The sequence below is a fragment of the Chrysemys picta genome, chromosome 22 (genome assembly GCF_011386835.1).
Source record: "Chrysemys picta bellii isolate R12L10 chromosome 22, ASM1138683v2, whole genome shotgun sequence".
Taxonomy (NCBI): Eukaryota; Metazoa; Chordata; order Testudines; family Emydidae; genus Chrysemys; species Chrysemys picta.
Window position 1 is genome coordinate 6888865 of NC_088812.1, and position 68280 is coordinate 6957144.

At 60.9% G+C, this 68280-nt stretch overlaps 3 protein-coding genes across 8 annotated transcripts in view; 1 reads left to right on the plus strand and 2 right to left on the minus strand.

Annotated features, from left to right (window-relative positions):
- The first annotated feature begins 12389 nt into the window (after positions 1-12389).
- PTGER1 (prostaglandin E receptor 1) lies at positions 12390-28773 on the plus strand. Of its 3 annotated transcripts, none has more exons than XM_065576171.1 (3): positions 12390-12679; positions 22864-23749; positions 25820-28773. In XM_065576171.1, exons 2-3 carry the CDS (start codon positions 22904-22906, stop codon positions 26069-26071), a joined length of 1098 nt encoding a protein of 365 aa, XP_065432243.1. In that variant the 5' UTR covers positions 12390-12679; positions 22864-22903; the 3' UTR covers positions 26072-28773. The 3 variants fall into 3 exon arrangements, with proteins under 3 accessions (XP_065432243.1, XP_042704065.2, XP_005296135.2); XM_042848131.2 differs by lacking the exon at positions 12390-12679 and adding an exon at positions 16529-16653; XM_005296078.4 differs by lacking the exon at positions 12390-12679 and adding an exon at positions 21779-22083.
- LOC101944300 (transitional endoplasmic reticulum ATPase-like) lies at positions 28355-54216 on the minus strand. The gene is made up of 18 exons (XM_065576163.1): positions 54058-54216; positions 52752-52863; positions 50544-50716; positions 44795-44937; positions 44423-44553; positions 43917-44048; positions 43212-43314; positions 42539-42672; positions 39723-39858; positions 39026-39138; positions 38396-38560; positions 38189-38311; positions 37740-37952; positions 37031-37209; positions 35974-36103; positions 30769-30927; positions 30330-30481; positions 28355-29370 (listed from the first exon to the last, which is right to left on the minus strand). The coding sequence occupies exons 1-18, from the start codon at positions 54075-54077 to the stop codon at positions 29250-29252; spliced, it is 2439 nt and encodes an 812-aa protein (XP_065432235.1). The 5' UTR covers positions 54078-54216; the 3' UTR covers positions 28355-29249.
- A 7326-nt stretch (positions 54217-61542) lies between these two features.
- Positions 61543-68280, minus strand: part of C22H19orf67 (chromosome 22 C19orf67 homolog) — a 13981-nt gene continuing 7243 nt past the window's right edge. Inside the window, exons 4-7 of one of the 4 annotated variants that reach the window (XM_065576181.1) lie at positions 68053-68153; positions 67495-67689; positions 66981-67103; positions 61543-66384 (exon numbers count right to left, since the gene is read on the minus strand). In XM_065576181.1, coding sequence (XP_065432253.1) covers positions 66195-66384; positions 66981-67103; positions 67495-67689; positions 68053-68153 — 609 coding nt within the window. In that variant the 3' untranslated portion in view covers positions 61543-66194. The remainder of the gene's footprint in view (positions 66385-66980; positions 67104-67494; positions 67690-68052; positions 68154-68280) is intronic. The other 3 variants (XM_065576180.1, XM_065576179.1, XM_065576182.1) reach the window with 3 other exon arrangements.

Below are 68280 nucleotides of genomic sequence, written 5' to 3' on the forward strand. Positions count from 1 at the left end.
TTAAGGAGTGGCGATCTGACCAGAATCACACAGGCAGGTGAGAACCTGGTTTGTCCCTCTCCCTGGCTGTTAGCCTGCCTTTATAAACCCGTACGGCTTCAGCAACAGCGCTGGCGTGACTGGAGACGCAGCTAGTGCAGCCTCACCCAGCCAAGACCGGAGCTGGGAGCCCCAGAGAGCCAGCCAGGGACTTTTTGCCGAAAAACACTGATTTGTCAACTGATTTCCCGACGTGCTGGGTTTGAAAGGCCTTTTCGTTTCCAGGTTTAACTTCGGGCCCACCCAACGCCAGGCTGAAAGTAGGACAAAGCGGTTGGACTTGGGGCGGAACCTGTCCCCTTCGCGCTACGATCGCCCCGGTGGAACCGCTTTTTGCGGATTTTTGGTGCCTGGAAATTTCCACCCTTTCGATTTTTCGTGCCAACTCCAGACAGAAACCTCCGGACTTCTCACGGGACGGCAGCCACGGTCCCGGCCCCCGGGGACAGATCGGGGTTATTCCGGGCCAAGCTGTCACAGGAGGGCGCCCAAGCCGAGTCGCCCCATGTGTTTCGGGCATTGGACTGGGGGGCATGGCCTGGAGAACTGGGTCTGCTACTGCCTGACCATGAGGAGTTTTCCTTCCCTTCCTGCCCGCCCCCAGTTTCTGTGCCTCAGTTTTCCTTGTCTGTGATGGGGCGCGACCCTGACCCGCCTTCAGCAGGACTTGGAAGGTGAAAGGGATAGAGGGGACAAGCAGGATACCCCCCCACAAGGGCTGTGCCCCCCCCGAACCCCCTCTCCTGTGCTCCCCCCCACGCAATCCCCCAACCCTGTCAATCTCTTGCATTCCCCGCCCCCCCCAATCTCCTGTGTTCCCCCCAGCCCCTGTCCCAAGACCATTTTTCCTTAGCAACTCAAACAAGCTGCTCCAAGAAGATAGCCGGGCTCAGGGGAGTGGAGTCCCAGCAGCTCCTTCCCCCGGGGACGTCTGGGCTGCTCAGAGGAGGTCTGGGCTGACACACTCATCCAGAGAACATGCAACATCCCAGGAGAAAACAAGCCATAAAATATGGTTATTGCCGAGCCCAGCATCAGCCAGGGCAGGGATCCGCTCAGGGAGGGTCCCAGCAGCAGGACCAGCCGGCGAGCGAGCGAGGTCTCCCCTGTCCATGTGGGTACGTGTACGCAGAGCTGGGCATGCAGGTTTTCACTGGGGCCTGTGCATGTTCGCATGTGTGCGCCCGAGTGGTCGCGTGTGTCCATGCATGTTTGCGTGCGTGCACGTAGAGCATCGTGCCTGCCTGCAGATGCATGCATGTGTGCGTTTGCGTGTGTTCGACGCCGATGTGTGCGCCCAAGAGCACACGTGCGCGTTTGCTTGTGTACCTGTTTGCGCACGTTCACGTTTGTGTGTGCACAGGCACGTTTTTGTGTGTGCCGCTGTGTGTGCATCACATTTCTGTGTGCTCGTGTCTATGCATATTTGCGTGCATGCATGTCTGGGGGGGGGAGTGCACAGGTGGGTCCATGCGCAGTTGCGTGCGTGGCGGTCTCTGGGCAGGTGCACGTGCTTCTGTGTCCCTTAAGGGTCCTGTGGAAACTGGTGACCAAGGTGCTGCAGCGTCACTGCCCAACCTGGCACTCTCAGGGCACTGGTCTGCCCCGTGTGGGCACGAGAGAGGCCCTGACAGGCAGCAAATTCAAAGCTGATCTAAGGAAATGCTGCTTCACACAGCGCACGAGTAGCCTGTGGAACTCCCTGCCACAGGAAACTGCTGAGGCCCAGAATTTGGCACGATGCAAAGCAGGACTGGACATTTATAGGGATGGGAGATAAAACTGCCTGCTTCAGGGCTCGAGACCTTGGGGCAGGGGAGATTAGCCCCCATCAGCTACCACAGGGCTCTGACAGGATCCTGGGCGGAGCCTGGAGCCTGGCTTAGCTGGACATCCGGGCTCAGCCAGCCTGTCAGCTCCCGTGTTCCTAAGAGAAAGACAGAAAATGAATTGGGGCTCTTCCAATAAATGTCGCCGGGTGGGTCCAACCGAGATCAGGCCCCCCTTGTGCCGGGCGCTGCACAGACCCCGACCGAGATCAGGCCCCCGATGTGCCGGGCGCTGCCCAGACCCCGACCGAGCTCAGGCCCCCGATGTGCCGGGCGCTGCACAGACCCCGACCAAGATCAGGCCCCCGACGTGCCGGGCACTGCATAGACCCCGACCGAGATCAGGCCCCCGTTATGCCGGGCTCTTCAAGGACACAGAGTGGGAGCCAGTCCCTGCCCCAAGGAGCTCACAGTCTAACAAGACAAAGGATGGGAGGGGAAACTGAGGTTGCCCAGCAGGTCAGTGGCAGGAAGAGATCCCAGGCATCCAAGGCCCCAGGCCAGCACCCAGCCACTAGGCCATACAGCCTCTCTAAGGCTCTGACTGTACAAACCCTGCCTGCTCTCTGGCTGCACGAGGGGACGTGAGGGTCGCTCTGCCCTGTGACCCCCACTGGCCCCATGCTGGTCACCTGCTTCCCCCTCCCCTCCCCAAATACCCCCCAGCTCCAGAACCGCTCCCCTGGGCTCTCCCAGTGCTGCCAAGGAGATCGTGGGCCAGGCCCCACAGGTGACGCCCCTTCCCAGGCACGAGCCGTGCCGGTGACGTGGCCTCTGTTACATAGAACAGCCTGGCCTGACAGGGCTAATCTCAGCCGGATACAGGCCCGGCAGCAGGAATTCCTGCCCACGGGGAGGGGACATGAATCAGCCACGCAGCTCGGCCGACGGACACCCCTCTGTTGTCCAGCCCCAGCCCTCTCGCCCGCTGCTATCTAGCCATCTCTGAGCACGTCATCCCGTCGAGGAGTCCGGACTCCTGGGTTCCATGCCTGCTTTGGAAAGGAGAGCGGGGGCTGGAGGGTTAGAGCGGGGGAGTTCTGGGAGGTCAGTCAGTAGCCGAAACAACAAGGAGTCCGGTGGCACCTTAAAGACTAACCGATTTATTTGGGCCTAAGCTTTCGTGGGTAAAACACCCACTTCTTCAGATGCAGTCAGTAGCAGAGCTAGGAATACAGTCCAAGAGGCCTGGCCCCCAGCTGCCCCACCCCACTCTAACCACTCAACCCCACTTCCCTCCTGGCTCCCAGCCCCTCCGCTCTAACCACTCAACCCCACTTCCCTCCCAGAGCTGGGGATAGAACCCAGGTGTCCTGGCTCCCAGCCCCTCCGCTCTAACCACTCGACCCCACTCCATATGGACACTGACTGATGGTCCAGCCAGTCCAGGCATCTCACCTCTGAGGCCAGATACCCCAGGAGGCACTCGCTACCCCTCCCCCTCATGGAAGGGCTTTTCCCCTCCCCAGGCTCCAGGAGCTACCTGGGGGGGAGAGGAGGGGTTCTCCGAGCATGGGGCCTGGAGTGTGTCTCACACACACACACACACACACACACACACACACACACACACACACACACACGCATCCCCTTGATGAGATCCAGAGGCGTTGGCGGATCCTGCTGGGGAGTCTCACACCAGGTGGCTGGCGCCTGGCCAGGTACCAACGCATCCGCTGGCCGGGCCAGGCCCTGGCACCGTCACCAAGGGGTAGCCCCTGCTCCCACCCCCACAGGCTCAGGACGTGGGGTAACTGCTGGCACAGCAGGGAGGGGGCTGGGAATCCCCTCTGGGCGGGGGGGGGGGGAAGAGGGGAGCCTTGTTGCCAGAGAGGATGTGGGGAGGCACCCAGACTAATCTGCCTCTCAGAGCTTCCAGCCCCCCTCCTTCCTATCTGCCCCCCCTCGCAGCTTCCCAGCAGGCCCTGCCCTGGCAGGAGTTACCCAAGAGCCTGGGGCAACTTCCTGTCCCGCTCGGGTGGTGAAATGTATGCGGGACACGACCCCGCCCAGCCCAGGGACACCCCCTCCCCCTTTGGCCAGCCTAGCTACCCTCGCCCCCACCCCTCTCCGGTCAGCCCAGGGACCCCCACCCCTGCTCCTCTCTGGCCGGCCCAGGGACCCCCCAGCCTCCACCCCTCTCTGGTCAGCCCAGGGACCCCCACCCCTGCTCCTCTCCGGTCAGCCCAGGGACCCCCACCCCCTGCTCCTCTCCGGTCAGCCCAGGGACCCCCCAGCCTCCACCCCTCTCTGGTCAGCCCAGGGACCCCCACCCCCCGCTCCTCTCCGGTCAGCCCAGGGACCTCCACTCCCCACCCCTCCCCATCTGGCCCAGCTACCTCCACCCCCTGACCCTCTCTGCCCAGCCCAGGGACCCCCACCCTCCCTGGATCTCAGCCCCCTGCCCTGCCTCCTCCCCACCTGGCCCAAATCTTCTCCATCCCTGGTGCTGGCACAAGAGCCTCCTCCTATGCAGCCCTGCCCCGCCCCCACATGCTGCTCGGCTCCAGTCCCCCCGCTCTCTCTACACCCTGTTTGTAACCAAGGCCCCCGCATGTCTGCACCCCCAGCAAAGATACCTGCAGCTGGGTCAGCCACCTCCCCCGATTCCCTCCCCCCTCCATTACAGGGTGTCAAAGCCTGAGTTACCCCCCTGCTCTTGGGGGGACCCTCTGGATTGACGCTTCCGTCGCTGAATGCAGGATTCGGCCCCTGGGCATCCTGCCAGACAGACCACGCGGCAGCTTCCTTTGATCCATCTGGGTGGGGTCTGATGTAACGGTGATGGGCGCAGCCGACTGTTCCCTACGGCCGGAAGTTAGTTGGGGGCTCCCCAGCCCGCACATCCGAGTCACAGGAGTTGTTGCCCCATGGGCCCATCTAGCCTGGTATCCCGTCTCCTCCCTGCCCCCCGAATCACTACCTAGCCTGGTGAACCCCTAGTGATGGGATGATGGGATAACCCACCTCTAGAGGAAGTTGCTGCCTGACCCCAGGCGGTCAGTGGCACGCCCTGAAGCATTAGAGCGCCTTTCCCCAGTACATGGTATCCCGCCCAGGCCCAGAAAACACTTCTGCCGTCCATCCCCGTGTCTAAGCCCCCGGTGCCCTGGCCTCGCTGACACCCAGTGGCAGGGAGTCCCGCAGGCTAGTTATCTGGGGTGAGGCTTGGTTTGAAATCAGTTCCTGTCCCGGGTTGCTGTTTGTTCCAGGCCTGTTCCTGGCCGCTGGGCTTTGAAGGAAGAGTTTGTTGTCAGAGCATCAGTGTAAATGCAGCGCTAGATCTGCAGCTGGGGACCCCATCGGTGGTACGCTCCAGAACGCAGGACCGGCAAGAGATTTTTAGTGGGTTCGGGGTACCAGAAAGACTTGGGGAGGCTGCCCCCCCCCTTAAAGGAGCAGAACGGGGCTAAGGAGGGCATTCATTCTTTATGTGGGTTTCACAGCACAATACACATGCTAACAAATGTAAACAAAGGCTCGGTTTAAGTTTGTTAGCATATGCATTGGGCTGTTAAGTTGGCCAGGAGTCCTCACGAGGGGAGGGGTGGGGGGACGGAAGGTGGTTTCGATTCCTGCTCCAGTCTCTGGACTATGAACATATACTGATGGGAGCATTCTCACCAAGGGACCGAGGACTTTAAGGTAATTTGGAGCCTTCATATTTCCTTGATCCTTTGCAGATGGACTTATGACTTGGATACGGTACAGAGACTGTTCTAGCCTCATTGATCGCTGATTTCTCCCTTGGACTAGGCCAAGATCAGATGGCTGCTGACTTTCTCCCAGGAGTGAAGACATACCCTTAGAGAAAGGCGAGCTGGCAGAAGTTTAGTTTGGACATAAGGGAAACACTGATAGTGTGTTAAGGGAAAGTGGGGTGATTCCTTCCTATCTTTCTTTCATTTAAGAAGTTTTCAATTTGGGTGCTGCTGGATCCCCAGTGACACCCAAAGCATCATTTGACAACTGCATCTGGCGGAGGGGACGGGGAGAGTGTGGGGGCCCCGGGCTGGGGGCAGGGTGGGGAGGAGTCACATGGAGGGTCCTGTGGGGAGGTCACGTGCCGCCCCCTTGTGTCCCTCCCATGAGTGCAGTACTGTTAACGGCAAGAAATGATTTCTACTTGCACCACTGGCTCCAATGGAGTGACGCCTGTTTACACCAGCCGGGGATCTGGTTCCAATGGAGTGACGCCCGTTTACACTAGCTGGGGATCCGGCTCCAGTGGAGTGACGCCCGTTTACACTAGCTGGGGATCTGGGTGCATTGCTGCCGGTTGCTTGCTGACACTGCATCTCCCTCTTCGCTGACAGCAGAGAGGTGACACTGTGGGGAGGGGGTTGAGGCTTACAGAGAGGAGAGGGCTGGCCCAAGCTGACACAGTGAGTCTATCACAGGAGTCCTGACCCGCAACAAACCCCGCTGTAACCACTAGACCCCGCTCCCCTCCCAGAGCTGGGGAGAGCGCCCAGGGGTCCTGGCTCCCAGCCCCCTGCTCTAACCACTAGGCCCCACTGCATTCCAAGCCTGTCCTGGGAATGCTGGGGAAGTGGGATCCCGGTTGGGGCAGAATAACTAGCTAGGTCCTTCCATTAGCCCAGCTATTCGGAGGTTGCTGCTGGGGAGGGAGCTGACGAAGGGGGGTCCTGGGGGGAAGGGGACTTGGAATTGGTTTCTTGGCATGGTAGCCGGCAAGGAGCAACCAAGTCCCGCCCCCATCCGCTGCCTCTCCCTGCCAGCAGGGCATTAGCACTAAGTCCCTTATGTAAATAGAGCCGGGTGGTCGGTCCTGCATCAGCTCCCGTCTCAGCCACCTCGCCCCCGCCCCCCCGCCGTCTAATGAGCCCCTCCCCTCCCCGTCAGGCCAGGGCTCTGCATGCTGCATCACCCCTGGAGGCATTGTCCCCCCCACCCCAAAGGGGCCCCAGTGCCAGGGGCTTCTGCAGGGTTCTGTCCTGCTCCTCCCCGGAGGTGGCTGCATTTCCGTGGCTGGGGCAGGATGGATGAGCTTTGGGACCTACTGGGTCTTTCGCTGTTTACAGCGAGCAATGGGACGGGGCCATGTGGGCACAGCTGGGTCACAAAGCACCGGGCCAGGGCCAGGTACCACCCCCTGCAGCTTGGGGCAGGCTGGCAGCGTCTCAAACACAGCACACGGGGAACATGGCTACAAGGCTCACAAGCCACTTCAAAGGATACGCCTGTAGTCGGAGACACTACTGGAGCCCAGGGCTGGGCTAGCAGGGGGCTGCGGGTTGGGATTGAGGGACAGTGGCAGAGCTGTGGGGGCAGGGCTGGGCTAGCAGGGGGCTGCGGGTTGGGATTGAGGGACACTGGCAGAGCTGGGGGGGCAGGGCTGGGATAGCAGGGGCTGCGGGTCAGTATTGAGGGGCACTGGCAGAGCTGGGGGGGGGGAGAGCCCAGGGCTGGGCTAGCAGGGGGCTGCGGGTCGGGATTGAGGGACAGTGGCAGAGCTGTGGGGGCAGGGCTGGGCTAGCAGGGGGCTGCGGGTTGGGATTGAGGGGCACTGGCAGAGCTGGGGGGGCAGGGCTGGGATAGCAGGGGGCTGCGGGTCAGGATTGAGGGGCACTGGCAGAGCTGGGGGGGGGGAGAGCCCAGGGCTGGGCTAGCAGGGGCTGCGGGTCGGGATTGGGGGCACTGGCAGAGCTGGGGGGGAGAGCCCAGGGCTGGGATAGCAGGGGCTGCGGGTCAGGATTGAGGGGCACTGGCAGAGCTGGGGGGAAGCCCAGGGCTGGGCTAGCAGGGGCTGCGGGTCGGGATTGGGGGCACTGGCAGAGCTGCGGGGGGGAGAGCCCAGGGCTGGGATACCAGGGGCTGCGGGTCAGGATTGAGGGGCACTGGCAGAGCTGGGGGGGGGAGAGCCCAGGGCTGGGCTAGCAGGGGGCTGCGGGTCGGGATTGAGGGGCACTGGCAGAGCTGGGGGCAGAGGTCAGTCCCCTCAGGGATGGGCGGTGCCTGGAAATATTGGGGCTGCGTCACCATGGCCTGCTCTGTTCTCGGTCTCACTGCCCAGGGCCGGCTCCAGGCACCAGCGCAGCAAGCAGGTGCCTGGGGCGGCCAATAAAGAAGGGCGGCATGTTCAGCTCTTCGGCGGCAATTTGGCGGCGGGTCCCTCAGTCCCTCTCGGCGGGAAGGACCTGCTGCCGAATTGCCGCCGAAGAATGAAGCGGCGCCATGGAACTGCCACCGAATCGCGGCTTTTTTTTTTTTCCTTCCGTCGCTTGGGGGGCAAAAACCCTGGAGGGGCCCTGTCTCTGCCAGAGGTGGAGTGTAGACCTGGCCTGTGCAGGGGGACAGTCCCACCTGGCCACATCCGGTGCCTGTCCCCGACATGCTGGGGCGCTCAGGGACCCCCCACCTCGCTGTCATGACACAGGGCGGCGTTGGCCCTTCAAAGCCATCAAGGGCGGTAAATAAACCCTGACTTTATTGGGCGGCTGGGAAATCTCCCAGGCTGGCACCTGCTTGGATGGGATTCAAATACCGCAGAGAGCAATAGCGAGCGCTGGAGAAATTCCCCCTCCCACCTGGGCCGGTGCCCCTTAATCCCGACTCACAGCCCCCTGCTAGCCCAGCCCTGGATGCCGCCCCACCCCCAGCTCTGCCAGTGCCCATACACACCCCTCCACCTACCCATGCATCTACCCCCATCCCTTAGACAGCTGGCCACCCCCTCCTCCAGCACCTGCCAGCACCCCCAGAACTACCCCTCTATCTACCCTGCCCTCTCGCCCCGTAAGAATGGCCACACTGGGGCAGCCCAAGGGTCCAGCTAGCCCAGTGGCCTGTCTCTGGCAGTGGCTGGTGCCAGATGCTTCAGAGGGAATGAACGGACCAGGGCAATTAGCGAGTGATCCATCATCCTCCAGTCCCAGCTTCTAGGGACACCCAGAGCATGGGGCTGCCTCCCTGACCCTCTTGGCTAATAGCCATTGGAGGACCTGTCCTCCAGGAATTTAGCTAGGTGTTTTTTTTTAACCCCAGTTATACTTTTGGCCTTCACAGCATCCCCTGGCAACCCCCTTGTTTTGGTTTAAAGCTGCTGCCTACTGATTTCATTGGGTGACCCCTGGTTCTTGTGTTATGAGGAGAAAATAACACGTCCTTGGTCACTTTCTCTGCACTGTTCCTGACCGTGTAGCCCTCTATCAGATCCCCCCTTGGTTGTCTCTTTCCAAGCTGAACAATCCCAGGCCTGGTAATCTCTCCTCCTACGGAAGCTGTTCCATCCCCCGATCATTTTTGTTGCCCTTCTCTGTACTTTCCCCAATTCTAATAAATCTTCGTTGAGACGGGGGGACCAGAGCTGCACCCAGTATGCAAGGTGTGGGTGTACCATGGATGTATATAGCCGCATTGTGATAGTTAGTGTTGTTTTGTCTATCCCTTTCCTAATGGTTCCCAACATTAATAATAACGTAACATATGGAGATATACCTAGCTCATGGAACTGGAAGGGACCTGAAAGTCATCGAGTCCAGCCCCCTGCCTTCACTAGCAGGACCAAGTACTGATTTTTGCCCCAGACCCCTAAGTAGCCCCCTCAAGGATTGAACTCACAACCCTGGGTTTAGCAGACTATTGCTCAAACCACTGAGCTATCCCTCCCCTGTAACATTTTGTTTGCTTTGCTGACAACCGCTGCACATTGGGTGGATGTTTTCAGAGAACTCTCCACAGTGACTCCAAGATCTCTTTCTTGAGTGCTAACAGCTAATTTAGATCCCATCATTGTACATGTATAGTTGGGATTCTGCTTTCCAATGTGCATTACTTTGCATGTATCAACATTGAATTTCATCTGCCATTTTGTTGCCCAGTCACCCAGTTTTGTGAGATCCTTTTGTAGCTCTTCACAGTCTGCCTGGGACTTAACTATCTTGAGTAGTTTTGTATCAGCTGCAAACTTAGGGTGACCATCCGTCCGGGTTTCCCCGGACATGTCCGGGTTTTTCAGCTTTAAATGGCCGTCCGGGGGGGGGGGGGGGGGATTTCTAATCAAGTAGAAATGTCCAGGATTTCCCCCTTCCCCTCCTGCAGAGTGCGGCGCGGCTGATTGGACGCCTGGCCTGAATGAAAGCCGCTCGCAGCCACTAGGGCCTCTAGCAGCCAGAGTCCCTCTCCTTCCCCCACTCCCTCCTCCCCCACAGAGTAGCGTGGCAGTGTTTGAGTCCACGTGGAGCCTGCAGCTCTCCCTCTGCCTGGTGAGCGGGGGGAGCAGGGCAGGCGGCGGGGGGGGGTGTAGAGGCTGCAGGGGCAGGGCAGGCAGGGGGCGCAGAGGCTGCAGGGCGAGTGTGGAGCAGGGCAGGCAGGGGGCGCAGAGGCTGCAGGGCGAGGGGGAGCAGGGCAGGCAGGGGGCACAGAGGCTGCAGGGGCGGGGGGGCGCAGAGGCTGCAGGGGCAGGGCAGGCGGGGGGCGCAGAGGCTGCAGGGGCGGGGGGTGCAGGGGCTGCAGGGCAAGTGGGGAGCAGGGGGCACAGAGGCTGCAGGGGTGGGGGGTGCAGGGGCTGCAGGGCGAGTGGGGAGCAGGGGGCACAGAGGCTGCAGGGGCGGGGGGGTGCAGAGGCTGCAGGGTGAGGAGGAGCAGGGCAGGCAAGGGCATATGGGCTGCAGGGCGAGTGGGGAGCAGGGAAGCACTTAGCAACCCCCAACCAAGATCAGAGCGGGAGGGAGGAGAGGGAATGCGGGGTGCTCAGAGGAGGGGGCAGAGTTGGGGCAGGGACTTTGGGGAAGGGGTTGGAATGGGGGCGGAAAAGGGGTGGGGTTGGGGCGGGGCTGGGGGCAGGGAAGGGGCAGAGTTGGGGCAGGGCCGGGGCCCCGTGGAGTGTCCTCTTTTTTAAATGTTTGAATATGGTAACCCTATGCAAACTGCCACCTCACTGTTTACTCCCTTTTTCCAGATCATTTATGACTATGTTGAACAGCGCTGGTCCCAGTACAGATCCCTGGGGGCCCTGCTATTTACCTCTCTCCACTTTGAAAACTGCCCAGTTATTCCTATCCTTTATTTCCTATCTTTCAACCAGTTACTGATCCATGAGAGGACCTGCCCTCTTATCCCATGACAGCTTACTTTGCTTAAGCGCCTTTGGTGAGGGACCTTGTCAAAGGCTTTCTGAAAGTCCAAGTACACTATATCCACTCGATCCCCCTTGTCCATGTTTGTTGACCCCCACAAGATTCTAATAGATTGGTGAGGCATGATTTCCCTTTACAAGAGCCACGTTGACTCTGTCATGGAAAAAGCCACCCAGGCAGTAATTTGATCAGAGACTCAAGCCTGAGGCCCGTTTATTGAATGCACACCAACGCGTTGGGGGCAGCGGTATCAAAACCACTCCCCCAAGACAAGGCATCGCTCGAGTATCTAAAGCTTAAAACTGCAAATACATCACACACTTGAGTAATAATTGCCCTTATTTGAAATTGCCACATGTCAAGGGTTAGGGTCTTCTTGGGTCTTTTTGGTATTTTCCAATGTGGTTGCAAACATACCGTTTATGGCTGTAATATGGGTTAGGGTCTCCACTGGTACTTTCCAGTGTTTAGCAACCATACCTTTTATGGGGTACCATTACACCATGCTTCTCACGGGGTACAATGATCTCAAGGGATAGCTATACAACTGGTATAGGGGAGGGCATGGGTTACAGATATACACGTTCACGCTTATTGGTTACAGTTATAAATGCTTTATGCTTATTGGTTACAATATTATCTTATTCAAGCAGTTATTATATTTCAACAGCCTTTAGGCCACACACATTGCAAATAGTTCCTGCTTCTGGGGCTTTTTACTGCCCTCCCGTCATGGGACGCAGCCAGTTTGGTTTAGGATTTGGGCCCGACAGCAACAAGCTAGGCCCAGGCCCACAAACCAAGGTTTAGGCAATTGGGGGGGGGGGTGTCTTTTTCTCCACAACTCTTTCCAAGATATTGTGTTTGTCTATGTGTGATCATTCTGTTCTTTACTACAGTTTCAGCCAATTTGCCTGGTACTGAAGTTGGCCTTACCCGCCTGTACTTGCCAGGATCATCTCTGGGGCCTTTTAAAAATCAGCACCACATTAGCAATCCACCAGTCATCTGGTCCGGAGGCTGATTTATGTGGCAGGTTACATACCACAATTAGTTGTTCTGCAATTTCTTATGTTAAAGTTTCTTCAGGACTCCTGGCCTTGGTGACTTATTACTGGTTAATTTATCCCAAATTCGCCGCTACTGACACCTCAGTCTTGGACAGTTCCTCAGATTTGTTCCCTAAGAAGAATGGCTCAGGCACAGGAATCTCCCTCACGTCCTCTGCAGTGAAGACGGATTCAAAGAATCCATTTAACTTCTCTGCAATGCCTTGTTTTCCTGGAGTGCTCCTTTAGCACCGGGCTCATCCAGTGACCCCACTGCTTGTTTGGCTTTCTGCCGCTCATGTACCTAAAACAATGTTTGCTGTTCGTTTTTGTGACTTTTCGTAGTTGCTCTTCAAATACTTTTTCGCCCTAGTTATACTTTTACACTTGACATGCCGGAGTTTATGTTCCTTTCTATTTCCCACCGTGGGATTTGACTTTGAATTTTTAAAGGATGCCTTTGGCCTCTAACTGCGTCTTTCACGCTGTTGTTTAGCTACCAGGGCAGTGTGTTTTTTTTTTATCCTCACACTGTTTTCTTTTTTCAATTGGGGCTACACATTTCATTTGAGCCTCCGGGATGGTGTTTTTAAAAGGTTGCCATGCAGCTTGCAGGCGTTTCGCCCTTGGGACCGTTCCGTTGAATGTCCGTTTAACTCAGGTTTGTGGCATTCCCCTTTTTGATGCTGCGGGGGTGGGGGGGGTGGGAATGTTCTTTGGTATTTGTCCTCCGCCCCACCCCACAAGGATGTTAAATGTCATAACATTCTGGTTGCTGTTACCGAGAAGTTCAGCTCTGATAGCCAGCCCCTTAGGGGCTGCCTGGTCCTTTTCTGGCCCTGGAGGGGGGGCGGGGGGATTAGTTGGGGGATCCCCATGTGGTCTCCCCTTTCTGCCCCCAGCTCATCCCAGTCCTTCCCCCATCTTGGAGCTAGTTGCAGGGTTCAGATTTCCTCAGTGTCTCTCTCTGGGGCCCTGATTGGGGGGGAGGGGAAGGGAGGGTTGGGCCTTACACAACCCCCCCTTCCCCGCCCCCTGCACCCTGTCGCAATGCATCAAGCCGGGAGGCCTGAGGGGAAATTGCCCCACAGGGGAGAAAGGCTGCCCAGTCCCCTACCCTGGGGGAGGGAGGGAGGAACAGGTTCAACATGGAATCCACTGCCTGGTGCCCCCAGGGGGCGCTCTCCACTGGGATCGGCATGGGGCAGGGTGTGAAGAGGAGACCGTCAATAAAACCTGACCCCTCCACAGTGCCCCCCAGCACCTCCTCCCCAGCCAGGCTACCCCTTATCAGGGCTCTCAGGCCCCCTGCATTTCAGTCCTGTCCTGGGCACACACGCGGTTGTGTGTTGGCTCCTACAGGGCCCTCAGGTCACATGGGGTGCACAGCCATTACCCACGTTACAGACGATTGGAAACCGAGGCACCAAGAGGGATCTGCCCCACAGCATCACTCAGCAGGGCAGGAGCAGAGCTGGGAATAGAACCCAGGTGTCCTGATGCCTGGGCACTGGGCAGGGGATCCCTGTATAAACAACTCCCTGACCCACCCCAGAGGTGGCTGCATCCCAGCGTTAGGTGAGGGATCCCTGGGTAACATCTGTTGAGTTGTCGAGTGCCTCAGAATTATGTGAAATTGTCATCTGCCCCCCATCCCCCAAAACTTCTCCCCCTGTGGAAAACCCTCCACCATCCCCCCACTTACGCCCTGAGATGTTTGTGTTGCAGATATGATCCATCTGGGCCCTTAGCCAAGACCCCCCCCCCCCCGCCGCTCCCGTCTGATGCCAGGAGCCAAGTCAATTCGGGGGGGGGGGGAGGGGGACTCGCCCCTTGCTGAGAGTGTTGGAGCTTGTCCATAAACAGCCTGTCTGGATCTGCAGGGCAGGGGCTCAGCAGGGGGCACTCGCCCCTCGCTGTCGGTGCTGGCCCCCAGTACAACCCTAGGGGGCGCCGTGCTGCAGGGAGCGGGGGGGGTTGTGGGACTCAGTGGAGGGGGGAGACATGCTGCAGGGAGCCTGGGGGGGTTGTGGGGCTTGGGGGGGCTGGGGGGCTCAGTGGGAGGGGGGAGACATGCTGCAGGGAGCCTGGGGGGGGGCGTGCTGCAAGGAGTGTGGGGAGGGGGCTCTGCTCTGCTCATGGCAGACCCCCCCCCAGCACACACACCTGGGGCTGCATGTGTGTCAGGTGCGTTACCCTGGGGCCAGACATCGCCTCAGTTAATTCTCTTCAGCCTCCCAAATGCCTCCCCCCGCATCCAGTGCTACTGCGCCGCCACGGGGCTGCCGCAGCCCAGAGCTGGCTGCATCACAGGGGGAGTGTCCCATGGCCTGCCCGGCTGCGTGGGAGTTATTCATCAGAGCCTAGAGGCTGCTGGGGCCTTCCCCTAGGCGACGTCTGAGCCACAGAGCCAGCAGTTCAGGGCTGCCAAGGACTCTGACCCTGGCCCCAGCCCATGGCATGCACCCAGGTTATGCCACCAGCCACAGCCCCTCCTCCCCTGCAACTCCCCTCCCCCCTCCACAGCCCCCTGCAACCTCCCCACCACCACAGCCGCCTGCAACCTCCCCCCCACCACAGCCCCCCTGCAACTCCCCTCCCCCCTCCACAGCCCCCTGCAACCTGCCCCCACCACACCCCTCTGCAACTCCCCTCCCCCCACCACAGCCCCCTGCAACTCCCCTCACCCCACCACAGCCCCCTGCAACCTGCCCCCTCCACAGCCCCCCCTGCAACTCCCCTCACCCCACCACAGCCCCCTGCAAGGTGCCCCCTCCACAGCCCCCCTGCAACTCCCCTCATCCCACCACAGCCCCCTGCAACCTCCCCCCCACCACAGCCCCCCTGCAACTCCCCTCCCCCCTCCACAGCCCCCTGCAACCTGCCCCCACCACAGCCCCCTGCAACTCCCCTCCCCCCACCACAGCCCCCTGCAACCTGCCCCCTTCACAGCCCCCCTGCAACTCCCCTCATCCCACCACAGCCGCCTGCAACTCCCCTCCCCCCTCCACAGCCCCCTGCAACCTGCCCCCTCCACAGCCCCCTGCAACTCCCCTCCCCCCACCACAGCCCCCTGCAACCTGCCCCCTTCACAGCCCCCCTGCAACTCCCCTCATCCCACCACAGCCGCCTGCAACTCCCCTCCCCCCTCCACAGCCCCCTGCAACCTGCCCCCACCACAGCCCCCTGCAACCTCCCCACCATCACAGCCCCCTGCAACCTGCCCCCTCCATAGCCCCCCTGCAACTCCCCTCCCCCCACCACAGCCCCCTGAAACTCCCCTCCCCCCTCCACAGCCCCCTGCAACCTGCCCCCTCCACAGCCCCCCTGCAACTCCCCTCCCCCCACCACAGCCCCCTGCAACCTGCCCCCTCCACAGCCCCCTGCAACCTGCCCCCTCCACAGCCCCCTGCAACTCCCCTCCCCCCACCACAGCCCCCTGCAACCTGCCCCCTCCACAGCCCCCTGCAACCTGCCCCCTCCCCCCACCACACCCCTCTGCAACTCCCCTCCCCCACCACAGCCCCCTGCAACCTCCCCCCACACAGCCCCCCTGCAACTCCCCTCACCCCACCACAGTCCCCTGCAACCTCCCCCCCACCACAGCCCCCCCTGCAACTCCCCTCACCCCACCACAGCCCCCTGCAACCTGCCCCCTCCACAGCCCCCCTGCAACTCCCCTCATCCCACCACAGCCGCCTGCAACCTGCCCCCCCTCCACAGCCCCCCCACCCTACAACCTGCCTCTTGCCACAGACACCCCTCTCCACACACCCCTCCAATCCGGGCACCAAATCAAAGGAAATGTGTCCCGCTGACAGGGTGACTCATTCACACATTCCAGCCCCCACCCCAGCGGGAATGGGCCGGGCAGCCTGACAGAGAGAACGCCCCCCCTTACACTCCCCAGCTCTGCCAGTGCCCCTCAATCCGACCCACAGCCCCCTGCTAGCCCAGCCCTGCCCCCCTCCCCCCAGCTCTGCCAGTGCCCCTCAATCCCAACCCACAGCCCCCTGCTAGCCCAGCCCTGCCCCCTCCCAGCTCTGCCAGTGCCCCTCAATCCCGACCCGCAGCCCCCTGCTAGCCCCGCTCTGCCCCCTCCCAGCTCTGCCAGTGCCCCTCAATCCCGACCCGCAGCCCCCTGCTAGCCCAGCTCTGCCCCCTCCCAGCTCTGCCAGTGCCCCTCAATCCCGACCCGCAGCCCCCTGCTAGCACAGCCCTGCCCCCCCCAGCTCTGCCAGTGCCCCTCAATCCCGACCCGCAGCCCCCTGCTAGCCCAGCCCTGCCCCCCGCAGCTCTGCCAGTGCCCCTCACTCCTGGTCTGTCTCTTCTACACTCTGACCTTCTGTCCCCTGATTCCGCTGGCCTGACTCAAGTTGGCTCAGAGTGAAACCGCACCCCAGGCAGGACAGGTTGGTACGTTTTCCCTTCCCTAAACATTGCTGAGAAGCAGGAGAACCCAGCTCCCATTTGGCTTGGAACTGCCACGTATCTGGCAGCCCCCCCCCAAGCAGGTCCTGGCTGCAGGCCCCTCCCTGCACCCCCAGCTGCGCGGGATCTAGGCACCCCGGCTTCAGCACCCGGCAGACAGCCACCGCCCGGAATCGTGAGCTACGCATCGCAGTCCCAGGCCAGGTAAGCCCCATGCCCCCTCCCTCGCTGCCTTGGCCCATGCATGTCTCCCACCCTTGCCCATGTGGCCCTGCCCCTCCCCACGCCATGCACCACTCCTGCCCTGGCCCATGCGCCCCCCCACCCTGCCCCCCACGCCCCCCAGCCCAGTCCATGCAACCCCCAGCCTTGCCCTATGCTCCCCTCTCCCTCCCCAGCCCATGCGCCCCCCTCCCCACCATGTCCCCCCCAAAGGGGAGGAGGCTGCGTCATCTGTTCATGCCAATGGACCGTGTGTGAAAGGACCTGGAGGGGAGGCTGGGTCCCGGCGTGGCTGCAGCCCAGGGCAGATGCCCCAACCAGCAGCTCACCCGGCCCCACATGAGCTCATGGCCGCTGGGAATGCGGCTTCGGAGCCAGCAACCGCAGCTCCATTATCACTGCATTACCATGGCCTGCAGCCATTAGCGCTAATGGGCGCCATGTGGGGTGGCTGTGCCGGGAAACGCCGCCAGCTGGAGCCTGGGTGCAGCAGGGCCGGGTGCAACGTCGCCCACGTGTGGCAACAGCTGGGCAGATCCAAGAGGCTCCTGCCCCACACTCCACAGCGCCCCCTGCTGGCCGGGGCTGGGTTGGCGCGAGCCCTCCCTGCAGCGTGGGAGGGGTCAGGGTGCTGGGCTGCAGCTCTGGGCCTGGGCTGGGAACTGGGGACACTGGGGTCCCCCCAGGTCCTGATTCCACCCACCTCCATTACCAGCCACCCCCTCTCCCCTGCCCGCTTTGCCCCCAGCCTGGCCCATCCCACCCAGGCTCACCCTGCAATGCCAGAAACCCCCCCCCCGCCACACACACACACAGACCTGGCTGTGCTCAGACCCCATGGGATTCGATTCCTGGGTGCTCAGTGGTTTTCCACAGACCTGTTGTGGGGGGGAATCTGTTACCTCCCCCACCTCCCCCATAACCCCCTCCCTACCCCTGCCCTCCCCTCCCTGCCCCGTAGTCCCCTGCCTCCCTCCCTCCCCTGTAACTTCTCCTTCCCCACCTCCCGCTCAGGGCCCCTCCCCCAGCTGACCCTGGCACCCTCCCCCTTCCCATCACCCAACACCAAGGACAGGCGGGAGGCAGGATACTGGGTTAGATGGGCCCATTCCTGGGTCCTTATGTACCCAGCACTCCGGCGGCTGGGCGCTGGTCCCTAGCTTTACAGCGCCATGGCCCCCTGCAGCTATGTGAAGCTGATAACCCGCAAGCGTCTGCGGTTTCCCGGCGACCAGGCATCCCCCTGCCCCGCCTGCCAGGTGCTGGGCTCAGCATTGCCCTTCAGGGGCTTAGCCTGGGTCTGCCCACTGGTTAGTGTAGATGGAACCCACTCCTGACGGCTCTCCATCCCAGAATGCACTGCTCCCCCTTCCAGCACTTCTCTGCCTCTGATGCCATGACGGGAGAGCAGCCTGGATTTTCCCACAATGCACATGGCCAAATGTAAGTCGGGGCGGCGGCATAAGGACGGTGTGAGCACGAGGCCTGCCCAGAGCTGGCCGTAACCTCAGCACCTGCTCAGCACAGGGGCATCGGGGACGGACATGGGTGCCTGCCCTGCCATGGACCGGGCCCCGCTGGGGCAGGACTCACATGGCTGCCAGCATGGCATTGGCCCCCCGTGCTCCGAATCCCACCTGCTGCCATGCCAGGCACCAGGGGAAGGGAGACCCTGCTGGGGCTGGTCAGCAGAGCGACTGGCTGCTGTTCATGGCCCCGCACAATGGGTCAGCCTGGAAACAGAATGCTAGCCCCATTCACAGCTAGCCGGCCCACTCTGTCCCTGTCCCCAGCCGGCCCAGTCAGTCCCCATCCCCGTCCCCAGCCAGACCCATCTGTCCCCATCCCCAGTCAGCCCCGTCCGTCCCTGTCCCCAGCCAGCCCGGTCTGTCCCTGTCCCCGTCCCCGTCCCCAGCCACCCCCATCTACCCTCATCCCTATCCCCAGCCAGCCCCGTCTATCCCTGTCCCCATCCCCAGCCACCCCAGTCTGTCCCCGTCCCCAGCCAGCCCCGTCCGTCCCTGTCCCCAGCCGGCCCGGTCAGTCCCCATCCCTTTTCCCATCCCCAGCCAGCCCCGTCTGTCCCTGTCCCCATCCCCGTCCCCAGCAAGCCCGGTCTGTCCCTGTCCCCAGCTGGCCCAGTCAGTCCCCATCCCCGTCCCCAGCAAGCCCAGTCTGTCCCTGTCCCCAGCCAGCCCCGTCTGTCCCCGTCCCCATCCCCAGCCAGCCCGGTCTATCCCCATCCCCAGCCAAACCCATCTATCCCCGTCCCCAGATAACCCCGTCTATTCCCATCCCCAGCCAATCCCATCTATCCCCGTCCCCAGCCAGCCCCGTCGGTCCTGCTCCCTACCAGCCCCATCTAACCCTGTCTCCAGCCAGCCCCGTCTGTCCCTGTCCTCAGCTAGCCCCATCTCTAGCCAGCCCCGTCCCCAGCTAGCCCCATCTCTAGCCAGCCCCGTCCCCAGCCAGCCCCATCTAACCCCATCCCTTGCCAGCCCCGTCTAGCCCCTTCCCCACCCCCCAGCTAGTCCTTGATCTGTCACCTTAGACCTTCGTCTGTCTCTCTCCTGTGCTTTGCTAAAATATTCTCAAGAGCTGGTAGAACTCTTGGTGTGTGCCTGGTCCTGGGCTGTGCCGGGGCGGTGGGGCTGAGCGTAGGGCCGGAGATAGGCCGGGGCGGTGGGGCTGGGCGTAGGGCCGGAGATACGCCGGGGCGGTGGGGCTGGGCGTAGGGCCGGAGATATGCCGGGGCGGTGGGGCTGGGCGTAGGGCCGGAGATACGCCGGGGCGGTGAGGCTGGGCGTAGGGCCGGAGATACGCCGGGGCGGTGAGGCTGGGCGTAGTGCCGGAGATAGGCCGGGGCGGTGGGGCTGAGCGTAGGGCCGGAGATAGGCCGGGGCGGTGGGGCTGGGCGTAGGGCCGGAGATACGCCGGGGCGGTGGGGCTGGGCGTAGGGCCGGAGATACGCCGGGGCGGTGGGGCTGGGCGTAGGGCCGGAGATACGCCGGGGCGGTGGGGCTGGGCGTAGGGCCGGAGATACGCCGGGGCGGTGGGGCTGAGCGTAGGGCCGGAGATACGCCGGGGCGGTGAGGCTGGGCGTAGGGCCGGAGATAGGCCGGGGCGGTGGGGCTGGGCGTAGGGCCGGAGATACGCCGGGGCGGTGGGGCTGAGCGTAGGGCCGGAGATACGCCGGGGCGGTGAGGCTGGGCGTAGGGCCGGAGATAGGCCGGGGCGGTGGGGCTGGGCGTAGGGCCGGAGATACGCCGGGGCGGTGGGGCTGAGCGTAGGGCCGGAGATACGCCGGGGCGGTGGGGCTGGGCGTAGGGCCGGACATACGCCGGGGCGGTGGGGCTGAGCGTAGGGCCGGAGATAGGCCGGGGCGGTGGGGCTGAGCGTAGGGCCGGAGATAGGCCGGGGCGGTGGGGCTGGGCGTAGGGCCGGAGATAGGCCGGGGCGGTGGGGCTGGGCGTAGGGCCGGAGATAGGCCGGGGCGGTGGGGCTGGGCGTAGGGCCGGAGATAGGCCGGGGCGGTGGGGCTGAGCGTAGGGCCGGAGATATGCCGGGGCGGTGGGGCTGGGCTGGGCCTGTTGACAGTCACCATGTTGCTCTCGGGGCCGGTTTCCTCACCAGGCCAGTGCAGTGGCACCGCGGGCAGCGGGGGCTCTCCGGGTCCGTGCCTGGGGGTGCCTGGATCCCTGGGCCAGCAGGCCAGGGGAGCCACTGGACTCTTCCCAGGCAGCGACGAGAGCTTGGGGCCGTGGCAGCCCCCAGTGGTTTCAGTTCCCCAGCTCTGAGGCACCAGGACCTGTCAGTGCCCAGGGACCTGTCTTGGCTGGAGCCGCTCAGATCTCACTGGGCTGGGGGTAAACAGTGACTGGCAGGGACTGACGCCACCCACAGAGTCTCCTTCCCTCCCTGGCCTAGAGGTCATTCAGTTGAAAGGTCTCGGGGCTCTTTAAAGAGGGGCTGGGAGCCAGGACTTCTGGGTTTTATCCCCAGCCTCAGGAGAGAAGTGGGGGCTACTGGTTAGAGCAGGGGGGCTGGGACTCAGGACTCCTGGGTTCTATCCCCAGCTCTGGGAGAGGAGTGCAGGCCAGGCCGTTGGGTGACTTTCCCCTGGAGCACAGCATCCCTGCGGTGTTTTGTAACCCCCCTGGGGTAATGACACAGCAGGGGCTGCTGGGCCACCCTACTGTCCTCGGCATCTAATGGCGCAGTGCCCCACAGAGAACAGGCCTTCAACCTGTGTGGCTCCAGAGTGCCCGAGCTCCGAGCAGCCCTGACACCCAGGGGATGGGTGAGGCCGGAGGCTCCAGCCAGAGCAGAGCAATGGTCCATCTCAGCCTGGATTGAAGGACAGCGTTGCCTAGGGGATAGAGCACTGGGCCTCGGGACACCTGGGTTCTGTTCCCAACTGCCCTTTCCCCGCGCTGAATCTCAGTGTGCCCACCTAGCCCCCCAGGGCAGGAATGTGTCGCCTCCCTGCGTCTGTGGGCCAGTGAGTTCGGTTCCATCAGCCCAAGGGGCTCATCTGCCCTGGTATCCCTCCACCCCTGCAGAGTCCGCAGCCCCAGTGGGTGGCATGCTGCATACCGTGTGCCTACTATGACCCTCCATGGACTGGGGCAGGATGGGCACCAGACAGGTTCCAGTGGCATGGGGCAGGGTGACGTAAGGGACACACTCTGTAGGCAGGAGCAGGATGCATGGGGCAGGGTGGCACAGGACACACTCTGTAGGCAGGAGCGGGATGCATGGGGCAGGGTGGCACAGGGGACATGGCCTGGGCAGGGTGGCACAGGACACACCCCGTAGGCAGGGGCAGGGGGACGCTTCCCATACACAGGGTGGCTCGTGCCCGGAACATGGAACGAGCCAGAGGGTCCAAGCTGCCTTCAGTGTCGGGAGCTGGGCACCCCGTCCAGCCCAGCACCGCCGGGCCGCTTGGCAGCAGGGGTCACCCCCTGGCCCCTCCCTGGGAGGTGGGGGGCGGGAGCGGGTGCGCTGAGCTGGGCACGGGGGTGGGTGCGCCCCCTGGCGGCGGCCCGGCGCTCACCCGCCCGCGGACGGAGGGGGCCGGCCGCAGGGGGGCGATCCGGAGCTCAGCGCTCCGGTCCCTGCGCACGGCCGGCCGGGGAGGCAGAGCGCAGCGCGGCGGGCAGCGGCGGGACCCCGGGGCTGGGACTCGCCCCACTGGGGAAGGCGGCTGCCGAGGCGCGGGGCGGCGGGTCTCCGAGCGGGTCCCGAGCCCAGCGGCCCCCGACGGGGCGTCGATCCCTCGGCCGGAGCGGCTCCGTCTCTGCCCCGCTCGCAGCCGGGACGGGGCGCGGGGGGCCCGGACGCGCGGTCCCTTCGGAGGGAGCGATCCGGCCGCTTGGGAGTGGGGCGCGGGGGGAGCCCCTGAGCACGGTAAGGGCACGCGGGCCCCACGGGGCCTTCTCGGGGCGGGGTGCCCGGGGGTCCGGGCTGCTGGCCCCAGAATGGGGGGGGAGCTGATGGGGGGTGAATGAAACAGAACCGCCCCCCCCGTCCCGATTGGGACCGGTGCTGAGCGCCGATCTGCTCTTTGCACGGGGGAGGGGGGGTCTGGGTGCCAGGACCCCGGGGTTCATTCCCCTGCTCTGGGGGGGGGGTCTAGAGCGAGGGAAGGGGGTTTTCTGGGAGTCTGGTCTCTCCTCTCTCTGCTCCCCCAAGAGTCACCCCCGGGCTCTGTCCAGCCCAGCGTCCCAGTGCCAGGGGGTGTCTCCTGTGGGTCACACGGGGCTCCCCGGGGGTTCGTTCCCGGGCTCAGGGGAGGGCAGGTGGCAGGAGGGACCAGTCCTGCTCCTTGGTGCCAGTCCGTGGGGGCACCCTGGGCTCCAGCAGCGTTGCCCTGGCTGACCGGGGGCCAGTCGCCCTGACTGCCCTGGGTTCAAATGTCCTGAAAGTTGGGGGACCCCCCACAGAGCCAGGAAACGTGCCCCGATTCCCCCATTGCCTCCCCCCAGCTCCAAACTGCTGCCCCCACCCCAGCAGGCCGGCGGGGGGGGGGGTAAGTGAGAGCCCACAGCTCCCTCTGGAACCAGCAGAGGGCGCCTCCCTCAGTGGGGGTGGGGGGACTGTGTGGCTCAGCCCCCAGCGCGTGGGGGCAGTGCCAGGGTCTAGTGGCAGTGGCTCTCCCCTGATGTCCATCTCTCTCCTCTCCCACAGATGTCCATGGCTGGTGCCAGCTGCAGACGCTGCTGAGAAGATGTTCACCTGCCACCCGCCCAACGTCTCCCTGCTGGGAAGGCCCGGCAGCCCCGGGGCCCCCCTCCCCATGCCTGTTGGCAGCTTGCCACTGGGGAACTCCTCGGTGGGCCAAAGGGGGTCCTCGCCGGCCATGCCCATCTTCTCCATGATGCTAGGCGCTGTCTCCAATGTGGTGGCCCTGGCCATCCTGGCGCAGTCCTACGCCCGCTTCCGGCGCCGCTCCAAGGCCACCTTCCTGCTCTTTGCCAGCAGCCTGGTCATCACGGACTTCGCCGGGCACGTCATCCCGGGCGCCTTCGTGCTGCAGCTCTACGCCACCCGGCAGAAATGGGACACCATGGACAGCACCGGCGCCATGTGCCAGTTCTTCGGCGCCTGCATGGTCTTCTTCGGCCTGTGCCCGCTCTTCCTGGGCTGCGTCATGGCGGTGGAGCGCTGCGTCGGGGTGACACGCCCGCTGCTCCACAGCTCGCTGGTCACCTCTGTCCGGACCAAACTCACCCTGCTGGGGCTCTGGGCCTCCGCCCTGGGCATTGCCCTGTTGCCCATCTTCAGCTTCGGCACCTACACCATCCAGTACCCGGGCACCTGGTGCTTCATCAAGGTGCAGCCGGTGGAGGACTGGTGCGAGGTGACCTTTGCCTTGCTCTTCTCCCTGCTGGGCCTGGCCTCCCTGCTGGTCGCCCTGGTCTGCAACACCCTGAGCGGACTCAGCCTGGTGCGGGCGCGGCTGCGGGCCGAGCGCAAATGCGGGCAGCGGCGCGCCAAGGCCCACGACATCGAGATGGTGGTGCAGCTGGTGGGCATCATGGTCGTCTCCTGCATCTGCTGGAGCCCTATCCTGGTGAGTGAGGGGGTAGGGTGGGGGTCCCCCCCAAGGCCACGGGATATAGTGGGAGGGGGTGAGGGGATCCCCCTAGTGCCACTAGGATGCAGGGGGAGGGTCACCCCAGGAGTGCAGGGTTGAAGGGATTTCCCTGGGGGTCAGGGTCTGGGGGGTTCCCCATGGGTGTAGGGTGCAGGGTGGGCTCCTTGGGGTCAGGGTGAAGGGGGGGTTCCCGTGAGTGCAGGGTTGGGGGTTCTCTCTGTGGGGACAGGGTGCAGTATGGGGGTGTTCTCCATGGGTGCAGGGCTTGGGGGTTCCCTGGGGGGGTCAGGGTGCAGGGAGGGCTCAAAATGGGTGTAGGGTTGGGGGTTCTTTCTGCAGGGACAAGGTGCAGTGGGGGGGGGGGGGTTCCCTAAGTGTGAGGGTGGGGGGGGTTCCCTGCCGGGACAAGGTACACTAGTGGGTTCCCCATGGGTGCCGGGTTTTGGGGTTCCCTGGGGGGCAGGGGTTCTCCACAGGTGCAGGGTTTGGGGGTTCCCTGGGAGGAAAGGGGGGTTCCCCATGGGTGCAAGGTTGGGACGTTCCTGGGGGGAGCAGGGGGGTTCCCTGTGGGTGCAGAGTTTGGAGGTTCCCGGGGGAGGACTGGGGGGTTCCCCATGGGTGCAGGGTTTGGGGGGTTGGGGGGTTCCTCATGGGTTCAGGATTTGGGAAGGTCTCTGGGGGGGATAGGGGGTTCCCCATGGGTGCCGGGTTTACCCCATTTCAGCCCCTCCCTCGGTGGGGGCTGCCCTGGAAAAGGTTGGTGCTGGCCGGGTAGTGGTGGGGAGCCCAGGTGTTACAGGAGCCCCAGTCGGCACCATCCTGACCCCCCCGGGGGAGGATTGCCCCTTGTAGCCCAGCCCCTGGGCCCTGCCCTCGGGGGAGGTTGGAGGCAGGGGCACGTGTATCTGCGCAGCTGATTCAGACTGCGGGGGGGAGGGGGGCGGGCCTAGGCTGATGCAGCAGCGCCCTCGTGTGGCTGCTGGCTGGTAACTGCGCAGTCATGCTTGGCTCCAGCTGTGTGCTGCAGGGTCCCCCCAAACTGGCTGGGGTGGGTAGATCAGATTGGGGGGAGGGGGATCGGGCTGTTGGGGGCTCAGGTTGGGAGGGGGTTTGTTGGGGGGGTTCAGGCTGGGGGGAGGGGGTTGTTGGGGGGGTTCAGGTTGGGGGAGGGGGATCGGGCTGTTGGGGGCTCAGGTTGGGAGGGGGGTTGTTGGGGGGTTCAGGTTGGGGGAGGGGGATCGGGCTGTTGGGGGCTCAGGTTGGGAGGGGGTTTGTTGGGGGGGTTCAGGCTGGGGGGAGGGGGTTGTTGGGGGGTTCAGGTTGGGGGAGAGGGATCGGGCTGTTGGGGGCTCAGGTTGGGAGGGGGTTTGTTGGGGGGGTTCAGGCTGGGGGGAGGGGGAGGGGGTTGTTGGGGGGTTCAGGTTGGGGGAGAGGGGGTTGTTGGGGGTTCAGGCTGGGGGGAGGGGGTTGTTGGGGGGTTCAGGTTGGGAGAGGGGGATCGGGCTGTTGGGGGCTCAGGTTGGGAGGGGGTTTGTTGGAGGGGTTCAGGCTGGGGGGAGGGGGAGGGGTTTGTTGGGGGGGTTCAGGTTGGGAGAGGGGGATCGGGCTGTTGGGGGCTCAGGTTGGGAGGGGGATGGGGTTGTTGGGGGGTTCAGGCTGGGGGGAGGGGGATGGGGTTGTTGGGGGTTCAGGCTGGGGGGAGGGGGATGGGGCTGTTGGGGGCTCAGGTTGGGAGGGGGTTTGTTGGGGGGGTTCAGGTTGGGAGAGGGGGATCGGGCTGTTGGGGGCTCAGGTTGGGAGGGGGTTTGTTGGGGGGTTCAGGTTGGGGGAGACGGATTGGGCTGTTGGGGGCTCAGGTTGGGAGGGGGACGGGGTTGTTGGGAAGCTCAGGTTGGGAGGGGATGAGGCTGTTGGGGGGGCTCAGATTGAGGGGTCAGTCCCAGAGATTTAGGGCCAGGGAAGGGGCGGGGGGCTGGAGTCAAGCCCCTCCAAGCTCCTGGTGACTGGGCGCTCCCTCTCACCCCCATGCCCCTCCCTCCCCTGCAGATCTTCGTGGTGCTGGCCGTGGGCGACAAGGCCGGCTCCCTGCACTACCAGGACTTGCTGTTGCTGGGCGTGCGCCTGGCCTCCTGGAACCAGATCCTGGACCCCTGGGTGTACATCCTGCTGCGCCGGGCCGTGCTGCGCAAGCTGTATGGGGTGCTGTGCCGCCAGCCCCCGGGCAAGGGCAGCCGCTTCGAGCGCTGGGAGGTCAGCTCCTTCCAGAGCTCCGAGCGCAGCATGGTCGGCCGCTCGTAGGGGCCCGGCCGGACGAGACGGGGCGGCTGCCCCCGGCCCTCATGCCCCTGGCAGGGCCTTGGCACCAGTGCCTGCTGGAGACGCGCTTGGGGGGACGCTGGATGCCACCAGGTCGGACGATGGTGCCGCACCCGCCTGGGGAGCCTCCCCGCTGCAGATGTTGCAGGAGCTGAGCCAAACGCCAATGGAAATCGGAGGGGGGTGGGGGGGCTGTAGGTGTCTTAGTCCTGCTTCCCTGCCTACAGCAATGGTGCTGCCGGGGCCCACCCAGCTCCTGGCTCGAAGCAGGAGGCACCTTGGAAATGCGGTGTTTGGGCATGGCGGGGGCACAATGCCATGCTGAAATGCAGGAGTGGTGGTGCAGGGTGGCTTGTGCTAAGAGGGCTTGGCCTGCGAGGTAGCAGGGCCTAGTGGTTACGCCGTCAGCCTGCGCATCAGGTAACCGGGGTTCTGAGCAAACCGTGGCTTTAGGGGAGCTCAGGGCCTGCGTCTCTCCGGGGAAGCAGCATATTGAACCAGGCCTAACATTTGGGGAAACTGAGGCACAATGAAAGGCAGCGATGTCACCAGTCTAGCAGGGCCCACCTGCTCCCCTGGCCAAATCCATTCTGCCTCCCTCAGCCCCCTGGAGGGGATTCACCTTCACGTCCTGGCCTGGCGTGGGCAGTGCTGGGATGCGTCTGTCAGAAAACTGCCCTGTCCCGCCCCAGAGGTGACTGTATCCCAGTGCTGGGCAAGGGTTTCCTGTATGAAGAGCTCCCGCACCCTCCAACCAGAGGTGGCTGCATCTCCATGCGGCTGTGTATTGTGCTCTCAACCCAGGGGCCAGGTTGGACGTGGGGGTGGAGGTAAAGGTACTTGGGAGGGGCTCTGCTCCCTTCCCCAGGTGCCATTCCCAGGATGGCTGGGGAGATGCCCCCCACCCCACCCCCATTCTTCCACCAGCCCCCCAGCTCCACTCCCCTAGGCCTTGCCTGGGGCCAGCCAACATCTGCAGAGCTCCAGGACATGGGGGGCAGGGGAGGGCTGGAGGGGATCAGGAGTGAGCCCCCGATGGACACAGGGAAAGCCGGGGTGGGGGGGATGCTGGCCCCCAGTTGGGTGTTCATTTCCCAGCATGCCATGGGGCCGCCTGCAGGGCAGCGCTAGGGGCTCTGTACAATAAAGAGCTTTTACCAATGGCTCTGGTGCCTGGGGTTTGGTTTGTCTGCGAGTCCCTGTCTCCCCCCTTCACAGCTGGCAGCCTGAATCCCCCCCGCCCCCACCCTGGGGGAGAGGGGAGCCCCAACTCCACCCCGCAGAGCTCGTGGGAACTGGGCTGAGGCCCAGCAAACTCAGCCCATGCTGCAGCCTCCAACCAGCTCAGCAGATGGCTCTAATGCTTGGCCACTACCCGAGCTGCCGCCCCCAGCGAGCCAGTCCCCTGCCCTGGGGCTGGATCAGAGCCGATGCCCCTGGAGGGGAAAGGTCCCATGTCCCACCCCTCTGAGCCAGCCAGTCCCCTGCCCTGGGGCTGGATCAGAGCCGGTGCCGCCTAGAGGGGAAAGGCCCCATGTCCCACCCCTCTGAGCCAGCCAGTCCCCTGCCCTGGGGCTGGATCAGAGCCGGCACCCCCTGGAGGGGAAAGGCCCCATGTCCCACCCCTCTGAGCCAGCCAGTGCCCTGCCGTGGGGCTGGATCAGAGCCGGCGCCCCCTGGAGGGGAAAGGCCCCATGTCCCACCCCTCTGAGCTAGCCAGTCCCCTGCCCTGGGGCTGGATCAGAGCCGGCGCCCCCTGGAGGGGAAAGGCCCCACGTCCCACCCCTCTGAGCTAGCCAGTCCCCTGCCCTGGGGCTGGACCAGAGCCGGTGCCGCCTAGAGGGGAAAGGCCCCATGTCCCACCCCTCTGAGCTAGCCAGTCCCCTGCCCTGGGGCTGGATCAGAGCCGGCGCCCCCTGGAGGGGAAAGGCCCCACATCCCACCCCTCTGAGCCAGCCAGTCCCCTGCCCTGGGGCTGGATCAGAGCCGGCACCCCCTGGAGGGGAAAGGCCCCACGTCCCACCCCTCTGAGCCAGCCAGTCCCCTGCCCTGGGGCTGATCAGAGCCGGCGCCCCCTGGAGGGGAAAGGCCCCATGTCCCACCCCTCTGAGCCAGCCAGTCCCCTGTCCTGGGGCTGATCAGAGCCGGCGCCCCCTGGCGGGGAAAGGCCCCATGTCCTTTTCTTGCCTCCGCCCTTTTCCTGCGTGTGGGACCAACTCCGTCACGGCGCCTGACTCAGGCAGAGCCCCCAGCTGACACAGCCCCCACAATCCAGATCTTTACTAGTGTCCAGCCTTTACAGACCCCGCTGGGCACACGCATGCAGCTGGCTCCTGCAGGGGGGATCTGGGACATCCCACATCCTCTCACCCCAAACTAGGGCCCTTCGGCCCTTGCGCTTGTCGCCAGCTCTGGGGGAGGGGGGCGAGGCGCTGGGTGGGGTCTGGCTGCCATCAGAGACAGGACGGTGCCCAGATGCCAGGGCAACCGAGGGTCCAGATTCTCTTGCTCCCCCCCCCGGTGTCAGGGTGGGTCTCAGGGGGCGTGATGCTCTTCCCTCCCCACGCTCCTGGGCCACTGAGCCGAAAGGCAGAACAACAAAGCTGGCGCTAAGACAGCACCAACCTGGCTGGGGGGCGTCTCTCCCCGGGGGCTGGCGCACTCAGTGGCACAGCCCGCAGGATCCGTCCAGGCCTGGGGGCGGCTGCCGGGAGGAGGAGCCACATGGCTGGGCGGAGCTGGAATCCCGAGTGGGAGGCTGTTGTGTGGGGGTCTTTCTCCACAGTCACGGGAATCCACAGGACACCGGGGTCCCGTGATCTGGGGGCGGGGGCTGGGACACCTGGGTTTGTTACCACACAAAAGTACACAAGCAAGAGCAAGTGGGGCATGCGGGGAATCGCAGCTGGCACGGGAGCAGGGCTGCCTGCTTGGGAAGAGCTCTCTGGGGGGCAGAGGGGGGCGGGGCTTTCCGGTTGCAAAGGCGGAGCTCTTCGATGCAGGGGGCGGACCTGTCTGGCTGGGAAGGCAGAGCTTTCTGGTGCAAGGGGCAGACCTGAGGCTTCGGTACAAGATGCCCTGGTGCGAGGGGCGGGTCTGTCTGGCACAAGGGGCGGAGCTGAGGCTTTGGGGCAGGGGGTGGGGCCAGTGATCCCGCCCGTCAGTTGTAGAGGTCGTCGTCCCCCTCCTCCTGGAAGAGGCTGCCCCGGCCGTTGTCGCCCTCCCGGGAACCACCTGCGCCGTCGGCCCCTCCGTCCCCGCTCTGCTTCCCAGCTGGGAATCTGTGGGGAGAGAGCAGGGCTGGCTCATTGCGATGTAGGGGAAGGGAACCCCGCCCTTGTCACAGGCAGGTGAGAGTGTCGTCCGGTGCAGCCAGCCGCCCTGGGGTCCCCTTGTGCTGGCCACGGGCGGGCTGTTCTTCCCAGGGCTGAGCGAGACACCGGGGGGGGGGGGGGGGGCGGGAAGGGGTGCCTAGCGGGGCAGGGGGAGACTGGGCAGAGGATCCAGAGGCTGAGGGTGACAACTAGGCCAAAGGGCTGAGACTGAAGCTGGGGTGGTCCTGGGGAGGGTGGGAGTCAGGCTGGAGGCGGGGCAGATTCGAGATGAGGGCAGGCCTGGAGGGATCCCAGGGGGGTGAGGGCAGGGCTGGGGGATCCCAGGGGGCCGGGGGCAGGGCTGGGGGGAGATCCCAGGAGGGTGAGGGAATCCCAGGGGGGTGAGGGCAGGGCTGGGGGGGATCCCAGGGGGCCAGGGGCAGGGCTGGGGGGAGATCCCAGGAGCGTGAGGGAAGGGCTGGGGGGAGATCCCAGGAGGGTGAGGGAATCCCAGGGGGGTAAGGGCAGGCAGGTAGATCATAGAGCTGAGGGCAGGCCTGGCGGGGGATCCCAGGGGGGTGAGGGCAGGCAGGTAGATCATAGGGCTGAGGGCAGGGCTGGGGGGAGATCCCAGGAGGGTGAGGGCAGGGCTGGGGGAATCCCAGGGGGGTGAGGGTAGGGCTGGGGGGAGATCCCAGGAGGGTGAGGGTAGGGCTGGGGGGAGATCCCAGGGGGGTGAGGGTAGGGCTGGGGGGAGATCCCAGGAGGGTGAGGGTAGGGCTGGGGGGAGATCCCAGGAGGGTGAGGGAAGGGCTTGGGGGGGATCCCAGGGGGGTGAGGGCAGGGCTGGGGGGATCCCAGGGGGCCGAGGGCAGGGCTGGGGGGATCCTGGGGCCGAGAAGGACGCCGGGGGATCTGCCCCCTACCTGAAGTTGCCGAAGCCGCGGCTCTGCTGCAGCGTCTGGGCGAACATCTCGTATTTGCGGATGTCGTTGTCGCTGACGGAGCGGCGGGCGAAGCGCATGGCCTCCTCGAAGTGATCCCGCCGGATCTCGGGCACCGGGTCATAGTCGTCGTCCTGCCCAGGGGGGTGGAGACAACATGGTCATGCCCGGCCTGGCCCTGATCAGCCAACCCAGGGCTGGGCCTCCCACAGCAAACAAAGGCCATGCGATTGGCCTGCTTCCCTCTCACTGGCCTGATGGGGGCGCCCCAGGGGGCAAGAGCCAAGGCTCCGGGGACCCTCCCAGCGAGGGGGTAGCTCAGGCCGTGCAGCTCACTGTCAGGGAGCTGGGGGTTCAAGCCCCCCAGCGCCTTGCCGCAGGGAGGGGTTTGCCCCCTTGCCGCGTGGGGTCCCCCCCATACCATGACGGCATCCGGGTGGCTCTGGCGTTCCCGCTCCATCTTGATCTCCATCTCGATGGCCTCGCGGATGGCGAGCTTGCAGGCGCGCTGGCAGATCTCAGTGAGGTCAGCGCCCGAGAACCCGTGGGTGATCTTGGCCAGGTAGTTCAGGTCCACATCCTGGCGGGAGGGAAGAGAGACATACTCAGAGGCTGGGAGGGAGACACAGAGCCCACTGGGGGGGCACATTCCAGGGGGTGGGAGAGACACAGCCAGTCAGGGGCTGGAGGAGGGATAAGGGGGGGCAAGGCAGTCATTCCTGGGATGAGCATGAGGCTGGTCAAAACCTTCCGTCTAAACCCTTTTCTGACAATCAGATTTTGGACAAAACCATTTTTCCCATCAAGAGTGTCCATTTCCCACAGAAAATCTGGGTTCTTCTTAAAAAAAAACAGAAATATTTTGATTCTGAAATGTCACCCCCTTGTCTCATGAGAGTTGTAGTTGGGTCGCATCATGTCCCCATTCTCCTCTATGGACCAGGCTTCCTGGGCAGACTACATCTCCCATGATGCACCATGCCCATGGCCTCCTATGATGCACCACCACTCTCACCAAGGGTGGAAACCATGGTGCATCATGGGGAATGTAGTTCAGTAGTCTCACGTCCCCATTCTATAGACCAGACTTCCTGGCCAGATGACATCTCCTATTAGGGTGACCAGACAGTAAATGTGAAAAATCGGGATGGGACGGGGGGGGGCGGTAATAGGAACCTATATAAGAAAAAGACCCCAAAATCGGGACTGTCCCTATAAAATCGGGCCATCTGGTCACCCTATCTCCTATGATGCACCACTTCCTCTTGCCAAGAAGGGAGACCATGGTGCATCATAGGAGATGTAGTCTGACCAGGGAGCCCAGCCTAGATTGGCAAAAGGTTTCATGAGGCTCTGGAACTACAACTCCTATGAAGCACCACGGCAGCCTTCAGAATGCAAATATTATGTTTTTGACTGAAATCCTTCAGTTTTCGAATTTCTGCTGGAAAAAAAAAATCCCACGGAACCCTTTAGATACAAATGAAAGTTTTTTTTTCCATGTTCTTAGAAATTGTCCATGGGGGTGGGGGGGCCTTGCCTCCCAGCAAATGATATCCCTGGCTAGGACTGGAAGGGCCAGACGCTGCTCCCAGTAACATGGGAATCTGGAGCCACCTCACCAGCCCTAACACGTTTAGATCGGACTGACACCAGCCTAACTCTGAGCAGGATTTCACCTGTAGCCTCTGGGGGGATGTATTTGTGGGTGAGCAGTTCCACTTCTGTGTGCCCCGGGACACACATGGGAGTTGCCTTGGGCCAGAGACACACAAACACACACACGGGAGCTGCTTTGGGGTGGGGACGGGCGCGCGCACACACAAAATCTGTCTTGGGGTCAGGTGGGGGGACACCCAGACGGGATCTGCCTTGGGGTGGACACATACATACACCCCCCACATACACATTCTTCCCATGGGCACACACAGAGTGTGCCAATTTCCCCACAGGGTGGGTTTAGGAAGCCGTTCCAGTGTTGCTGACCCCAAGCGTAGAAACCCCACGCGTCAGGCCTGGGGAAAAAATCATGAGGAAGGAAAAGGCTCAGGTAGAATCATAGAATCATAGAATATCAGGGTTGGAAGGGACCTCAGGAGGTCATCTAGTCCAACCCCCTGCTCAAAGCAGGACCAATTCCCAACTAAATCATCCCAGCCAGGGCTTTGTCAAGCCGGGTAGAGACCGGGTAGAGACCGTTGAGTCGTGGAAGTCAACGATTGGCTACGCAGGTCGTGTCGGAGAGAAGGCTTTGGATTCTTCGACCATGGGATGGTGTTCCAAGAAGGAGTGCTAGGCAGAGACGGGCTCCACCTAAGAGAGGGAAGAGCATCTTCGCCAGCAGGCTGGCTAACCTAGTGAGGAGGGCTTTAAACTAGGTTCACTGGGGGAAGGAGACCAAAGCCGTGAAGGAAGTGGGATACCAGGAGGAAGCACTAGCAGGAGAGTGCAAGAGGGGAGGACTCCTGTCTCAGACTGAGAAAGCAGGACAATCAGCGAGTTATCTTAAGTGCCTATACACAAATGCAAGAAGCCTGGGAAAGAAGCAGGGAGAACTGGAAGTCCTGGCACAGTCAGGGAACTATGATGTGACTGGAATAACAGAGACTTGGTGGGATAACTCACATGACTGGAGTACTGTCATGGATGGATATAAACTGTTCAGGAAGGACAGGCAGGGCAGAAAAGGTGGGGGAGTTGCATTGTATGTAAGAGAGGAGTGTGACTGCTCAGAGCTCCGGTATGAAACTGCAGAAAAACCTGAGAGTCTCTGGATTAAGTTTAGAAGTGCGAGCAACAAGGGTGATGTCATGGTGGGAGTCTGCTATAGACCACCAGACCAGGGGGATGAGGTGGACAAGGCTTTCTTCCAGCAACTAACAGAAGTTACTAGATCACAGGCCCTGGTTCTCATGGGAGACTTCAATCACCCTGATATCTGCTGGGAGAGCAATACAGCTGTGCACAGACAATCCATGAAGTTTTTGGAAAGTGTAGGGGATGATTTCCTGGTGCAAGTGCTGGAGGAACCAACTAGGGGCAGAGCTCTTCTAGACCTGCTGCTCACAAACAGGGAAGAATTAGTAGGGGAAGCAAAAGTGGATGGGAACCTGGGAGGCAGTGACCATGAGATGGTTGAGTTCAGGATCCTGACACAAGGAAGAAAGGAGAGCAGCAGAATACGGACCCTGGACTTCAGAAAAGCAGACTTTGACTCCCCCAGGGAACTGATGGGCAGGATCCCCTGGGAGAATAACACTAAGGGGAAAGGAGTCCAGGAGAGCTGGCTGTATTTTAAAGAATCCTTATTGAGGTTGCAGGAGCAAATCATCCCGACGTGCAGAAAGAATAGTAAATTTGGCAGGCGACCAGCTTGGCTTAACAGTGAAATCCTTGCTGATCTTAAACACAAAAAAGAGGCTTACAAGAAGTGGAAGATTGGACAAATGACCAGGGAGGAGTATAAAAGTATTGCTCAGGCATGCAGGAGTGAAATCAGGAAGGCCAAATCACACTTGGAGTTGCAGCTAGCAAGAGATGTTAAGAGTAACAAGAAGGGTTTCTACAGGTATGTTAACAACAAGAAGAAGGTTAGGCAAAGTGTGGGCCCCTTACTGAATTGGGGAGGCAACCTGGTGACAGAGGATGTGGAAAAAGCTAATGTACTCAATGCTTTTTTTTTGCCTCTGTCTTCACAAACAAGGTCAGTTCCCAGACTGCTGCACTGGGAGAAAGAAGTGGCTCAGGACTATTTAGAAAAACTGGACGTGCACAAGTCCATGGGGCCCGATGCGCTGCATCCGAGGGTGGATGTGATTGCAGAGCCATTGGCCATTATCTTTGAAAACTCATGGCGATTGGGGGAGGTCCCGGACGACTGGAAAAAGGCTAATGTAGTGCCCATCTTTAAAAATGGGAAGGAAGAGGATCTGGGGAACTACAGGCCAGTCAGCCTCAACTCAGTCCCTGGAAAAATCCTGGAGCAGGTCCTCAAGGAATCAATTCTGAAGCACTTAGAGGAGAGGAAAGTGATCAGGAACAGTCAGCATGGATTCACCAAGGGCAAGTCGTGCCTGACTAACCTAATTGCCTTCTATGAGGAGATAACTGGCTCTGTGGATGAGGGGAAAGCAGTGGATGTGTTATTCCTTGACTTTAGCAAAGCTTTTGATATGGTCTCCCACAATATTCTTGTCAGCAAGTTAAAGAAGTATGGGCTGTATGAATGGACTATAAGGTGGATAGAAAGCTGGCTAGATCATCACCTCAATGGGTAGAAATCAATAGCTCCATGTCTAGTTGGCAGCCAGTATCAAGCGGAGTGCCCCAAGGGTCGGTCCTGGGGCCGGTTTTGTTCAATATCTTCATTAATGATGTGGAGGATGGCATGGACTGCACTCTCAGCAAGTTTGCAGATGACACTAAACTGGGAGGCGTGGTAGATATGCTGGAGGGTAGGGATAGGATACAGAGAGACCTAGACAAATTAAAGGATTGGGCCAAAAGAAATCTGACGAGGTTCAACAAAGACAAGTGCAGAGTCCTGGACTTAGGACGGAAGAATCCCATACACTGTTACAGACTAGGGACCGAATGGCTAGGAAGCAGTTCTGCAGAAAAGGACCTAGGGGTCACAGTGGACGAGAAGCTGGATATGAGTCAACAGTGTGCCCTTGTTGCCAAGAAGGCTAATGGCATTTTGGGCTGTATAAGTAGGGGCATGGCCAGCAGATCGAGGGACGTGATCATTCCCCTCTATTCGACATTGGTGAGGCCTCATCTGGAGTACTGTGTCCAGTTTTGGGCCCCACACTACAAGAAGGATGTGGAAAAATTGGAGAGAGTCCAGCGGAGGGCAACAAAAATGATTAGGGGGCTGGAGCACATGACTTAGGAGGAGAGGCTGAGGGAACTGGGATTGTTTAGTCTACAGAAGAGAAGAATGAGGCGGGATTCAATAGCTGCTTTCAACTACCTGAAAGGGGGTTGCAAAGAGGATGGATCTAGACTGTTCTCAGTGGTAGCAAATGACAAAATAAGGAGAAATGGTCTAAAGTTGCAGTGGGGGAAGTTTAGGTTGGATATTAGGGGAAAAAATTTCACTAGGAGGCTGGTGAAGCACTGGAATGGGTTACCTAGGGAGGTGGTGGAATCTCCTTCCTTAGAGGTTTTTAAGGTCAGGCTTGACAAAGCCCTGGCCGGGATGATTTAGTTGGGGACTGGTCCTGCTTTGAGCAGGGGGTTGGACTAGAACCTCCTGAGGTCTCTTCCAACCCTGATATTCTATGATTCTATGAGACCAACTTAAAAATCACAAGATTTAAAAACTGGACAATGCAAGCTGGGTTTTCTTCCTTTGCCTCCTGGGCTCACATTTTCCAGCTCCTCTCTGCAGCCACAGGAACTAGAAAACGATTTCTTTGCGAACGTGAAAGCTGAGGTTCCCCTGTACTCCCGTGAGTCCGGGAGCTGGGGATTTAGGGAACAAACGATCACAAGTCTCAGGATCCAATGCTGAGAGTTGGCAAAGCTGAGGCTGTACGAGACCAGAGAGCCGTGCGGTTGCGGGAGGAGGTGCAGCGAGGCCTGGGGTGGGATGGCAGACGGGGCGGGCGTGCTCACTCACCTGGGCCACGGGCGACTTGCGCAGGTTGGCGCTCAGGATTGCCGCGCGGGAGGTGTCGTCAGGCAGCGGGATGTAGATGAGCTGGTCTAGCCGCCCGGGGCGCAGGATGGCTGGGTCGATGATGTCTGGCCTGGGGATGTGGCGGAGGCGACAAGGAAAGACAGCCTCAGCCCCTGCCCAGCACCCACCCCAGAGGGCATCCTGGGGCGCCTCCAGAGAGGGGGCAGCTCCCACATACACCCACCCCCGCCGCTGGCATCCCTCTACCCCAGAGCAGCCCTGGGGAGCACGGGGACTAGAGCTGCGCAAAGCTTCTCCAGGGAAACTGGACTGCCAAGAAAAGGAGCCAAACCCCAGGAACCCTGTCCCCCACAACGGACCCTCCTCTACCCCCACGGAGCTTGTCCAACCCCCCTGCCCCCAGGGAACCTCCCCTGCGCCCACAGAGCCTGCTCACCCTCTGTCCCCAGGGACCCCGTCCCCTGCAAGAGACCCTCCCCTGTCCCCAAGGAGCCTGCCCTGCCCTCCCCTGCCCCCAGGGAACCTCCCCCACCCCCACGGAGCCTGCTTATCCCCTGCCCCAAAGGCTCCTGCCCATTTCCTGCCCCCAGAGACCCTCCCCCACCCCCATGGAGCCTGCTCACCCTCTGTCCCCAGGAACCCTGTCCCCCACAAGGGACCCTCCCCTGCCCCCACAGAGCTAGTCCTACCCCTCTGCCCCCAGGAACCTCCCCCACCCCCGCGGAGCCTGCTCACCCCCTACCCATCTCCTGCCCCCAGGGACCCTGTCCACCCCAAGGAAGCCTCCCCAACCACACGGACCCTGCCCCCTTCCTCTCAGGGACCTTGCCCCACCCCTGCCCCCAGGGTGCATCTCCCAAGCTCATATAGATGGGAGGGGCTCCTCAGCCCCCTCCCCATGGCCAGGTCTCCCACGGTGCAGGAGACACAGCAGGGCGGCGCAGAGGGGCTTGTCCTGGTCCCAGCAGCCGCTGGCTGAGACACCGCCGCCCTCGGCCCGGGCCTGGGGAGCAGGGTGTCCTGGGGAGGGTCTCACCTGTTGGTGGCCCCGATGATGAAGACGGTTTTCTTGTTGGTCATGCCGTCCATCTCGGTGAGGATCTGGTTGATGACGCGGTCGGCCGCCCCCCCGCCGTCCCCCGCGCCACCGCCCCGCGCCTTGGCAATGGAGTCCAGTTCGTCGAAGAACAGGATGCAGGGGGCGGCCTGGCGAGCCTGGGGCGCAGGGGGAGAGAGTGGGGTGTGGGGGGGAGCCCCCAAGGGGGAAGAGAGGGCGGGGCGGGCCTGGTGGGGGACACCTGGAGGGGGACAGAATGCACTGGGGAGGGGGGAACCCCGGGGCTGGGTTGGGGGTACTCGCTGGCAACAGCAGTGCCATGACAGGGGCTCCCCTGCTACTGGGACAGGCTAGGGCACCATGCAGCTCCCCTCCCCCATTTAGCAGGAATCTCCCCAAACCTGCACCCCTTTGGCTGTGCAGGCATCACCCCCACAACTGGCGAGCACAGCAGGGTGAGGGGGCGACACAGACCCTGCAGGCAGGGCTCATGGGTAGGAGCAGTAGAGAGGCCCCCCCATGCCCCAGCACCCCGAGGCCCGGCCAGGCAGGTGGGGGAGAGACCCCAAGGCCCGGACACGCAGGTGGCAGGGAGCCCTGAGGCCTGGCTGAGTGGGGGGGGACCCCAAGGCCCAGGGGAGGGGGAACTCCAAGGCCCAGCCACGCCGGTGCTCCACGCCCCACGCACCTTGTCAAAGACATCGCGCACGTTGGCCTCGGACTCCCCGAACCACATGGTGAGCAGCTCGGGGCCCTTGATGGAGATGAAGTTGGCCTGGCACTCGTTGGCGATGGCCTTGGCCAGCAGGGTCTTGCCACAGCCGGGCGGCCCGTAGAACAGCACGCCCCGGGACGGCGTCATGCCGAACTTCAGGAACTTGTCCGGGTACTCCACCGGGAACTGGAGGGGAGACAGCTGGGGGTCAGGGATGGGGGGGCCCAGAAAGCCGGCACCACCCCCTCCCTTCACTGCACCATGGAGGTGCCCCCTGCTGAGCCCCGCCCCCCGCAGCACAGTGCCCCCTAGCACCGCACTGGGGCACTGGGGCTGGCATAGAGTAGGGAGAGTCCCATCCAAACCCCAAACGGGCGGATCCCTGCTTAGCCTGGGCAAGGCGAGTGCAGCCCCCCACTCACCTGCACCAGCTCCTGCAGCTCTCGCTTCACCTCCTGCAGCCCCCCGATGTCTTCCCAGCAGACCTGGGGCACCTCCACCACCGTCTCCCGCAGCGCCGACGGGTTGCTCTGGCTGAGAGCCCACTGTGCGGGGGGGGGAGGGGAAGAGCATGAGGGGTGTGGCCTGGAGAGGAGGGGCGGGGCCCAGGGGAGGGGTCGCCAGGTTACCTGGAAGTCGTCCATGGTGACGGCCATGGCGTCGAGGATGTCGGCGTCGATGGTGTCGTCCTCCAGGTCGATGATGTTCATCTTCTTGCGGATGGCCTGGAGCGCCGCCTCGGAGCACAGCGCCGCCAGGTCCGCGCCCACGTGCCCGTGCGTCTCTCTGGCCACCTGCAGCCACAGGGCGCCTGACACGGGGCCACGGGGGGGAGGCAGAGAACGGGGCCGTGGGGTGGGGGATAGCCAGGGACAGGGCCACGGGAGGGGAACGGGGCCACGGGCGGGAAGGGGGCATAGCCAGGGAACGGGGCCAGTCAAGGAATAGGGCCTGGGGGGCAGTCAGGGAACAGGGGCACAGGGAACAGGGCCACAGGGAGGGGGCAGCCAGGGAACGTGGGCACAGAGAGGGGGCAGCCAGGGAATGGGGGCACAGAGCAGTGGGCTGTGGGGATGGGACCATAGTGGGGAGGAACTCGTTGGGGATAGAGCTATGGGGAGGGGCCAGCCAGCCACAGGGGAGGGGTCACAGCTCCCCTGCCACACCCTCTACCCAAGCACACATGACCCTCCCCCCATCTATACAGACTCCTGCCCCCCCCACACCTGCCCCCGCCCCATCCAGCCCCACCCTCTCACCCGCTCCAGATCCACATCCTCGGCCAGCTTCATGTTCTTGGTGTGGATCTGCAGGATCTCCAGCCGCCCGACCGAGTCCGGGATCCCGATGTCGATCTCACGGTCAAAGCGCCCTGGGGAAGGAGGAGGGGTGGGGTCTCAGCCCAGCCCCTCGCAAACATACACGGCGTGTGGAACCACCATGCCCCAGGAGCGGGGGCTGGGGGCTAGCAATCAGAGCAGGGGGGCTGGGAGCCAGGACTCCTGGGTTCTATCCCCAGCTCTGGGAGTCAGGGAGGAGAGTGGGGTCTAGTGGGTTGGAGCAGGGGGGCTGGGAGCCAGGACTCCTGGGTTCTATCCCCAGCTCTGGGAGTCAGGGAGGAGAGTGGGGTCTAGTGGGTTAGTGCAGGGGGGCTGGGAGCCAGGACTCCTGGGTTCTGTCCCCAGCTCTGGGAGGGGAGTGGGGTCTAGTGGTCAGAGCAGGGGGGCTGGGAGCCAGGACTCCTGGGTTCTATCCCCAGCTCTGGGAGGGGAGTGGGGTCTAGTGGTCAGAGCAGGAGGGGCTGGGAGCCAGGACTCCTGGGTTCTATCCCCAGCTAGTGTAGCAGCACGGGGAAGATGGGAAGCCAGGGCATTCAGTCCGGGATTTGCCCCCCAGAGTGAGGGTCCTGCGTGCGGTCCCCATGCCCCCGATGCAGCCCCACACTCGGGCACCTACCAAACCTGCGCAGGGCGGGGTCGACACTGTTGGGCCGGTTGGTGGCGGCCATGACGATGACATGGGAGCGCTGCTTCAGGCCATCCATGAGCGTCAGCAGCTGGGACACGATCCTGCGCTCTACCTCGCCGTGTGTCTGCAACGGGGGAGGGGCTGAGAACGGGGAGACTCACAGCACCAGTGACCGGGGCCCCTGGGACTTCTGTGCTGCTTAGCCAGCGCTGAGCCATGGACACATGGATTGCCCAGCAGCACAGCGCCCCCTAGTGCCCGGCTGGTGGGGGGACTCCCTGCTCCTCTCACTCAGATTGGGAGCTGCTGGCCTCACATCCTAGATGGAGCAGGAGGATCTGGCGCTGTAAAATCCCATAGGCCCGAACCCCTGCCAGGAGTGGGCTCGCTCCATCCCATCCCAACCCCCCTTGTCCGGCCAAAGCAGGAAATCAGGGCAGCTGGCATCAGAGCAAGACGGCGAGAAACACCAGCCGGCCAGGGCCAGGTGTTGTGCGCACACGCGTGTGCGTGTGTCCCGGGGCCTCCAACAGCCACGACACGGCCCCTCTTTAGTATCAATGATCACAGAATCCTAGAGATGTCGGGCAGGAAGGGGCCTCAAGAGGTCACCAGGTCCAGCCCCCGTAACCCCAGCCTGTCCCTGACAGGGGTTGGTCCAAACTGTTCTTACAAACCTCCAATAATGGGGATTCCACAACCGCCCTCGGTCACCTATTCCAGAGCCAAACTCCCCTTGGAGTTAGAAAGTTTTGCCTAATATCCAATCGAAATCTCCCTGCTGCAGATTAAGCCCATTGCCTCTCGTCCTACCCCCCGGGGACACGGAGAACAACTGATCCCTGTCCTCTTTGTAACAACCCTTAGCATATTTGAAGACTGTTCTCAGGTCCCCCTCAGTCGTCTTTTCTCAGGCTAAACATGGCTAGGTTTGAACCTTTCCTCACAGATCCGGTTTGCTAAACCTTTGATCATGTTTGGTGCTCCCCTCTGCAACGTGTCCACATCTTCCCTAAAGCGCAGCGCCCAGAACTGGACACAGGACTCCAGCTGAGGCCTCCCCAGTGCCAAGAAGAGTGGGACAGTCACCTCCCGTGTCATACATACGACACTCCTGTTAATACACCCCAGAATGAGATCAGCCTTTTTCACAGCCGCATCACACTGTTGACTCGTATTCGATTTGTGATCCGCTGTAACCCCAGCTCCTTTCCAGCACTTCGACTGCCTAGCCAGGTATTCCCCGTTTTCTGGTTGTGCATTCGATTTTTCCTTCCTGAGTGAAGTACTTTGCACTTGTCTTTACTGAATTTCATCTTGCTGATTTCCGGCCAATTCTCCAATCTGTCAAGGTCATTTTGAATTCCAATCCTGGCCTCCAGCCCCTCCCAGCCTGGCGTCAGACGCAGATTTTATCAGAACACTCTGCACTCTGTTATCCAAATAATTAATGAAAATATTGACTAGAACCAGACCCAGGACTGACCCTTGTGGGACCCACTGGACCCACTCTGACAGCGAACCATTGATAAGTACTCTTTGAGTATCTTTGAACCAGTTGTGCACCCACCTTATAGTGTTTGTATCTAGACCACATTTCCCTACTTTGCGTATGAAAATGTCATGTGGGACTCTGTCAAAAGCCCGACTGAAATATTACGGTGACAGAGTGGGAATTTTTCACAATATTTTGGATGAGTCTTGTGTGTGCCTTAGTTTCTCCCATGAGCTATATGGATAACTAGGTCGGGGAAAAGGTTGCAGAGACCCAGAGATACAGGCGTGACTGACGCCTGGCTGTCTGCGGCTGGCCCCACGCCCACAGATGGTCCCAGAAAACAATGTTCACTCCAATTGCCCGGACATTTGGTACCTAGCGACTAATAACCATGAATGACCAGCCCCTCTGCAGGAAGCCAGCCAGGTTGGACCAGCGGGAGAACAACGGGCTAAGGAGGAAGCCAGGTGACAATGTTTGCCCAGGAACAAGGACGAAGGATGGAGGAGGGGCCAGATGAGGTGGGTAAATGGGGGCTGCTGGAAGCAGAAGTTTCTGGATGGAGACTACAGAGGAGTCAAGAGGGCTCTGGGCTGGGGCCCAACCCAAATGGGCTTTGCTGTAACTTTCCATTTTCATGTTAACTAAAGACTTTCTAAGCTGTGTTCCCTAATAAACCCTGCTGTTACACACCGCTGGCTGAGTCACTCCAGAGTCAGGAAATGGGGGATGCATCGCTCCCTCCGGAGGTGCAAGTCTCCCCCGGGGAGCCAATCCAGGTGGACTCGTCGTGGGGAACTCGTGGAGTGACCCCAGGGTGCTGACGGCTTGGGGGTTCGGTCCCAGGAGGTGGGGAAGACGAGGGACCGACCGCAGTGAGAGAGTGTGACCCTAAGGGGGCTGACTGAAGGAGTCCTCCTAGGGACTGTCCCAGAGCCGTGCGAGAGCACCAGGCCTGTGGAGCCATGACAATAACATTGACTATTCCTCCATCAACTTTAACCCTGACGGGTTAGATTGTTCACATATGATCCCTCACCCAGTGCTGAGATGCAGCTGCCTCTGGGGTGGGGCGCGAGGGCTGTTTATACTGGGATCCCTCCCTGATGCTGAGATGCAGCTGCCTCTGGGGTGGGGCGCGAGGGCTGTTTATACTGGGATCCCTCCCTGATGCTGAGATGCAGCTGCCTCTGGGGTGGGGCGCGAGGGCTGTTTATACTGGGATCCCTCCCTGATGCTGAGATGCAGCTGCCTCTGGGGTGGAGCGCGAGGGCTGTTTATACTGGGATCCCCCACCCCATCTCACCTTCTCCCTCTTGGGGGCAATGGCGTCCAGCTCATCGATGAAGATGATGGCCGGCGCGTTCTTCTCAGCCTCCTCAAAGGCTTTGCGCAGGTTGCTCTCTGACTCGCCCGCCAGCTTGCTCATGATCTCCGGACCTGGGAGGGGGCAGGGGCTCTTTATAAAGGGCTCCCTTGCCTGGCACTGAGATGCAGCTGGGGTGGGGCGCGGGGCTGTTCATACAGGGAGTGATGCCAGCCTCCAGGGCCATGGCAGGGGCTAGCCACTCACATGCTTCAGGGCAGAAGGGAATCCCCAGCAAGGGGTCAGGAAGCCATGAAAACCCCAGGGCACAATGGGGCCTCTATGCCAGCTGCCTGACTCTGCACCAGGCAGCATCACCACGCCAGCATGGGAGAGCGCCAGGGCGAAGGGAAAAACCGAGGGCACCCAGCCCACTCCTGGCAGAGCACCAGGAGGGCGGGTGGGTGCTGCGGGGTGGGCAGCCCAGAGGGAAGGCAGCTGGAGACCACAGCGAGAGGTGCATGAGAAATGCCAGAGATGAGCAAGAGGGGCGTGCGTGGGGACAGACAGACAGACGAACGGACAAGTGGGGACGGACAGACACGTGGACGGACGGACAGACACGTGGACGGACGGACGCCCCTCCCCCCCTCCTTCCCTTGGCGTCTCTCACCATTGATGAGGAAGAAGAAGGCTCCTGTTTCGTTGGCCACAGCTCGGGCCACCAGCGTTTTCCCGGTGCCGGGGGGGCCGTACAGCAGGATGCCTCGGGGCGGCTGAGGAGGGAACAGACCCGGTTGGCAAGAGGCGCCCGATGGGAAAAGTGCCCAACGCAGTCTCCCCGGGCAGGCGTGTGACGTGCAGGCGGACGCCCCCAGACCCTGTGTCCCATCAGGAGGGGTGTGGGGGGAGGTGACTGCGGTGTTAATCGAGGTTGAAATGGTCCTGTCCTGGGGTGCAGAGGGAGGGGCACCCTCCAGATGGCTCTGGGGACACCCCAGGCCAGACTGAGGCCCGTGTCTGGGGACCCAGCAAATGGGGTCCTGGGCCACGTCAGGATTGCAGCTTCCGCTAAGAAGTGTGTTGCCAGCGCTCATGGTTGGGAGGAAAAGGTAGAAAATGTGACAGGATATGACGGGGACAGCGCCGCTGCCTGAGTCTGCAGAGAGCCTGACCCCATTGCTCTGGGGGGGGGGGGGGGGGCAGCTCCAAGGGTGGAGTGCTGGGGCTGATTATACAGGGATCCCTTGCCCAGCACGGAGATGCAGCTGCCTCTGTGGAGGAGCGGAGGGCTGTTTATGCAGGGATGCCCTAGCAGTGAGATCTGCCCAGCTGTGGGATTGGATGAGGTGGCCCCGCCCTGCTGGGCTCACGGTACCTTGACACCGATGGCTTTGAAGAGCCCTGGGTGGCGCAGGGGCAGCTCCACCATCTCCTTGATCTGCGCCATCTGCTTCCGGCAGCCCCCGATGTCGTCGTAGCCCACGTCGTTCAGGCTCTCTTCCTCGTCCTGCACGGGTGATGGGCAGGGTCCCAGTGTGCCAAAACCCTGGCAGCCACACTGGGACCAGCACCCACTCCCTCCCCCTCTGATCCCCACAGACAGTCCCACCCCGCTGGGACCCAGCCCCGACCCACCCTGCTCCCCACAGATCCAGCACCGTGGGCCCTGTTCCACCTCCCCACAGATCCAGCACCGTGGGCCCTGTTCCACCTCCCCACAGATCCAGCACCGTGGGCCCTGTTCCACCTCCCCACAGATCCAGCATCGTGGGCCCTGCCCCGCACCTAGATCCAGCACCGTGGGCCCTGCTTCCCCCTCCCCCCAGGATCCAGCAGTCTCTGGGGCACCCGCAGAAGGGCCCAGGGGGCGGCCGCACCCACCTCTCTCTTGATGGGCTCACCCTCGCAGTGGATGACGGTGTCAGGGGCCACGATGCAGTGGGGGCTTGGATCCACTTCCACCACCTTGAACTCCACAGCCCGCATCCCGCCGCGCACCAGGAAGATGTCACCTGGTGGGGGAGGAGACGTGGTTACCGAGCCGGCTGCGGGGAGGCGGGGAGTCCAACCCACACCTGGCGGGAGCACCCCCTGTTGGGGGACAGCCCCACCCAACCTGCTCCAGGCTGGGCGCCTCCCCTAACAGAGACAAGACAGCCAGCCCCGCGCAGCCCCCCACAGGGAGCTGCCCCCCACATCATCCCAGGAAGGGGGGCGGGGTCAGTCTGAGGGCTCCCCTTGACCCCGGCTCACCTTTGTGCACAGGCCGATAGGCCTCCAGAAAGTAGGGCTTCAGGTACACGTCAAAGAGGTTCCCGGTCAGGCCGACGATGGTGTCGTCAATGGGCAGCACATGGATCCGCTTCCCGTACTTCACATCCGGGCAGGCCTGGATGCTGCAGGACAGACCCCGGCTCAGCCTGGCACCTGCAGCACAGCACCTCCCGCCCAGCGCAGACCGGCAGGGGAGAGCGCCCCCTACTGAGCCCCCGCCCCCTGCAGCACAGCGCCCCCCACTGAGCCCCTACTGAGCCCCCTGCAGCACAGCGCCCCCTACTGAGCCCCCGCCCCCTGCAGCACAGCGCCCCCCACTGAGCCCTCTGCAGCACAGAGCCCCCTACTGAGCCCCCTGCAGCACAGCGCCCCCTACTGAGCCCCCGCCCCCTGCAGCACAGCGCCCCCCACTGAGCCCCCACCCCCTGCAGCACAGCGCCCCCCACTGAGCCCCCCACCCCCTGCAGCACAGCGCCCCCTACTGAGCCCCCCGCCCCCTGCAGCACAGCGCCCCCCACTGAGCCCCCGCCCCCTGCAGCACAGCGCCCCCCACTGAGCCCCTACTGAGCCCCCTGCAGCACAGCGCCCCCTACTGAGCCCCCGCCCCCTGCAGCACAGCGCCCCCCACTGAGCCCTCTGCAGCACAGAGCCCCCTACTGAGCCCCCTGCAGCACAGCGCCCCCTACTGAGCCCCCGCCCCCTGCAGCACAGCGCCCCCCACTGAGCCCCCACCCCCTGCAGCACAGCGCCCCCCACTGAGCCCCCCACCCCCTGCAGCACAGCGCCCCCTACTGAGCCCCCCGCCCCCTGCAGCACAGCGCCCCCCACTGAGCCCCCGCCCCCTGCAGCACAGCGCCCCCCACTGAGCCCCCACTGAGCCCTCTGCAGCACAGCGCCCCCTACTGAGCCCCCGCCCCCTGCAGCACAGCGCCCCCCACTGAGCCCCCGCCCCCTGCAGCACAGCACCTCCCGCCCAGCGCAGACCGGCAGGGGAGAGCGCCCCCTACTGAGCCCCCACTGAGCCCTCTGCAGCACAGCGCCCCCTACTGAGCCCCCACCCCCTGCAGCACAGCGCCCCCCACTGAGCCCCCCGCCCCCTGCAGCACAGCGCCCCCTACTGAGCCCCCCGCCCCCTGCAGCACAGCGCCCCCCACTGAGCCCCCGCCCCCTGCAGCACAGCGCCCTCTACTGAGCCCCCTGCAGCACAGCGCCCCCTACTGAGCCCCCCGCCCCCTGCAGCACAGCGCCCCCTACTGAGCCCCCGCCCCCTGCAGCACAGCGCCCCCTACTGAGCCCCCGCCCCTGCAGCACAGCGCCCCCTACTGAGCCCCCACTGAGCCCCCTGCAGCACAGCGCCCCCTACTGAGCCCCCCGCCCCCTGCAGCACAGCACCCCCCACTGAGCCCCCGCCCCCTGCAGCACAGCGCCCCCTACTGAACCCCCCGCCCCCTGCAGCACAGCGCCCCCCACTGAGCCCCCGCCCCCTGCAGCACAGCACCCCCACTGAGCCCCCTGCAGCACAGCGCCCCCCACTGAGCCCCTGCCCTCTGCAGCACAGCGCCCCCTACTGAGCGCCCGCCCCCTGCAGCACAGCGCCCCCTACTGAGCCCCCCGCCCCCTGCAGCACAGCGCCCCCCACTGAGCCCCCGCCGCATGCAGCACAGCGCCCCCTACTGAGCCCCCGCCCCCTGCAGCACAGCGCCCCCCACTGAGCCCCCGCCCCCTGCAGCACAGCACCCCCACTGAGCCCCCTGCAGCACAGCACCCCCCACTGAGCCCCCGCCCCCTGCAGCACAGCACCCCCACTGAGCCCCCTGCAGCACAGCGCCCCCCACTGAGCCCCCGCCCCCTGCAGCACAGCGCCCCCCACTGAGCCCCTGCCCTCTGCAGCACAGCGCCCTCTACTGAGTGCCCGCCCCCTGCAGCCCAGCGCCCCCTACTGAGCCCCCACTGAGCCCCCTGCAGCACAGCGCCCCCCACTGAGCCCCCACCCCCTGCAGCACAGCACCCCCTACTGAGCCCCCCGCCCCCTGCAGCACAATGCCCCCCACTGAGCCCTCGCCCCCTGCAGCACAGCACCCCCACTGAGCCCCCTGCAGCACAGCGCCCCCTACTGAGCCCCCGCCCCCTGCAGCACAGCGCCCCCCACTGAGCCCCCGCCCCCTGCAGCACAGCGCCCCCCACTGAGCCCCCGCCCCCTGCAGCACAATGCCCCCCACTGAGCCCCCGCCCCCTGCAGCACAGCACCCCCACTGAGCCCCCTGCAGCACAGCGCCCCCTACTGAGCCCCCGCCCCCTGCAGCACAGCGCCCCCCACTGAGCCCCTGCCCCCTGCAGCACAGCGCCCCCCACTGAGCCCCCGCCCCCTGCAGCACAGCGCCCCCCACTGAGCCCCTGCCCTCTGCAGCACAGCGCCCTCTACTGAGTGCCCGCCCCCTGCAGCCCAGCGCCCCCTACTGAGCCCCCACTGAGCCCCCTGCAGCCCAGCGCCCCCTACTGAGCCCCCGCCCCCTGCAGCACAGCGCCCCCCACTGAGCCCCTGCCCCCTGCAGCACAGCGCCCCCCACTGAGCCCCCGCCCCCTGCAGCACAGCGCCCCCTACTGAGCCCCCGCCCCCTGCAGCACAGCGCCCCCCACTGAGCCCCCGCCCCCTGCAGCACAGCACCTCCCGCCCAGCGCAGACCGGCAGGGGAGAGCGCCCCCTACTGAGCCCCCACTGAGCCCTCTGCAGCACAGCGCCCCCTACTGAGCCCCCACCCCCTGCAGCACAGCGCCCCCCACTGAGCCCCCCGCCCCCTGCAGCACAGCGCCCCCTACTGAGCCCCCCGCCCCCTGCAGCACAGCGCCCCCCACTGAGCCCCCGCCCCCTGCAGCACAGCGCCCTCTACTGAGCCCCCTGCAGCACAGCGCCCCCTACTGAGCCCCCGCCCCCTGCAGCACAGCGCCCCCTACTGAGCCCCCGCCCCTGCAGCACAGCGCCCCCTACTGAGCCCCCACTGAGCCCCCTGCAGCACAGCGCCCCCTACTGAGCCCCCCGCCCCCTGCAGCACAGCACCCCCCACTGAGCCCCCGCCCCCTGCAGCACAGCGCCCCCTACTGAACCCCCCGCCCCCTGCAGCACAGCGCCCCCCACTGAGCCCCCGCCCCCTGCAGCACAGCACCCCCACTGAGCCCCCTGCAGCACAGCGCCCCCCACTGAGCCCCTGCCCTCTGCAGCACAGCGCCCCCTACTGAGCGCCCGCCCCCTGCAGCACAGCGCCCCCTACTGAGCCCCCCGCCCCCTGCAGCACAGCGCCCCCCACTGAGCCCCCGCCCCCTGCAGCACAGCGCCCCCTACTGAGCCCCCGCCCCCTGCAGCACAGCGCCCCCCACTGAGCCCCCGCCCCCTGCAGCACAGCACCCCCACTGAGCCCCCTGCAGCACAGCACCCCCCACTGAGCCCCCGCCCCCTGCAGCACAGCACCCCCACTGAGCCCCCTGCAGCACAGCGCCCCCCACTGGGCCCCGCCCCCTGCAGCACAGCGCCCCCCACTGAGCCCCTGCCCTCTGCAGCACAGCGCCCTCTACTGAGTGCCCGCCCCCTGCAGCCCAGCGCCCCCTACTGAGCCCCCACTGAGCCCCCTGCAGCACAGCGCCCCCCACTGAGCCCCCACCCCCTGCAGCACAGCACCCCCTACTGAGCCCCCCGCCCCCTGCAGCACAATGCCCCCCACTGAGCCCCCGCCCCCTGCAGCACAGCACCCCCACTGAGCCCCCTGCAGCACAGCGCCCCCTACTGAGCCCCCGCCCCCTGCAGCACAGCGCCCCCCACTGAGCCCCTGCCCCCTGCAGCACAGCGCCCCCCACTGAGCCCCCGCCCCCTGCAGCACAATGCCCCCTACTGAGCCCCTGCCCCCTGCAGCACAGCGCCCCCTGGTGCTACTGCTGGGGAGACTACCCCCTACTGAGCCCCCCCATACAATGATTCATCCAAGCATGGCATGCGAGGGCTCTATTGTGTGTGAATACCCCACTGGCCCTCAGAGACACTGCAAAATATGGGCATGGATAATATTCCGGATTGATGCCTCTACACTGGAAATTACAATCATAAAGCCTTGAAGTTAAAGGCAGCGCCAAGGAGGCAACGTGTTCCCGGCAGGCTCTGTTCAGGAAAGGGGAAGTGGCCACACCTCTCTCGGGCTGGTCATTGTGTATTAACAACAGCAGAAAGGCCAGACTGGATCAGACCAAAGGTCCATCTCGCCCAGTGTCCTGTCTTCCGACAGTGGCCAATGCCGGGTGCCCCAGAGGGAATGAACAGAACAGGGCGATAGGCAAGTGATCCGTCCCATCGTCCACTCCCAGCTTCTCGCAGTCAGAGGCTTAGGGCCACCCAGAGCATGGGGCTGTGTTCCTGACCATCTTGGCTAATAGCCATGGCTGGACCTATCCTCCAGGAACTTACCTAATTCTTTTTTTAACCGAGTTATACTTTAGGCCTTCACAACAGCCCCTGGCAACGAGCGGCACAGGTTGGCTGTGCGTTGTGTGAAGAGGTACTTCCTTTTCTTCGTTTTTAACCCAATGGTTCTCAACCAGGGGTACACGTTCCCCTGGGGGCACGCAGGGGTCTTCCAGGGGGTACGTCAACTCATCCAGATATCCGCCTAGTTTTACATCAGACTACATAAAAAGCACTAGCGAAGTCAGTACAAACTAAAATTTTATACAGACAAATTTACTTGTTTATACTGCTCTATAGACTGTACACTGAAATGTAAGTACAGTATTTATAGTCCAATTGATTTATTTTATAATTATATGGTAAAAATGAGAAAGTCACCCATTTTTCAGTAAGAGTGTGGCTGTGACACTTTTGAATTTTTATGTCTGATTTTGTAAGCAACTAGTTTTTAAGTGACGTGAAACTTGGGAGTACACAAGACAACTCAGACTCCTTGAAAGGGGTACAGTAGTCTGGAAAGGTTGAGAGCCACGGTTTTAAACCTGATGCCTATTAATTTCATGGGGTGGCCCCTAGTTCTTGTGTTATGTGAAGAGATCATAAATAACACTTCCCTGTTCCCTTTCTCCGCACCACTCCTGATGTTGTACACCTCTAGCACATCCCCTCTTAGTTCTCTCTTTTCTAGGATGAACAGTCCCAGTCTTTTAAATCTCCTTTCTTATGGAAACTGTTCCATTCCCTTAATTATTTTTGTCGCACTCATCTGTATCTTTCTCTTTTTTTTTTTTTTTAGACGGGGCAACCAGAGCTGCACCCAGTATTCAAGGTGTGGGCGTACCATGGATTTAGAGAGTGACATTTTGATATTTCCTCTCTTACTATCCCTTTTGTAATGGTTCCTAACATTCTGTTTGCTTTTTTGACTGCCGCTGCACACTGAGCGGATGTTTTCAGAGATTTATCCACGGTGACTCCAAGATCCCTTTCTTGAGTAGTAACAGCTCACCCGCAGAGGGACAGCGGGGCCTGTGTAGGCTGAGAAGGGAGTGACGGTGTTGCCCGGGACTGGGGAGCTGACCCCCAGCCGGCACAGCCATGGTTTCCTCCTGCTAAGGGCAGGTGGTAGCGAGGTGCCACCCAACCCTGAGCAGCGTCACAGAAGGGCGCTCCCTGCAGCACCCCGGGGTTTCCCTATTGCAGTCTGCCATCCGCCCCCTGAGCAGGCCAGCCCCTGCTTAGCTGCAGAGCTGGCAGGGAGGGGCCCCCCCCGGCACTCACCTCACCACATCGCCCAAGCGCACGCGGAGGTTGTTGCGGGTGACGCGGTTCATGCGAATCTTCTCGCTGTGGCAGGAGTCGTCGGTGAGGACGATGCAGACCGTCTCCCGGCGCTTCTTGCCCTTCAGCAGCACCGTGTCACCCCGGAACAAGTGCAGCTCCTCCATCTTGGTCTGCAATGGTGACGGGCAGTGATGGACCACACGGGGCATGGGGGGGGGCATTTGCAGAGTGTGTGGGGTGCATGGTGTGTCCATATGCAAAGGGTGTGTCGAGGGGTATGTGCATGGTACATGTGCTACTCCTGCGGGAATGCTGCACCAACAAATTAAAAATTCTGCGCACGACATTTTAAAATTCTGCATATTTTATTTGTCAAAATAACGCAATATAATCAGGCTGGTTTCAGCTATGTAGGTAATTTATTTAAACTACAATACAATGGATGGAGAATGGGAATGGGGAGCATTGGAGGAAATCCCCAAATCCTCTTGCCTAATAGTAATGTAGCTAGGTTTGACCCTTTATTTCTAGTTATTAGTCAACAAATAGGTGCGGCCATATGCTCAGTGTTACATCATAGGTAACTGAAGAGCAAGTGAGGGCTGGGGAATCAAACTCACAATTTGGATTGGCTGCTGACCATCTCCAGGAAGGTCAGTAGCAAACAGGTCATGGAGCACATTGTGATAAGAAATGTTTTCAGTCCAAAAATTTAGACCAGTTCTAATCACTAACGCACAATAAGCATTTATAAGGCCAGACTGTCATTTATACCACTCTGGCAATGTAAAGGAGCCTTAAAACTTATAACACCTGTTTTATACTCCAGGGGGAATTCACAAAGACAATGGGAACAGTTCACTAAGCAGGCCGGCTGCTACTTCTGCTCTGCCTGAGGGGATCGCCTGCGCCACGCCTACCTCCTCAGACATTCCCTGACGCCCTGTCTCTCCATGCCGAGTGTGCTGCAATAGCGAGGGAGAGGGACAGAGTGTCTCTCTCGCTCTCACGCATGACTGCTCACCCCTTCACACACACCCAGTGGTGATTTACGTCTCTATTGGCTGCTCCAGGCACCTGAACCGACCTGCCTGTGCTGCTGGGGAGGGGTGCATGACTGCTCTTGTAGCTTCCCTTTGCTCTCCCATCAGAAGTCATTTTTCTGCAGGGAAGTAAAAAAATCTGCGGAGGACATGAATTATGCACACGTGCAGTGACGCAGTATTCCCCCAGGAGTAACAATGTGCATGGTGGATATGTGAGACTGCATGGGGTGTGTGCTTGAAGCACGTAGGTGCATTATGTGTGCACAGTGTATGTTCATTGTGTGTGCATATGCATAGGGTGTATTGGGGCTCTGTGTGTGTGGTGTATGTCTGCATGGTACCTATGTGAGATTGCATGGTGTGTGTATGCAATGCATGGGTGGATGGGGTAGTACGCATGCAGGTGTGTGGTGTGTGTATATATGCCTGGGGTATATGTGGAGGTGGAGGTGTGTGTGCGTGCATGGTTTATGCATGTGCAGTGTTTGAATAATGAGTGTGTGCATATGACGTGTGTGTGCGCATTGGGGGGTACATGATGCACATGGGGGTGTATGTAGATGGTGTGTGGGTGGGTGTGCATGTATGTAGATGGCATGTGAGTATGTATACACATGCATAGAGGTGTGTACACAAGTGTTACCTTCACACTCTCCTGACGAGAACCCAGCCTGCCTCGCTATGGGTCCTAGCCCCTGATTTGCTAGCAGCAGGGGATTCTCCCAGAGCTCAGAGGGCAGGCGCTTTAGGAGCAGGGGAATCCAGGTTCAATCCCTGCTGGTCAGTGAGTGTCCCGGAATGCAGCAGGGAGCTCCCAGGGGCCTCAGCTCAGCTACAGAGCAAAGCCTGTGTGTGTCCCCCAACCACCCCCAGCCGACCCCTCTGCGCAGTCTTAGCCCGCTAGGCCACCTGCCTCACAGCGGTGGAAGAGGCTCGGTTCCTGGTGGGCCAGGTGGCTGCCTGGGCAGTGGGGCATGGGATCCCCATGGGGTAGGGGGTCCCTGCGGGGGAAGGGGCTCCGGTTCCTGGCGGGCCAGGCGGATGGCTGGGCAATGGGATCACCATGAGGCAGTGGGTCCCTGCAGGGAAGGGGCTCCGGTTCCTGGAGGGCCAGGCAGCTGGCTGGGGCAGGAGTCCCCATGCGGCACGGGGGCCGTACCTGTGACAGGCTGACAATGCTGTTGTCCTCATTCACCGCATCATCCACAAGGAGCCGGTTGGGCCGACGCTTCTGGCGCAGGATGGCCGTGGAGTAATCCTCCCCTTTGGAGCTGCAGAGGGGAGAGGGGTCAGAGGGTCTCCCTCCCCAAAGGGAACAGAGCCAGCCCCCCACGGGCCCTTCAGACAGGGGAGAGCAGGAGATGCAGAGCCTGGGAGCAGGACTCCTTGGAGGTGGGGGGAGGATGTCAATCTTAGAGGGGCCTTCAGATCCCAACCCTCCCTAGCGTGCCTGGTCTGGGGAATCCCAGAGCTGAGCGGGGTCAGGGGGCCCGACTTTGGGGGGGCCAAGGGGACACAAGGAAAACTAAAGCACTTTGCATTTTGAAGGGGGAGCAGAGAGGCAATCGTAGCTGGACCTGGGGTTGGGGGGGGGGTGTCACAGACAGGCACAGGAGAGTGTGTGGGTGGGGGGGTAGGGTGACCAGATGTCCCAATTTTCTAGGGACAGTCCCGATATTTGAGGCTTTTTCTTATATAGAAGCCTATCACCCCCCACTTCCCTCCCCCCTCCCGATTTTTCACACTTGCTGTCTGGTGTGTGTGTGTGTGTGGGGGGGGGGGTTACAGACAGGCCTTAGGGTGTCTGGGGGAGGGACCTGCAGCAAGGCCCCCCGGGGCTTGGGAAGGGGGCGGGGGTTCTCAGCCAGGCCCCCAGGAGTTGGGAGTCACAGCAGCAGATGAGGGGGGAGGAGTCGGACACACACAGGGTAAAACACCAGCTCCGGCTGCCAGCTCCGGCCTGGCCTCTCGGCACAGGCGGACCGCGGGTTCGGGCCCCGGAACGGACCCACCAACTGTGTCCCGCACCGCTGGGGGGGGGGGCGCCGCCGAGGAAATTGCAAACTGCCCCCCCGGGGGGGGCCTGGGGGCGGGGCTGCCCTCTGCCAGGCTGACTCGGTGCCAGTCCCGGGCGCGTGCGTGGGGGAGGGGGATCGTGTTTCACCCCAGCCGGTGCCAAGAGCCGCCCCTATAAATACCCCGCGGCGTGGGATCATCGCCCGTTATAGACCCCAGCCGCCCCCGCCCCCACAACAACAAACCCGGGGTCCCCCCCGCGCCAGAGCCCCCCCAGCCTCCCCTCTTGGGGGCAGGCACCTCTTCCCCCCCCCCCCAAGTTCGGATCCAAACTTTTCCCGCCCCTCCCCCCAGCTGAGCCGCCTCCCAGCTGGGGGGGGGTTGCAGGAGCCCCCCCCCCCGCTGCCCCCCGCCCCGGGGGGTGGAGCCCCTCGAGCGCCCCCACTTACTCCCCGCCCGGGCCCGGCATCTCGGCTGCGCTACCCCCGCCCGGGCCGCCGCGCAGTGCCCGCTGCTGCCTCCGCCCGCCCGGCCCCGGACCGCCCCGGCTGGAGCTCGGCCCGGCCCCGCCCCGCCCGGCCAGCGCCCCCCACGGACACCCGGGGAGCGGCAGAGACCGGGGGGGGGGGGAATCAGTGACACTTGTGGGGGGAGGGGGAAGGAGGCTGGGGGGTGTTTGGCCTGGGGAATCCCAGAGCTGAAGGGGGGGGGTGTTTGGGCTGGGGGAAGGGAAGGGGGTGTGGTGGGTGCTTGGGGAAACGAGGAGTGGTGGGGCGGGGTTGGGGGAGGCGTGTGAGGTTTTTGGAGGGGGTGTTGTGGGGGGGACGTTTGGGGGGAGAGGTGAGGTTGAGGAAAGGGTGTTGGGGGGTATTTGGGAGGAGAGGAGGGGAGTGGTGGGGGTGGTTGGGGCGGGGGAGTGGTGGGGGTGGTGGAAGGGGTTTGGTGTGTTGGGGGAAGGGGCAGGGGTGGGGTTGGGGGAGGTGTGTGAGGTTTTTGGAGGGGGTGTTGTGTGGGGGGGACGTTTGGGGGGAGAGGTGAGGTTGAGGAGGGAGTGTTGGGGGGTATTTGGGAGGAGAGGAGGGGAGTGGTGGGGATGGTTAGGGGCGGGGGAGTGGTGAGGTTGGTGGAAGGGGTGTGGTGTGTTGGGGGAGGGGAAGGGGCAGTGATGGGGCAGAGTTGGGGGAGGTGTGTGGGGTTTTTGGAGGGGGTGTTGTGTGGGGGGGACGTTTGGGGGGAGAGGTGAGGTTGAGGAGGGGGTATTGAGTGGGTATTTGGGAGGGGAGTGGTGGGGTGGTTAGGGGCGGGGGAGAGGTGAGGTTGAGGAGAGGGTGTTGGGGGGTATTTGGGAGGAGAGGAGGGGAGTGGTGGGGGTGGTTAGGGGCGGGGGAGTGGTGAGGTTGGTGGAAGGAGTGTGGTGTGTGGGGGTGTTTTGGGGAGGGGAAGGGGCAGTGGTGGGGCAGGGTTGGGGGTTATTTTGCTCACTGTTGGTGCCTGGTTCTGCTCCAGAGCAGCTGAGCCGGGGGGGGGGGCGGGACCAAGTTCAAAGGGACGGGGGGGGGCAGTCAGTTGGGTGAATGTGTGGGTCATGTCCCTGTGTGCAGGGCCCAGGGTGCAGCTGGGCAGGTGTGAATGTGGGATTGGCTGGCTGGATGCATTTGTGTGAGTCCATTTGTGCATGGCTATTTGGGACATGCGGGGTCTCCAAGTGCTTTGGAAGATACGATTAAAATTCAAAGTGATTGGTCAAACTGGAGAAATAGTCTGACGTAAATAGGATGAAGTTCACTAGGACAATTGCGAAGTTCTCCATTTAGGAAGGAACAATCAGTTGCACACATACAAATTGGGAAATGACTGCCGAGGAAGGGGTACTGCGGAAAGGGGTCTGGGAGTCCCAGGGGATCACAAGTTGCAAAAAAAGCGAACATCATTCTGGGATGTACTAGCAGGAGTGTTGTAAGCAAGACACAAGAAGCAGTGCTTGGTTTTTCCTAGAGCTGAACCTCTGGGCCTGGCAGTTCAGAGCCCCGGCACCTCTGGGCCTGCTGCATCAGTTATGAATGTAAAAAAAATTGCTTGAGTCCTTGCACCTCTTTCATTACAAATTAAGCACTGACAAGAAGAAATTCTTCTGCTCTACTCCATGCTGATTAGGCCTCAGCTGGAGTATTCTGTCCAGTTCTGGGCGCCACATTTCAAAAAAGATGTGAACAAATTGGAGAACGTCCAGAGGAGAGCAGGAAACGTGACCTATGAGGGAAGATTGAAAAAATTGGGTTTGTTTAGTCTGGAGAGAAGACTGAGGGAGGACATGACCGTTTTCAAGTAAATAAAAAGTTGTTAGAATGTAAGAATGGTCATACTGGGTCAGACCAAAGGTCCATCTAGCCCAGTATCCTGTCTTCCGACAGTGGGGGAATGAACAGAACACGTAATCATCAAGTGATCCTTTCCCTGTCATTCGTTCCCAGCTTCTGGCAAACAGAGGCTAGGGACACCATCCTGGCTAATAGCCATTGATCGACCTAGCCTTCATGAATGTATCTAGTTCTTTTTGTACCTTGTTATTGTCTTGGCCTTCACATCTTCTGGCAAGGAGTTCCACAAGTTAACTGTGCATTGTGTGAAGAAATACTTCCTTTTGTTTGTTTTAAACCTGCTGCCTATTAATTTAATTTGGTGCCCCCTCGTTCTTGTGTTAGGAGAAGGAGTAAATAACACTTCCTTATTTACTTTCTCCACACCAGTCATGATTTTATAGACCTCTATCATGTCCCCCCTTAGTCGTCTCTTTTCCAAGTTGAAAAGTCCCAGTCTTATTCAGCTCTCCTCCTTTTCCAATTCCAATATATCTTTTTTGAGATGGGATGACCAGATCTTCACACAGGAGCCAAGATGTGTGTGTACCACGGATTTATATAGAGAAGGAGGGGAAAAAAATGTTCTCCTTAACCTCTGAGGATAGGACAAGAAGCAATGGGCTTAAATTGCAGCAAGGGTGGTTTAGGTTGGGCATTAGGAAAAACTTCCTAACTGTCAGGGTGGTTAAGCACTGGAATAAATTGCCGAGGGAGTCACAGCAGGTGACTGTCATTGGAGATTTTTAAGAGCAGGTTAGACAGACAGCTGTGAGGGACGATCTAGATACTGCTTAGTCCTGCCTTGAGTGCAGGGGACTGGACTAGACGACCTCTCAAGGTCCCTGCCAGTCCCATGATTCTGTGATTCCACCAGTGCCCGCTGCTGGATGGGATGTGGCAGCCCTGGCTCTCCTAGGCACAGCTGGCTGGCCTCTATACACCCTGCCAGGCACAGCTCGCTGGCAGGGATTTCCCTAAACCCCCCATTCGGGGTATAAACCCCCCTTGAATTTCCCCAACACCTCCCCAGTGGCAGGACTGGCTCTAGGCACCAGCAAACCAAGCATGGGGTGGCACAATTCCAGGGGCAGCACTCCGGACACTTTTTTTTTTTTTGCCTCAGCAGTTGTGCTCTCGGAGGGGGTTTGTTTGTTTTTTTTGCTTGGGGCAGTAAAAAACCTAGAGCCGGCCCTGCCCTGTGGTCAGCTAGTTACATGCAGTGTTGCCATATTAGTCATTGGTTGGACATTTGAATTTAAATTGAAACATTAGTTCACCCTTTAGAAGCCTATACAGAGTACAATAAAATACTTGTACCTGAAAAAGTAGAATAGGTTTGAAAAGTGTGAACAAAGACTAGATTCTTCACACAGCTGTTGTTTTTTCTGACAACGTCAGCGCATCCGTTTCGGCAATGTTGGCCAACCTTATAATATCAAATTATGATTCGCAAGCAAGGTCTGATTGAGCTCTCCCCCGACAGCTACTGCTGGGGGTGGGGTGGGGGTAAGGCCTCAAGTGAGGGGAAAGCTTCAGAACCAGGCTGTATTTACCTGAACTCCCCTACCTTGCCTAGGTATCCAGCAGACAGAGCTGTGTTGCCCAAGTGATCAGTTTTGGCTGGGGTTGGGTTATAAATCACTTTAGCATTGAATGTGGGGGTATAACAACGCGCTGACTCATCACCACAGCACCTCCTGCTGGTCAGTCCAGGAATTAGCTCATTCCAGCCTCAGAGCGCCTCCTGCTGGCTGGTGTCTCGCCCATTGTCGGCTCTGCTGTGTTGTCTCCACCACTGGGACACGCATCACTCTCTGGACCACAGTGTCCTCTTCAGGACACCGCCCTCCGGCAGCGCCCACTACTCCATTCTCCCCCCCTTCTGGCAGTATATCAGCAGTCCTAATCCACACCTGCCTTTATGGCCACCCCAAAGTCTAGTCCCTTACCTCAGGGACAAGGTGCAGTTCATGGGCCACGCTCCCTCATGCAAGGTGCAGTGCAGTGTGGGGTGGGGAGGGCAGGCCCGGCCCACCTACTACTCTGGGCCCCAGCCCAGGGACCCTTGAGCGGCAGCTGTTTGCTGCCTTCCTCCACTCCCTGTCACTGCCCACCTTCCCTGGGCTGGGCTACTTCCCTGTATCCTAACACCCACTCAGCCCTTGTTTCAAGGCCTGCAGTCTGGCAGGGTCAGCCAGAGTTCCCACTGCCCTGCAACCCTGCCCAGCTGCTGCTCCTACCAGGAACCAGTCCTCATCCCTTGCTGGCCAGGGGAGACTCACTTCTCCTTTGCTAGGCAGCCTTTATATAAGGCCCAGCCTGGCCCTGATTGGCTCTCCACAGGCCTTTGCTGACTGGCTGCCAGTCTGCACAGCCTCTGGGGCCTGTTCCAGCCCTTTTTTTCCTGGAGTGGGGCAGCTGCTCAATGCTTAATTTTTGCCAGGGCTGAGCCCTGGCACCTCTGGACCTGGCAGTTCAGAGCCCCGGCACCTCTGAGCTTGCTGCATCAGTTATGAAAGTAAAAAACTTGCTTGAGTCTCGGCACCTCTTTCATTACAAATTAAGCACTGGTCACCCTCAAGTGAACTGCACTGTCTAAGCGAGGGGTTTGGATGGCAGATCCCAGTGGGGGTGGGGGAAGAAAGGGGTTTTGCTTGGTGGTGTGGGCTGTGCCTAAGTGTCAGGCCCTATTTGGCCTGCCCCTCTCCCCTCTATAAAGATAGAGCTTATTAGGTTCCATAGAGAGTCTTTTGTTAAGTGACCATTAGAGCTGAAACCACTGAGAAGCGAGTGGAACCTCAAGAGAATGACTTGCATAGGACACAGTGGTAGGTGGCAGCAGAAGGTGACGGCTCAGGGCCATCAGTGATGGAGTGAACAGTGGCACAATAAACAACAGCACCAGAGTAAGCGGCCGGAGCGAGTGGCAAGCAGCTGGAAGAACAAGCAAGGTGCCTTCTCCCCTGCATCTCCCCAGGGTGGGAGGTGAACTCATGTGAAAGCACCTCTGAGTCTCCACTGACCAAGGACAACAACTATGAGTGGGGTGCGGTGGATGGAGAAGGGAGACATTAAAGGAACATTAAAGGAACATTTGTTTGTTGGACTCTGTTTTAGTGACTTTGCTCCAGAATGTTAGATTTGTGATTGTGAAACGTATATAAATATACATTTCCTAGTAGGCCATGGTTTTTAAAACGCCTTATTTGCCAAGGTCATTCTCTCACATTGTTGCTATCTCAAGAAGTTGTTACCGTGGGGAGTTTCTGTACTAAACATTTTTATTATATTATAATTAATGTTTACATAAGAACATAAGAGCGACTATATTGGGTCAGACCAGTGGGCCATCTAGCCCAATACTCTGTCTTCCGACCGTGTCCAATGCCAGGTGCTTCAAAGGGAATTAACAGAACAGGGCAATTATTGAATGATCCATCCCCTGTTGTCCACTCCCAGCTTCTCGCAAACAGAGGTTCTCGCAGTATGATGTTGCATCCCTGCCCATCCTGGCTAATAGTCATTGATGGACCTACCCTCCATGAACTTATCTAGTTCTTTTTTGAACCCTGTTATAGTTTTGGCTTTCACAACATCCTCTGGCAAAGAGTTCCACAAGTTGACTGTGTTGGGTGAAGAAATACTTCCTTTTGTTTGTTTTAAACCTGCTGCCTAGTGATGTCAGTGGGTGACCCCTCGTTCTTGTGTTAGGTGAAGAAGCTTATTTACTTTCTCCACACCAGTCAAGATTTTATAGACCTCTATCATATTCCCCCTTAGTCCTCTCTTTTCCAAGCTGAAAAGTCCCAGTCTTCTTCAGCTTTCCTCCTATGGAAGCTGTTCCGTACCCCTAATCATTTTAGGTGCCCTTCTCTGTACCTTTTCCAACTCCAATACATCTTTTTTGAGATGGGGCGACCAGTACTGCACACAGTATTCAAGATTTATATAGTCAAAGTGGAAGAGCTTTGTTTGCCAGACTGATCAGCAAAGCCAGTGCTGACAAACTATATGAAAAGGCTGCAAAACACTATGCCTCTGGACTGCATCAACATGCAGAAAGCCTTATAAGCCAGTCACTGTCAACGCTAATTTTAGAAATACTTAATGAGGTTGTTAAAAATGCTGGAGATACAACACAGTTTATTCAAATAAACATGGCTGTCACAGCACGCACTCTCTTTAAGCAAGAGATACCACACACTACAAACTGGAGGCCAATGTTAAGTGCATTGTCATTTGTTAATTCGGAAGTTGGACACTGGTTCCAACCAAGACCAGCCAATGCTCACTCTCTTTCTGCAAGAAATTCAACTGACTGGCTAGAAGCATGCGGTGCAACAGTGAAAGACTCGGCAATTGAAAAAGTGAAGAACTCTCTCGCCACATTCAAAAAACGTGCATACATGGCTGATGAATGCACCAATGCAAATGGGCATCAAATATTAAGTCATGGTGTACGTTAGCTTGATAACGTAGGCCAGATGCATTTCTGGATGTTCTAGGTTATAGAAGACACATCAGCTGCATCTCTGACAACCCACATCTTAGAAGAGTTAAATGCTTGTCAATTGAACCCCAAACAGATGGCTGCTTGTGCGTTTGATGGAGCTGCAAACTTCTCTGGAAGACATAGTGAAGTACCAGCTTTGTTCAGAGAAAAGTGTAACTCTAATCTCTCCAATCCACATTGCAGATGTAAGGGGACTGTTGCCCCCTTACTAACATTCAGTGGGGGTGTTTTGGTTGGCTATCTCCCAGCACTAAAAGGAGGAGGGTCGATGGGAAATCAGGAGCCTGAAATTGACAGTCCCCAGGAACAATGGGGAGAGGCCAATGCTCCAGATCAGCCTGATTGACAGGGCGGGCAGGCCAGGGCCGGCTCCAGCATTTCTGCTGCCCCAGCGGCGGCAATTGGAGAAAAAAAAAAAAAGCCGCGATCAGCGGCGGCAGTTCGGCGGCAGGTCCTTCGCTCCTAGAGGGAGTGAGGGACCTGCCGCCCCCGAATTGCCGCACATGCCGCCCCTCTCCCTTGGCCGCCCCACGCACCTGCTTGTTAAGCTGGTGCCTGGAGCCGGCCCTGGGGCAGGCTAATCAGGGAGTCAGGAGGCCGGGGGGTCCCATCCTCTGTGTGAACTGGAATTGCCTGGGTCAGACAGAGTGGGGCCGAGCTAAGGAGAGAGCAGGGGCCCGAGCTAAGCTGCTGGGAGCAGAGCTGCAGCCCACAAGCCAGAGCACAGCCCAGAGAGAGCAGAGCTGCCCTGGGGGGAGAGCTGTAGCAACCAGAGCCAGAGAGACCAGAGAAGCAGCCCAGGGTGCTGGAGGCGGAGCAGCAGCAGCAGGGCTGAGGCAGTGTGGAGCTGGGACTGGAGCAGTCCGGAGCTGGGTGCGGTGAGCACCTGAGGAGAGTGAGGGGGACCCTGGACAGTGGGCCCAGTGCAGGGAGATGCCTCAGCCAAGAGGCTCTGCAGGCCAGACTTGGATGGGGATCGTAACCCTGACGGGGCAGGGGCGACGCTGGGAAAAAGGGTCCTGCCACCTAGAGCCTGAGAGCGTGTGGCCACCGCCCGAGCAAGTGTCCAATCCACAGCGTCTCTGCAGCACAACCAGGGCCTGAGAAGGAGGCACTACCAGCAATGGGGTTGCCACGTGATCAGGACAGACTAGAGAAGCTGAAGACAGAGTGGAATATCATACCACAAATGAACGAAGATTTGACTTCAACTTCTTCTTCTTTATCATCACTAGTGGCTCGACCCAATCTTTGTGCTCTGTTTCCTGGGACGAAAGAAGTAGGAATTCATCTCTTTCTGCTCCCAGTCCCAACAGCGAAGGTTGAGCGTTCTTTTTCCTCATCGAATAGAATTTTGTGTTCTGAAAGAAGTGGCCTTCTGCCTGATCAAGAGCATGTCATGAAGGACTGGAAATACTGGACACATGAGAAATCACCAAAAAGGAATGCACTGCATGCGAGAAGTTCATTAACAGAGTTGTGCAAAATGACAACAAGAAACCAAGAAGGATGTAGATATCGTGCTCCATCGTAGGCACATGTAGCCAACTTTAATTGTGTGAGGATTTAAAAACGAGTTAAATCTAATACAATGGTGGTGAAACATTTTTCAGATTTGACTATGGTGCCATAAAGCCCACTTTCACCCTAATGGTCTCACTCCTCACAACCCACCCTGTATTTCTGAACACCCCCCCCCACCCCCAATTTCAATTCCTGGGAAAACACTGCTCGCTGGTCCTTCTATACCCCTCCTGTGTGCTGCTGGGAGCCTGGTACCAGGGATGGGAAATAATGGGCTCAGGGAAAGGGTTGGGACGGCTTTGTGGCCTGCATCATGCGGGAGGTCAGACCAGATCATCATAATGGTCCCCTCTGACCTTAAAGTCTATGAGTCTATCCAGCAGCCCCCCCGCCGCAGAACGGGGGGCGGGATTTCTGGTTCACAGGGCAGAACGTTGGCACCTCAGGGGGATGAGGGCTCCCCTCTGCTTATCCAGGCTGGAGAAGGGGCAGTCGTGTCCCAACATCTCCCTCACATGCCACCCTGCCCTCAGGGAAAGGGCCTGGGGGAGGGAGCTGCTCTGAACACAGTAAAGTCCAACCATGACCGAGACAGCCAGGCTGCAAAGACCCCGCAGCCATCCCCACCACCCTCCTGCCTAACCCAGGCCAGAGCAACCGCCAGCCAGCACATCACACCACAGCTGCTGGAACTCCAGGCCCACAGCACCCCGCTCAGCTGTCCCTGCGATTGCCAGGGAGGATGGTGGTGCTGGGGGAGGTGGGTGAATCACCAGTTGTTTGGTGCTCCAGCATCTCCCCCCAAAAAAGTCATTTCGGGCCGGGCCAGTGCAGAGAAATCACATGAATTCTTTGCATCCATCTTCACTGCAGAGGGCGGCGGGGGTGGGGGGGATCCCCATTTCAGAGCTATCCTTTCTGGGCCACAAACCTGAAGCACTGTCTCCCACGGATGCATCAATGGAGGAGGTTTGAGAACAGATTGATCAGTCACTGGGACCAGCTGGCATTCACCCAAGAGAGCTGAAGAAACTCAAATATGAAATTGCAGAACTACTAACTGTGCTATGCAACCTAGCGCTGAAATCAGCTTCTGGACCAGCTGGCTGGTGGCTAGGCAGAGGACACTGATTTCTAAAAAGGAGTCCAGAGACAATCCTGGCAATTACAGGCCGGTAAACCTAACCTGGTCAGTAAACCAGGCAAATCGGCTGAGACTATAGCAAAGACCAGAATTAGCAGACATAGTATGTTGGGGAAGAATCAACACAGCTTTTGTAAAGGAAAATCATGCCTCACCATTCTATTAGAATTCTTTGAGGGAATCAACAAGTACGTGGATGGGGGGAATCCAGTGGATAGAATATGCTTCAACTTTCAGAAAGCCTTTGACAAGATCCCACACCAAAGCTCTTAAGCTAAGTGAGCTGCCATAGGATAAGAGGAAAGGTCCTCCCATGGATTGGAAACGATAGGGGAGGAATAAATGCTCAGTTTTCACAATGGAGAGGTGAACAGCGGGATCCCCCACGGATCTGTGCTGGGACCAGCGCTGTTCAACGTAGTCATAAATGAGCTGGAAAAAGGGGTGAACAGTGAGGTGGCAGAGTTGGCAGATGATACAAACTTATTCAAGCAAATTCAGCACAAAACTGACTGCAAAGAGTTACAGGGGGAATGACACGAAACCAGGTGACTGGGCAACAAAATGGGAGCTGATAAGTGCAAAGTACTGTAATGCACACTGGGAAAAAACAATCCCAAGTGTGCCTATGCAGTAATGGGATCTGCATTAGCTGGTCCCACCCAAGAAAGAACATGGTCTCATCATGGAGAGTTCTCTGAAAACATCCACTCAGTGTGCAGCAGTAGTCAAAAAAGCAAACAATGTTAGGAACAGGGTAGAAAATAAGGCAAAATATCACAGCGCCACTGTGGTGTGCCAACACCTGGAATGCGGTGTCCAGTTCTGGTTGCTCCATCTCAGAAAGGATATGGTGGAACTGGAAAAGGTTCAGGGAAGGGCAACAAAGATGGTCAAGGGTATGGAATGGCTTCCAGAGGAGGGGAAACTAAAAAGACTGGGGCAGTTCAGCTTGGAAATTAGACAACATGGCTGGGGGGGGGGGAAATCTAAAATCACGAATAGTGTGGAGAAGTGTTATTTACTCCTTCACACGCTACAAAAACCAGTGGTTACCCGATGAAACAGACAGGCAGCAAGCTTCATACAAACAAGAGGAAGCACTTTTTCCACACAACGCACTGTTAACCTGGGGAACTCATTGTCAGGGGACGTCGTGAAGGCCAAAAGTATAACAGGTCTCAAAACAGGAGTAGATAAGTTCCTGGAGATTAGATCTATCAATGGCTGTTAGCCAAGATAGTTAGGGACGCAACCCCATACTCATGGTGACCCTAAGACTCTGACTGCCAAAAGCTAGGGGGGAAGACAGGGATGGATCACCCCACAATTGCCCTGTTCTGTACACGCCCCGTGAAGCCACTGCCAGAGACAGGTCACTGGGCCAGACAGACCATTGGGCTGACCCAGGATGGCAACTCTAATGTACCAACGTTTTTGGCTAAAAAAGTCTGGTTTCGTGTCAAAGGCAACGCTTCCATTTTTATTTTTTTATTTTTTTTGTTCAAAATTTCCTTCATTACAAAACCCCAAGGAAACATTTGGATTTTCTCTGATTCTCCCTGCATCACCATTTTTTTTTTCCAGCACAAAATATGCAAAGGATGAAAAACGTCACAGCTCTAGTTCCGATCTTCCCCAGCACACCCTCACCATGCTGCGGTCATGGGCATGCTGAAGGCCATGAATACAGAGCAGCAGCTCGGTGCAGTTGCCTCGGCGTGAATCTGGAGTAACCAGGATAAGGCCCTTTGGCTTAGGCCTTGTCTGCCCTGGCATGTGGCAACCCCCAGTGCCAGGCTGGGCTGGGCTGTGCCCCCTCAGTTCTGGGTGGGGGCTCTTCATTGTCATTGGTGGGGCAGACGGGACAAGCTCCCCCATAGCTAGGGAGCTGCTGGATGGGCCCATACAAGACATCCTGGCCCCACCATGCACCCCCGCTCAGAGAGAGGCCATCCGGGTGTTCCCAACGGGGGGCGCTGGGCCCACTCTCCCAGCTACCCCAGAATAATAGCATCATCCATCTCTTACCTAGCGCTTCCCAGCTGTAGATCTCAAAGCACGGCACACAGGGGCCCAGTCTCATTATTCCTGTGCTGTAGATGGAGAAACTAAGGCGCAGGGAGGGGATGAGACTTGCCCAAGATCACTCAGCAGTTCAGTGGCAGAGGTGGGAATGGAGCCCAGGTCTGCAGAGTCCCCATCTAGTGCTCCATCCACTAGGCTGTGCCGCTTCAAGCCTTCTCCCCCCACGCCGCCAGACCCGCTCCCGCCCCGAGCCAGTCAGCCCAGCAGCCTTCCCGGTGCCAAGAACCAAACTTTTATTGCAAAAACACAAGCTTATAAATAAGAATTGCACTTGGGTTGGGGGAAAGGGGAGCCCCGGCACAGGGCTCTGTGGAGATTGGGGGAGGGGGCCTCCAGCTCAAATTTGGGTGGGGGAGGGGACCCCATGGTGCTCTGTGCACATTGCCGGGGGGGAGGAGGGGAGAGGAAAGTCTCAGTGCCCAGCAAGTTTGAGGAACCGGGGGCTGGGGGTGGGGGCGAGATGAAACCCCGGCAGATGGGGCCTGGGGTGGGATTATGCCCACAGATCAGGGGAGCCTGTGGAGACCCCCTGTTCTCCATTAACAGCAGGGATCCAGTCCCTGGCTGGGGCTTCTTCAGGGGAGGGTTTATGGACCAGCAGCCCCAACCCTCTTCTCGTTTACCCCCACTACCCAACTGGGGCCCCACCCCTCCCAGGGCATCAACCCTCCTAGAAGCGGTGGGGTGAACTCTGCAGAGACGGGTCCCCGGCCTGCCCTCCAGCCCCAAGGGGTGGGGGGGGGGGGGGGAGTCAGGGCTGAGCCGCCTCCCCTCGCTAAGGCGAACGAGCCTCCTGGGCCTAGAATCAGAGGAGTTTTAAAAGAGCCAGTGGTCAGTTAAAATACAATGGGCCTGTTTGGGTGTCAGGCCTGCCCTGACGCCAGGGTGAGGGGCCCAGCAGGAGGCAAGTAGCCAGCACTTGCCCCCTGCACCTCAGGAAGCCACACAGGGGCTGTGCTACTGTCCCTGCCCCCCCGGGCTGCCCCAGTGTACGGGTTCCCTGCTGGCGCCAGGGCAGGGGAGGGGCGCGCAGGCCGGGGAGCTCAGGATCTGCACCAGCAGGTCGGTGGCCAGGGTGTGCGAGGGCTCCTCGAAACCGATGGTCAGCAGTGGCTGGAAGTCACCCGTGGGCTGCGGGCACAGCACCCTGCAAGGAGAGCGAGGGGCACGTTACAGCCTCTGCCCAGGCCCAGGGGCGCCCAGCCCAGCCGGCGCCCAGCCAACGCACGCCCCGCCCTGCCCAGCCCCCGCCCAGAGCCAGTCGGGCCCCCACACCCTGCCAGGACCACACCCACCCACCACCAGGGGCGCCCAACCCAGTCAGAGCACCCAGCTTGTCCTTGCTCCGATCCACCCAGCCACTGCTCTCCCCGCCCCTCCCTGTCTCCTGAGCCCTCCTGGCTGCCCCTCACCCACCTGGCTGCCAGATTCCCGCCCCATCCCCGGGCCCCCTGTGTCAGCCCTGGCAGGAGGGGGCGCTACTCTCTGTTCCCTGGTCCAGGGTTACTCAAGGCTCACCCCGCGGTGCCTGCAGCTGGATGGGTTTGGGTGCTGCCTCCGTAGGGAGGGTCTCGGGTGGAGACAGGAGTCATAGGGATGCGGGGTCAGCTAGGCTGGACCACGTCACTGGGACTGACACCAAACCCCACCCCCCACCCCCATAGCAGCTCCCCACCTCTCACTGCTGCAGCCGGGAACCCCCTCCCTGCCCCACAGCCCCCTGGCCCACACCCCGGCACTCACCACTGCAGGACGTCGTAGGAGTGCTCTGCATCGGGGTCCAGGGGCACCCAGCGCCCGATGGACCAGAGCTTCTGCATCTTGACGGCATTCTCCCTGCCCGTGTCCCGGAAGCACAGGAAGTAGCTGCAACAAAATTCGGGGGCGAAGGTCGGGGAGGGGTCGGACTGGGGCAAAGGCCCCCCTGGGAGATGACCTGGGGCAGCAGGGCTGAGGAGGACCCTGCAGGGAGCAGGGGTAAATTGGGGATTGGGGGAGATGCCTAGCAGAGGGAAGGGGTGCCAGTTGGAGGGGCACGCAGTGCCCAATGGGAGGCCAGGTGAACCCCTCCATCTCCTCCATCTACACCTGAGCTCCCTGCTGCCCTCCCACCACAGACAGCCCTAGGTCCCTGCCAACGAGGCAGGAAGGGATGGCGGGTGGGGTTGCCCCCTAACCCGGGGCTCAGTGAATCACTGCAGCTCAACATCAAATCTCCCTCGGGCCCAGGCCCCACTCCCAGGGCCCAGCAGCTCACTACTCGGTGCGGTGCCCCCGGCGCCGCCCCCCGGCGCCCGCCCCTTCCTCCAGAACGTCCAGGTTCCAGCGCATCTTCTTGTAGAGGTTGCGGGGCAGGCGGGCAGCCGTGTAGGGCGCGGAGATGCAGAAGCGGAAGACAGAGACCTGGCGCCACTCGCTGAGCCAGAAGCGGCCGCAGAAGAAACATGAGACGCTGGGGGAGGGGGAGAAAAACCAAACAGATGGGGTAAAAGCCCCCTCTCCACCGGGGGGAGCTGTGGAGGGGCTGGCATCCTCGGCCACCCTGTAGCATAGTGCCCCCTAGCACTGCATAGGGTTATTGGGGCTGACTGTGAAGGAAGAGCCCCTCCTACTGAGCCCCCCACCCTGCTCCCTGCAGCACAGCGCCCCCTAGTGCCACACTGGGGCATTGGGGTCAGCACTGACTGCCGGGGAGAGTGCCCCAAGCTGGGTCCCCACCCTGCTCCCTGCAGTACAGTGCCCCCTAATGACGTACAGGGCTCTGTGCTGACTGCGAAGGGAGAGCGCCCCCTGCTGAGCCCCCACCCTCACATACTTGAAGGGGTCGGTGTCCTCCAGGGAGACGAAGCTGAAGGAGGCGTACATCAGCACCAGCTGCTCCAGCCGCAACGCCAGCTGCTCTGAGATCTCCAGCAGCTGCAGGGGAGAGAGACCGGGAGCCTCTGGGCATGGGCCTGGCACTGGGGCAGGACCCCGGGGGAAGGGTGTTCCCCAGCGCTGGGCAGGGAGGGACCCCAAGAGTCAGCATTCAGTCACAATCAAC

Coding starts and splice junctions, on each gene's coding strand:
- LOC101944300 (XM_065576163.1), bottom strand. CDS start 54,077: ATGCCGGGCCCGGGCGGGGA. Junction 50,717..52,751: donor GCATTGTCAGCCTGTCACAG/GTACGGCCCCCG, acceptor TCACCATTGCAG/ACCAAGATGGAGGAGCTGCA. Junction 30,928..35,973: donor GCAAGTCGCCCGTGGCCCAG/GTGAGTGAGCAC, acceptor CCCTCCCGCCAG/GATGTGGACCTGAACTACCT.
- PTGER1 (XM_065576171.1), top strand. CDS start 22,904: ATGTTCACCTGCCACCCGCCCAACGTCTCCCTGCTGGGAAGGCCCGGC. Junction 23,750..25,819: donor TCTGCTGGAGCCCTATCCTG/GTGAGTGAGGGG, acceptor CCTCCCCTGCAG/ATCTTCGTGGTGCTGGCCGT.